The sequence below is a fragment of the Numenius arquata genome, unplaced genomic scaffold (assembly GCF_964106895.1).
Source record: "Numenius arquata unplaced genomic scaffold, bNumArq3.hap1.1 HAP1_SCAFFOLD_51, whole genome shotgun sequence".
Taxonomy (NCBI): Eukaryota; Metazoa; Chordata; class Aves; order Charadriiformes; family Scolopacidae; genus Numenius; species Numenius arquata.
The window spans coordinates 451,438-522,120 of NW_027415430.1; the positions used below are offsets into that span (position 1 = coordinate 451,438).

Genomic DNA, 70,683 nt, shown 5'->3' on the forward strand with positions numbered 1-70,683 from the left:
GTTTCCAGGCAAATCTTATAACACACTGTCTTAAAACTCTATACCAGTCTGTTTCATATATTTCCCAACGCTCGGGTATTGACAATTCCCACCCACAAAATAATTTACGAATCTCTGCTTGAGCCCGTTGTTCCCTGGTATGTGTCAAATTATTGCGACATTTCATACAATAAGGTTGTCTCTTAAATGAAACACAGGACCATTCTTTATCGCATTTTAAACATCGGCAAACAACCCAACATAAATGTCCGGAAGTGGGGTGCTTCACGCAGGGTATTCTACGGAGATCTCCTATACTGGGCGATTCAGGTATTTCTGTCTCTGTTTCACAGCAAAAAGGAAAAACCTGAGGAGATCCTGTCAGTTTGTATAATCCAGCCCCCCCCGTTTGGTCAGGTATTCTCTCCTCACTCCAAGGTGCAAAATATACTTTTCGTAGGGTATTTCCAGGTGGTATTTGGAACCATTGATGTAAACTATTTCTTGCTTCCCTTCTGGAGTGGTTCATTTACCGGTCTCGTTTTTCCTTATCTTCATTCGGAGGTCTCCTGGTTCTGACGTTACGGTCCACCTTTCTGGGAAGATAGGTCCCTTAATTCTGCTGGCATGAGTCCATCCTTTTTCTGCTGTCCGTACAGCTGTATCTGTGGTAAGTAAAACAACAAAGGGTCCTTCCCAACGGGGTGTTAGGGAGGTTTCTTTCCAGGTTTTGATTAATACCTGGTCTCCAGGCTGGATTTGGTGTATGGAAATGTCCAAGGGAGGTCTTTGTACTACCAAACCCTTCTTTCTTAGTTCCTGTCTCCTTCTTGTAAGTTCTAAAATATATTCTGTTAAAATTTTATCCTCGACCTTTGGGTGCTCTACTAATAATCCAAAGTCATAAGGCATCCCATACAACATTTCAAAGGGGGATATACCAGTATCTGTCCTAGGTTGAGTTCTAATGTAAAGCAAGGCCAGTGGTAGACATTTAGTCCAATTCATTTTTGTCTCCACCATAAGTTTGGTTAGGTGTTTCTTTATTTCCCCATTCATTCTTTCTACTTTCCCGGAACTTTGTGGGTGCCAGGGAGTATGGTATTCCCATTTTGTACCGAACAATTCAGTTGTTTCTTTAATTATTTTGGATGTAAAATGTGGGCCTCGGTCTGAGTCAATTACCGCAATAGTTCCATACCTCGGAATAATTTCTTCCAAGAGGATTTTAATAACTGTCTTTGCAGTAGCCCTTATCACCGGGAAGGCTTCTACAAAGTGCGTAAGGTGATCAACCAAGACTAATAAATACTGATATCTCCCAACCTTCGGTAATTCAGTAAAATCCACTTGTATTTTCTCAAAGGGCCTTTTAGCCAGTTCACGACCCCCTTGAACCTTCTCCCTAAGTTGTCGTTTATTCACTTTGTGACAGGTTAAACATCCCTCTAAGATCCTTTTGGCTAATCCGTATATTCCGATGCAGGCATATTTTGTTTCAAACTGATCCACTAAAGCCTGAATTCCCCAATGGGTTTTATGGTGTAATTTATTTAGTATTCCTCTGGCTAATCCCTTTGGAAGAATTTCCCTACCATCTGGTAGCAGCCATTTATCACCATCTCTTTTTGCTCCAATTTGTTTTAGCTTATCCAATTCTTGGAGAGTGAAAGTCTTCTCTATTTTTAGCCTTTCAGGTTCCTCTCCCAAGGTCTGAACCATTAACAGGGCAGCCCGTTTTGCCTCTGCGTCGGCTAGATTGTTTCCTCTTACTGTATGGGTTAGTCCCTTCTGATGTCCTTTTACATGGACTATGGCTACCTTTAGTGGACCTCTTAAGGCCTTTAAAATTTCTTGGATTAGTTTTTCATGGACTAATCCCTTTCCCTGGGTGTTAATTAAGCCCCTCTCTTCCCAAATTTTTCCAAAGGTATGCACCACCCCAAAGGCATACTTTGAATCTGTATAAATGGTTCCAATTTTATTTTCTAAAAGTTTTAATGCTCTCATCATAGCATATAACTCACATGCTTGTGCGGACCAAGCTTTATTTAATGGTCCTGACTCTTTTATCTGAAAGGTATACCCGTCCACAATAGCATATCCCGATTTCCGTTGTCCTTCAACCACTCGCGAGGAACCATCCACAAATAATTTCTCCCCTTCGCCTAATTCATCTTCCTCTAAATCCTCCCTTATCTTAGTTTGCAAATTTATTAGTTGGAGACAGTCATGTGTCAAATCTTCCCTAGGTTCCCCATATAAAAATTGAGCAGGATTCTGAACAGAGGTGGTTTCCATTTCTAACTTAGGGGAGTTAATCAAAATTCCCTCATATTTTAGTAATCGACTGTCTGTAAGCCACTTATCAGCTCGTTGTTGCAATACTCCTCGAATGTTATGGGGGGTGTATACCTTTAGTTCACCTCCTAAGGTGACCTTTCCAACTTCTTCTACCAATAATGCAGTGGCCACTATTGCTTGTAAACAAGTGGGCCACCCGCGGCTTACAGGATCTAGTATTTTAGAATAATATCCTACAGGCTTTCTCTGCCCTGCCCACCCTTGGGTCAGAACCCCATAAGCTGTCTCGTTATCCACATTGATAAAAAGTTGAAAGGGTTTACGGATATCGGGTAAACTGAGGACAGGTGCTTCCACCAGGTTTCTTTTCACGTTCTCCCAGCGCTTCTCATCTTCAGGGGTCCATTTTACTAACCCATTTTTAGTTAGTTTTTCGTACAAGAATTTTACTTTACTGCTGTAATTTTCTATCCACTGTCGACAATACCCTAACAATCCCAACAGCTGTCTTATCTGTCTTTTATTAGTGGGCGCTGTTAGGGATAAAATTCCTTTCACTCTTTCGGGATCTAATTTCTTGTGTCCCTTTGTGAGCCAATGTCCCAAATATTTTACCTCTTCTTCAGTGAACTGCAATTTGGACGTAGAAACCTTTAACCCCTTGAGGCCCAAAAAGTTTAATAATTTGATGCTCTCATTTCTGACTTCTTCTTGAGTTTTTCCTGCAATCAGTAAATCGTCTACGTATTGAATCAGGATTAATCCCTGACTTAATTCGTAGGATTCCAATAATTGTTCCAGAGCTTGTCCAAACAAATTTGAGGATTCTGTGAATCCCTGGGGCAAAACAGTCCACCGTAATTGTTGTTTTCTGTGGGTTCTGGGGTCCTCCCACTCGAAAGCAAAATAGTCTCTACATTCTTCTTCTAAGGGACAGGCCCAAAAAGCATCTTTTAAATCTATAACACTATACCATTTATATTCTGGACTTAACCGATTAAGTATAGTGTGTGGGTTAGCCACCACAGGGAACCGGGTAATGGTTCGTTCGTTTATGGCTCTCAGATCTTGTACTAAGCGATAAGACCCATCCGGCTTCTTTACGGGCAATATGGGAGTGTTGTGAGGAGACATACAGGGTTCTAAAAGTCCTTGGACCAAAAGTCTCTCAATTACTGGCTGCAACCCTTCTCTCCCTTCTCTGGAGATGGGATACTGTTTTATCCTAATTGGCTGGTCTGGGTCTTTTATAGAGACTGTGATCGGTTTGATATTTAATTTTCCCACCGATCCAGGGCTATACCAAGTTTCTGGATTAATCTTGGCTTCATCTTCAGCGGTTAATAAGCATAGCTTTACTTTTAACATCTCTTGGTCTACTTCCAAATTAATTCCTAATTCCACCATCAGGTCTCGTCCCAAAAGGTTATATTCAGCTTCTGGGACCAATAAAAATGTTCCCACCCCATCTTTATTTGGGGCTTCTATTGCTACATTCCTTATCAGGGGCACCTTGAAAGGTTCCCCTTTTGCACCAATTACTTGGAGTTTATCCTTTGATTCAACACATCCAGATGGTAACTTTTGGACGGTTGATCTTTCGGCACCCGAGTCCACGAGGAACTCGAACACTTCATGCTGAGGACCCAATTTCAATTTTATCAAGGGCTCGGTAACCTTAGGGGTCCCCAGCAAATAGAGCCCCTGACCCCCCTAATCTTCCTTAAAAATCTCCTCATCCTGCATTCTTTTCCGACAATTTCTCTGCAGATGTCCCTTCCTGCGACAATAAAAACATTCTATGTCCTGCGAACCAAATCTCCTTCTTCTCGGTTCTACTGGGCCCTTCCAGGGACTTTCTCTTCTCTTTCCCTGATTTTGCCCTTCCCTTACAGCAGCCATCAGGATTCTGGCTTGTTTCTTCTGACTTTCTTCTTCCCTTCTCACATACACCTTCTGAGCTTCTCGTAGTAACTCATCTAACCCCCTCTCCTGCCAGTCTTCTACTTTCTCTAACTTTCTTCTTATATCTGTCCAAGATTTAGCTACAAATTGAGTTTTCAGCAGGGCTTGACCCACTTGGCTATCGGGGTCTAACCCAGAATATAGCTGTAAACTCTTTCTCAATCTTTCCAGCCATTCGGTGGGGGTTTCATCTTTCTTCTGTTGTTCATTAAAGGCCTTATTGATATTTTGCCCTCTAGGTACAGAATCCCTAATCCCCTGAATTATCATATCACGGAGATCAACCATGTTATTTCTATGTGCGGGGTCTTGATTGTCCCAATTGGGCCTCTGTAAGGGCCATTTTACATCCCCGGCGGGACCATGCTGATGCCTCTGATCCCAGTGTCTCATGCCTGCCATTCTGATCATTCCTCGTTCTTCGTTTGTGAACAAGATCTTTAAAATAGACTCCATCTCGTCCCAAGTATAAATGTTAGGCCCGAGGAATTGATCAAAACGTTCTGCTACCCCTAATGGGTCCTCTAACAAGTGTCCCATTTCTTTCTTAAATTCCCTCACATCCCCGGAGCTGAGGGGTACAGATACAAATCCAACTCCGGGTTGTGGTCCCCCCATAGCAGTCTCCCTTAAGGGATACAATAAATTTTCCTCCCTTCTTTCTCTGATTTGACTTCTAGTTATTCTTCGATTAGAAGGAGGAGTCTCTTCCTCAGGTTCTGTAGGTGCTGTTGGAGGGAGATCTTGCTCAGGACCTTGTGGTGGCGGAGGAGGGGGGACATAGGGTGGGGGGGACACTGGAGGTTCGTCTATGTCCCGCCTTTTCTTTTTATCATTTTTCTTTTCCTTTAATGGAAACAAATTAGCGGCCTGAGCCGTGCTCAGGATCCATAAAAAGGCATATTCACTCTCCTCCTTACTAAACAGTCGTTTGTTGTTAACGTATATGTTTAATTGTTGGCATATCCAATCCTCTAAGGATCCATGAATTGGCCAATATAAATCTTTTCTTATCTGTTTTCCTCCCCATATTTCCATACAATAATAGACCAATTTCTCCTTGGATTTCCCTTTTAGGGAAGGGGAACTATCCCAATATCGAATCATTAGGCCTAATGGGCTATCTTGGGGTATATCAGGGAGCCCACCCCCACCCCGTATCTTCTGTATGGAACCAGAAGCCTTACTTTTCTTCTGTCCCATCTTCCGGGAGTGCCTTCTTTCACTCAAGTTTCACTCGCTTCCCTCCGTTCGTGGCCCACGCCCTCGCGGACAATGGGAACCGCACTATTAGGAGGTCCACACTCACTTCGCCCGGTGGGCTACTAAGCCCAGTGGACGTCTCAGTCACTCGCACCCCAGGTACCCAATCCCCGACCGAACGGAACCGCAATATACTTACTCACTCCCGAGTCTTCGTCCGGCTCTTTGTGCACAAAAATTACGGGGAACTGCAGTTTTCCTTTCTCTTTCTTTTTGCTTTCCTATCTCAGTTCGGAAAATCCAGGTGAGCTAAGTCGGAATCTGCTCCAGGACCATCCGAAGATGGGGGCGCCCTCCCAGAGTTGAATTCTGAGTTGGCTGTCTGGATCCGAGTCACGGCACCAAATTTGTTATAGTTGAATTTTAAGACAAATCGAGTCCGAAATAGATTTATTAAATATTTATTAAGGTAGGAAAGCAAAAGCAGCGCTGGGCGGCCGGGGAGTCGCAGCTCCACCAAAGACTCGCAAATTCAGGCAAGCTAAACGACTCCTTTTATCTTCACAGAGGTCGATTGCAACATCTTCGGTACGCCCCTCTTCGGCTTCTTCCGAGGGGCTTCTTGCTTGGGGCAATTTCGATAAGATATCATCACAGAATCAGCTTATACAATCTATTCTTTTCAGGGTTGATTGGTACAATGGCACACATTAGCACGACATTAACGGTTTAACATTCGCTCAAGGTAACACATTCTGATGACATTGTGGTTAAGCCTTTCTTGTCAAACAGGGTGTTCCCATGTTTGGTGTTGCCAGATAACATTGTGGACGTGTATCTTCTGGTTAAATAGGAAGTTCTCAAGACTGCTACAATGGGTTCGTTCCTCTTGCTTAACCTGTTTGATCAGCAAATTACCCTTAGTTATTTATTACATCTATGTCCGAGTCCCATCGTCCATGCTGGTCGTCCCACCATAAGATGACTGATTTGTGCGATTTTCCAGACCCGTCTGTAAATACAGTAAGGGCTTGTAATGGCTGATCGCTCCTTTTCAGCCTGGGTATCAAGCGAAAATCAACATTAAGCAGCTTATGCGAAGGTGGGTGGGATGTGAGTTGGCCCGTATAGTCTGCCAACGCCATAATAAAGGTGTCTGACTGCTGATAAAGCCATTGTAAATACATGTTCGTCACAGGTAAGCAAATACAAGCAAAGTCTACTCCTGATAATGTTAATAAGCGTTGCCGGGCCTTAATTATCAAAGAAGCAAACATCTCATGCTGCGTTGAAATGGTTTTTGTAGATTGATTCGGCAAGAAAACCCATTCGATAATCAGCAGTGGGTCTGATTTTTGAGAGTCCCATTGAAATATTAGTGCATGAGGCTGTCGAGCGGGGTTTAAAATAATTAGATAAAAAGGTAATTCGGGAGCCCACCGGTGTACTTGTCTGAGAGCGATTGCTGTAGCAACCTTTTGCAAAGAGTCAATGGCCTCAGGGCCAAGACTGCGGTGGGAACGCAAGTCAGTATCTCCTTTAAGCAGTTTGAATAAAGGACCTAAGTCCGCATTAGAAATTCCCAACAGCGGTCGGACCCAATTGATTGTTCCCAACACTTTCTGTACATCATGCAAGTTTTTTATGTCCACCTGTATCTGTAAAGGTTGAGGAACTATAGTCTGGGCCCTGATGCACCAACCTAAATATTTCCATGGGGGTATCTTTTGAACCTTCTCTGGCGCAATACAGAGGCCTGCTGAGTTAACAGCAGTTGTGACAAGGGCTACAGCTTCCTCCATGACCTCGTGATGTTGTGCAGCCACTAGGATGTCATCCATGTAATGGTACAATAAGACACCGGACATTGCGGTCCTAACAGGACTAAGTACTTTAGCTACATACCACTGACAGATTGTAGGGCTGTTCTTCATTCCTTGTGGCAGCACAACCCACTGGTATCTCTGCAACGGGGCTTGCATGTTGACGCTTGGAACTGAAAAAGCAAACTTAGGAGCATCGTTTGAGTGCAATGGGATATTAAAAAAGCAGTCCTTGAGATCAATAACAGTCAAATGCCAATGTCGAGGAATCATAGTGGGGGACGGGAGTCCTGGTTGGAGGGCTCCCATGTCTTCCATAGCGTCATTAATTTTCCTGAGGTCGTGGAGCAAGCGCCACTTGCCAGTTTGTTTCTTAATAACAAAAACAGGTGAATTCCAGAGACTAGTGGAAGGCACAATATGCCCCTTCATTAACTGTTCCATAACTAACTCTTGGAGGGCGGAAGCTTTTCTAGTGGTAGGGGCCATTGATCTACCCAAATAGGGGTATCGGTTTTCCATGTCAGTTTTAGGGTGTCGCGCACTTCAATGGCCCTGTCTAAAAATGGGTCCGAATGGACATTCCCCACTGTGATAGCACATCACGCCCCCACAGAATCATAGGAACGGGTAACACAAAGGGTTTAACAGAGGCTATATGCCCCTCCCTTCGTGACCAGGCAGTTCTTTTTCAAATGTCCTGGCTTATCACAACCATAACAATTCCCCACACCTGATGGACCTTTCATGGCCGCAAAGGCGGCAGCCATAGCCTCAAATTTATGATCTACAGTGCCAATTCTATTACAAGCTTCCACTATTTCAGTCAATGTGGGATTCGGAATAGGAAGAGATTTCAATAGCTTTTTACAATCAGCATTAGCATTTTCAACAGCCAGCTTTAGCAACAGAATTTCCCGAGCTTTCGTGTTGTCTATTTGACATTCCAAAGCCTGTTTCAGTCTATCAATAAACTGCATGTAAGGCTCCTGGGGTCCCTGAGTGATAGTGGTAAAGGCTTTCTGCGGTTTCTGTGAGTCGGGGACCTTAAGGAAAGCCTTTTTTGCTTCCTCGCGGACCGCCGCGAGAGCCTCTCAGGGGCAGTCCCGAGCTTGAGCTGCCGGATCTGAGTGCTGACCTCTACCGGTAAGGTGCTCCATGGTCAGCGCAGCCAATGCAGCGTTATTATGACCCGCATATGTAAGGAGAAGTGCCTGAAGTCCCCTTCTCCAGTGTGACTCCCATAGCGAGTATTGAGTCGGAGTCAATAGCAGCTGTGCTAGAGACTTCAGATCAGGAGGAGTCATAACATATGTGTCAAACACGGAAGACAACAGACTCACAAAATAGGGGGAAGAAATCCCGTGCTCGGTGACGGTACGGCGCAGTTCCTTAATAACCGAAAAAGATAGGGCTTCCCATTGCACCCCCCGGCCCTGATAAATCACCGGAGCCACTATTGTTCTAGCAACCTCCAGCTCCCCCTCTTTCAGGGCTTGTTGTCTTATGTTTGCCCACACATCGTGTGGGTCAGGGGTGTACAAGTCCGGTTCCTTGTCCGGATTGACCGGACCCCGATCGACCGGACCCGGATCGAAAGGCTCCTCTACCAGGGGGTGACCGGCGGCGTGTGCGCCTAAAGGTCCGGGACGCGGTGGACCAGAAGGTGGCACCGTAGGGGTTTCGGCCTCTTCCCCTTCTTGGGCTTCTATTCCCCATTCCTGGGCTTTTAGAGTCTCAAAAATGCTTCTCCACCACGGGAGCATATGCTGAGCCTCGACGTCTCCCGTTGTTGCCGCGTCCCATAATTCCACCCCCACATCATCCCAGAGTTCCCGTGTAAAAAAACTCGATGCAGTTACAGTGGGTATTTTCACCTGCACCCATTTAAGCATTGCCTTGAGGTCATGCCCAGAAATATTTTTCCCATGCTTTTTAAGTAGACCTTCCATAAGTTCACATACGTCTCTTTCCGGGGAAGACGCTTGATTCCCCATGTTTCCCACAGCTCACCTCTCTACTCCGGAGGGATTTCAGGCCGGCCGGCTCCTGCTTCCTTTCAGCAGCTCATTCAAAGTTCTGTGGGACTCGCAGCAAGTCGCTCAGCTAGGCGATTCATAAACCCATCACGTCGGGGTCACCAATTTGCGGCGATTGAGAGACGGGACACAGCTTGATGCAAGCAAAATGTTCATTTATTGTATAACATCATTTCTTTATATATGCTTACTTTGGCTGCGTGTTTTAAACTGATTGGTCTTTTTGAACACACACTGCTCGCACGGCTGCATCTGCTTGGTCAGTGATATATTATCATACCAACAACCATAGCTTATCTTCAGGACTTAACTTAACGACTCAGTCCTTAAGGCCTTTTTAGGTAGGCGCCAGGAATCTTGCCCATCTCAATGCTGTCCATCTCAGTGTGGCAACATTTGTCAAGTACCTGTTTTCAGGTTCTTGTCTAACCCTTTATGGTCAGGACCACCCTCAGTTTATGGCCTACAAGTTCCAACATGTCCCGGCTTGCCAGCTGAGCAGCACTCGGGGTTCTGCTCTTCAGGCCTCGTCCCACACTTCACGTAAAGCTTCATATTAAGTACCCAACTGAAACTTCTCCAATTAGTTGTACAAGTCCTAAGGCCTTAAAGAAAATTACGAACAGAGATATAGCTCATTAGGGCTTTCTGTATCTTAATGAGCCCCATGGCATATTTGGTGCTGGGTCCATGAACCTCAGATGCCAAGAGGAGATTGAAGAAACCTCTCAAGAAATCAAAGTCAGAAGCAAACCCCAAGGTACCTTGAAGTATAAACAGGCCCCTGTGAGGGCCATTCCTGACAAAGCCTCCCCAGGGACTCGTTAGAGCAGATCACAGGAGGCCATGATGGCAGGAAGGCAAAGGTGCTGTGCAGGCAGCTCAGGTGCTGAGAAACCCCTGGCTTTGTTTGATGAAGCAGAAAGGCCAAGCCCTGACCCCCAGGCCCTGGGAAGGCAGATCCTGACCCTTTTGTGTGGGTTAAGGTTCTTCCTGGGGCTGTGGGGAGTGCAACGCCAAAGACAGGACAATGGTACGACACCTCCCAGCCTCCCTGGGAGGGTTGCAAGGAGGCAACGATGCCCCATTGCCATGAGGATGATGTGTGTCTTCTTAGGCCTTTGTGGCCGGGCCATCGGCCATAGCCAAGGGGGCAAAGACCTGGGTTCTGCCAGGGCCTTTCAGCCCTGACAGCGCCCCTGGCCATCTGCACCACAGGCTGTCCTACACTGTCCCATGCCTGTGCCTGTTTCCCTACAGGCTGCAGACACCCAATGTACTTCCCCATCTTGTTCTCACGCCAGCATGTCCCTATCTGTACCGGTGTCTCTCCTTCCTCACCAGATGTTCTTTGAAACACAAAGCCATGGGCTGGTCCAGACTCCCTCTCAGGGACTTTTTGCACCACAGCACCACCCTCAGAATGACATTTCTTCATCCTCAGGTGCACTTTGGACGTCCAAAGCTGCAGTGTCTGATGATTTTCCTTTGCCATCCTGTTTCCCACTGTCAAAAATGGTGCCATCATCTTGAAATGTTCAAACTGTCTTGAGCTACTGCTATTCTTCCCTCAGCCTCCACTTCACTGGGCTAAGTAGCCCAGGTCTCTCAGCCCCTCCACACATGGCCCATAGACCCATCCTGGCAGATGTGACCATTCCTTCCAATTCCTCCAGAACAGGGAGTCAACTCCCTGGGGAACACCACTCCCAATGTGGCCGCACTCCTGCTGAGTCAGGATGGACAATAAGTCTCCTTTTCTGGGTGGCCATATTCCTCCAACGTGCTCATGGCCATATTCTTGTTGGGCTGCTCTGGCCGACCTTGGGATGCCCAAACCTTTCTCCTTGAGGTTGCTCCTCAACCAGTCCTGTCTGAGCTTGCCTTGATGTACGGGTGTTGTGGTATAACCTTGGTAGACAGCTCAGTCCCACACAGCCACTCACTCACTTATGACGTCATATGGTATGGAATATGCTCATTTAGCTCAGCTGTCCCAGCGATGTCCCCTCTGAACTTCCCATGTACCCCCTGCCTACTTTTTGCTGGGGCAGCATCAGAAGCCCAAACGGCCTTGATGCTGTGCAAGCTTCGCTCAGCAGTAACTACAACATGGATGTGTTACCAGGTGGGTAACACACGGGGTGACTCCACACTGCCTTGGGTGCCTGGAACCATTGCAGTGACCAGGGGGAGAGCCCTGTCTGTCTGGGCACTGGGGCTGGTACGAGGCAATGGGGTCTGGAAGGAGGTTGCTGGCACAGTTTCCCCTGTCTGTCCATGCAGCAACAAGCCAGGCTGGATCTTTGGAGTGAGGGACTCTTCCTGAGGTCTCCCATGGGCATGGGGATGGTCTACAGTTTCCCAAGTCTCTGTATGCTGCCTTTTCTGCTGGGGGACCACAGAAGCTGCAACCCCAGCAGAGGACCCAGGAGAAGTCTTCCTGTGGTCACAGCTGGACCCCAGTCCTCCAGCTCAGCCCCTGCTGAGGAACCTTGTCTAGGGGTGACTTTTGAGGTAAGTGCTGACACCCAGGGTGGGGAAGGTTGCCTGAAGAACATGTTCTGGGCACAAGGACTGAAGGATGGCAGCAAAGTGATGTGGCTTCCTTCAGTGCAAGCCCTGATACAGGGCCCCAGCCTTCCTTTCCATGACACCCTTCAGGAGTGATGATGGCACCAAGAGATGGCAAGTGGTGGACACCAGTCCTTCTCCAGCCACTTCCCAGGCCTGGTGGAGCACCAGCACAGCAAGGACCCTGCACCGTGAGCGTCCTTTAGGGTACCCAAACTCCAGGTATTATCTTGGAGCAGCTGAACACATTCATTTTTCTCTCCAAGGCTATTTCTAGCCGTGGTCGGCTCCTCTGATCTCTCCCCACCCCTCCTCTGGTCCTGCCTGGTGGCACTGTGCTCCTCACAGGGCCCCACGCTGGCAGTGATGCTCCACAGAGCAAGTGGGCTGTGGGCCCTTGGAGTGACTCCACACTGGCTGTGCTGGTCAGGGAGGGAAGCAGAATCAGCTGGAGGGGCCGCACTGCCACTGAGCTCCTTCCCAGGGGTCTACAGCTGTGGAATGGGCTCAGAGCTTTTTTCATGACTCAGGATGTTTTCCCATGTGCACATTGACCCATCCATGGGCTTTGACTGAAGGACACACGAATCACTCTCCAGTCTCCTTTTGGAGGGTCCCACCGGCCTCCCCTGGGATGGCAGAGCCCTTGTTTGCTTGTGGATACTGTTACGGTTTGAGAAAACCCATAACAATTTATGGTCATTTAGACAATTATTCTCTCACCCAATGACCCCTCCCCACCCAGAAAGGGGAATTGATTTAATAAGGGGAATCAATTTAATCAATTAAATAAATTTAATAATTTAAAAGGGAATAGATTTAATAGGATAAGACTAAATAATTGACAATAATACTAAAGAACCAGTATCAATCCCGATACTAATCTAAGATTTACAAGAATTATTCTCAGCCCATTCCATCAGCAGGAAGGTGTGCGCTCCCAGCAGGAACAGCAAAGGTTGGACACTGCAAGGGCTGAGGCTTTGGGGGGAAGGAAAGGGCTCAGGGGTTCAGAACCAGGGCGAGGAGTTCTCTGGACCATCACCATCAAGGGAGAGAGAAACTACACAGCAAACTTTTCTAATTTATATTGAATGTGACGATCATGGTATGAAATAATCCTGTTGGCCAGCCCAGGCCAAATGCCCAGGCCTTGCTCCTCCTTGTGCCTGCACCTGGCAAGGCTCAAAAACACCGAGACCTTGAATCCCACAGAGTCTGGCTGGCTATAAAGTAAATATTTTCATGAATTCAGACACTAGAGCTTCTAAAAGTGCAGTTTTCCCCAGCACTTTAAGAGAAGTTAGCCCTGTGACACCCAACCCAGGACAGATACTTAAAATTAGTGAGACCTGGGTCCAGCCCTCTCTCCCCAGAATGTCTCCCAGTGCCCTCTCCCCATAAACCCTCCGAGAACCAAGCTCAGCAGCAGCCATGGCGAGTGCAGTTCCTGGAGCCTGCTCCTGCCTTCAGCAGGAAGAAGAGCCCAGGCTTCAGGAGCTGCCCTTGGGAGAGATGCCCTTTGATTACAGAGATGCTCCTCAGGAAGCCAGCTCTGACACCGTGATGGCACATTTACCAAAGGCCTCTGTATTGTTCAGCACAGTAGGAGCATGCTTCTGGAGATGTGGAGCAAATACAGACATTCCTGTATGAACACGATGACCACAGATGAAAAAGAAATGAAGCACAAACCATCCTGAGAAAAGCTAAGAAGAGTCTGTGAGGAGAGACGGGCAGCTCTACAGCTGCTGGAGGTGAACCCATTGAATGAGTTTCTTCAATGCTTCTTTGAGCTCCTGGTTCCTCATGCTGTAGATGAGGGGGTTCACTGCTGGAGGCACCACTGAGTACACAACAGCCACCATCAGATCCAGGGATGGGGACGAGATGGAGGAGGGCTTCAGGTAGGCAAACACTGCAGTGCTGACAAAGAGGGAGACCACGGCCAGGTGAGGGAGGCACGTGGAAAAGGCTTTGTGCCGTCCCTGCTCAGAGGGGATCCTCAGCACGGCCCTGAAGATCTGCACGTAGGACACCACAATGAACACAAAACAACCAAATGATAAACAGACACTGACCACAAGAAGCCCAACTTCCCTGAGGTAGGAGTGTGAGCAGGAGAGCTTGAGGATCTGGGGGATTTCACAGAAGAACTGGTCCAGGACATTGCCCTGGCAGAGGGGTAGGGAAAATGTATTGGCCGTGTGCAGGAGAGCATAGAGAAACCCACTGCCCCAGGCAGCTGCTGCCATGTGGACACAAGCTCTGCTGCCCAGGAGGGTCCCGTAGTGCAGGGGTTGGCAGATGGCAACGTAGCGGTCGTAGGACATGACAGTGAGAAGATAAAACTCTGCTGCAATCATGAAGAGAAACAGAAATAGCTGTGCAGTACATCCCCAGTAGGAGATGGCCCTGGTATCCCAGAGGAAATTGGTCATGGCTTTGGGGACAGTGGTGGAGATGGAGCCCAGGTCAAGAACGGAGAGGTTGAGGAGGAAGAAGTACATGGGGGTGTGGAGGCGGTGGTCACAGGCTATGGCGGTGATGATGAGTGCGTTGCCCAGGAGGGCAGCCAGGTACATGCCCAGGAAGAGCCCGAAGTGCAAGAGCTGCAGCTCCCGTGTGTCTGCGAATGCCAGGAGGAGGAACTGGGTGATGGAGCTGCTGTTGGGCATTTGCTACCACTGGCTGTGGTTATCTGTTGAGAAGGAAAAGGCAGTACAAAGTTCAGCCTGACTTCTCTTAGCAAAACTAATTGCATGTCTCATTGCAACCCCCCACTCAGGCTCTCTCTTTTCAGGAAGACCTCTCTGCAGCTCCCTCACTTGAGCCCTGGCTTTTGCTGGATGAGGGTGCCATTGGGAGCAGGGACTCTGGAATGGGAAACTGAGGAGTCCTTCTGGCTGTGCCACAGGTTGATCTCAAATTAAATGTACTTGTGAGACATCAAAGGACTTTTTGTCTCTGTTCTCTGCAATTTTCCCAGCTGCAGAACTGAGCTGAGGGGATTTTGTTTTGTTTAATGTGTTCTAGATTCACCTGCCACGTTTAGGAGTGGGTTTGGATGCTTGAAATCCCTCACATTTCTAATGCACTCCAAGTGAAATCCTGTGGGTCCCGAGCAGCAAAGGGACTGTCCCTTAGTGCAGAGAGAGGAGAACTGCTCTGCCCATCGGTCCTGTTCTCAGCTGCCCTGCGTTGGCAGCTTGGACCTGGAGGAGGGTCACACTCCGATGTCCCCCTAAAAAGAAAGAGGACGCTGCAGAGAGCAGAGGAATCCAGGTTCAAAGAGCAGATTCACAGACTCCTCGCCCTTTCTCATCTCTCCCCTCCCAGACTGGGACACAGAGGGATCACTGCAGTGGCCCATCTAACGCTGCCCAGCAGCATTTCCATGGCCTCAGCACCCAGATGTCTTCTCCATGGGCATCCTGGGCAGCACAGAGATACTTCTGGAGGGCACCCTGCAGCCCCACAGGACACCCCAGGGAAAAAGCTGAATGTCCTGAGCTGGCCTGGAGGAGACTTGGGCACGTTTCTCCCCTAGACACGTCTGTAGAGCAGGACCCAAAGGATGGGAGTCTGAACAGGAGCTGAATCTGCCGCCCCCGACCCCCACCCCTGGCACTGACTCAGGAAAGCCAATGGTGAGAACCAGGGCAGCACCGGCAGGAGGGGACGGCAGTGAAACGCCACAATGCTCCTGGCCAAGGGAGGAGGGACACACAAACAAGATGGAAATCAGGGGTTTGCCCTTTCCTGGGCTCTGGCTGCTGCAGGGGTGATGCGCAGCCAAGACCCCATGGGCCTGAGGACAGAGGCTCTGCCTGGGCTGGGAAAGGAGACCAGGGAGGAGCTGCTCAGGGGAAGGTGTCTGTGCTGCAGGGACAGCAGGGAGGTGCCCACATCCCCTTCCCCAGCCTTTCTGGCAGCAGCTCCCTCTCACTCCCTGCCCATGTCTCTGCTGCCAGGAGCCGTCTCCCTGTCCCCAGCTCAACTCCTGCCAGTGCTCACAAACCCCATCCCACCCGCTGGGCGCCCACCTCTGCCTGCAAACACCTCCCAGGGGCATCTCTGCGTGTGCAGGGGCTAAAGAGCAGATCACACAAAACCTGATGCGGCTGCAAAGGGGAAGATGCTGCTGAGTGAATGTGCTTCCTGAGAAGTCCCCTTAGAAATGTCACGAGGAAGAGCTTAACCTGTGAGAAGCCCTGACCCGTGCAGCACTCTCTTGACAGCAGAGGCACCGTGCCCTCACCTGCTCGTCCCTACCCTACCGTTGTGGTGGTCGCTCCTTCCACCCACAGCTTCTCCCCACACTCCCCGGGCAGGCTACAGCTGACCCTGGCAGCAGCAGAATCCCTTCCCAGCACACAGTGCCCTGGGGTGTAGGGTCCCCGCTCTGATGGACAGCCCTGGGCAGCCCTGTTTGCACACCCGGCTTCACGCCTCTGATGCCCCAAGGCCTTCTCTGAAGCATGTCCTCCTCCTCCACACCAGAAAACCCAGAAGAACCTTCCCGACAGGTCCTATCGGTCGTGGCATGTGCCAGGTCTAGGAGACGCTTCCAGGAACTCAGCTGCATTGCCCTGCAGCCAGAGACTTACCGTGTCAAAGCCTGGGAAGATTTCTCCCCCTGGTGAGCTCTCACTCACCACCCCAGCCTGCCTTTACCTCTCTCTCACATCTCTTGTCTCCCCTCGGTGCCTGCAGGCAGTGCCCTCAGCCCTGCTGCGCTTGGCAGAGGAGCTGCTCCTGGGCAGAGCTGTCTCTCTGCCGCGCTGCCCCATGGCCAGGAGCTCCCTCCATCCCAGGAGCCCGGCCCAGCTCAGCAGCAGAGCAACAGCCCAAGGCAGCGCTTCCTCTGGCCCCTCTGGGCTCCCTCAGAGATGTCCCTGGGGCTCCAGGGCAACTGGCTCTGAAACCAACTGAAGTCATTAATGATGTTTATTCCTTCCGCTGGGGAGAGACACTTCTTTCCAGCAGTGGCATTTCCCCTCTCAGAGACAGAGTTAGGTCCAAGAATGACCTCTTCTTGAGGTCACTGTGAGACAGGACACCCAGGCAGTGAAAGGGAGGAATCTCCTCTACCTCCTGTACCCATGCAAACCACAGGTGGCATTTGAGGTGCCAGAGGTGGTCCAAGACACTTGCAGATAACTGATGGAAACACTCAGAAGGACTGGGCAGCACCTGGGCTCATCTGCTCCTCCTCACCACCTCCTCCCTCAGAGGCTGGTGGAGCATGCCTTTGGCCAGCTGAAGTGACAGCAGATGTCCCCATTTAGGGCCATGAAGCTGATCCTGCTCATTGTGTCCAGGGCAGCCCATAGAGCTATTCCTCTGAGAGAATGGAGTCATTGCCATCAGGAGAGCTAAGCCTCTCTCTTCTCCACCAGCTGCATTTACCAGCTCTCCAGGGGCAGTGAGGGCAGGTTTCTCAGAGACACCCCTCCAAGGCCTCACCTAACTCAGGGCAGCTGCTCAATTTAGAGGTTGACTCCATCCTGTGGTGCTGCCTGAGGTGCCAGGGCTCTCCAGCACAGCAGCACGCAGCCAGCAGGGACAGCACAGGACTTGCAGGAACACCGTCCCCATTCAGAGCAGCCACATCGTCACAGACCCCAGGAGAACCTCAGACACGTTCAAGGTTTTCATTAAAGCAATCGCAGGGGGTCAAGTCCTGTCCCTTCTCCATCCAGTAGATGCTGGCATTGCTGCTCCCGCATCCTTTAGTCATCCCTTTGATGATGCAATCAAGGAGCAGAGCAATGGTTTTCACAGTGTTGGATCACAGGTTGTCCGTAGCCAAGGACATTTTCAAGAGCACCTTGTCCTTCCTGGAGATCAGCTTCACCTGCACCATAGGCCCTCCAGGGCTGCAGAGACACCACAGGCAGCAAAGCCCTCTCCTGCCAGGGCCGCGCAGTCCAGCCCTGCGTCTCTCTGGTCCGAAGAGTTTGCTCTTCTCAGGGACATTTCATTTCCTCTTTACAGGTGTGGCTACTGCTGAATTTTGTCAGAGAAGGTGCAGATGTGTCTGAGGTCCTCTTTGTCCTCTTTGTCTTCAGCCATAAGGTCTCCCAGGCCTGTGTTCCTTGAAGCAGAACTCTGGAGGAGAACAACCAGCAGTGGATGTGGGGCAAGTCAGGGGTTACTTGAGCAAGCTCAGACATGAAGTGGTGGGGCAGGATCGAAGGGTTCTGACAACTTGGGAATCAAATAGAATAGAATAAATAGAATAGAATAGAATATTTCAATTGGAAGGACCTACATCAATCATCTAGTCCAACTGCTCGGCCAATTCAGGGCTGGTCAAAAGTTAAAGCGTGTATTTGAAGGCATTTCCAAATGCCTCTTAATCACTGCCAGGCTTGGGGCATCAACCACCTCTCTGGGAAGCCTGTTCCAGTGTTTGACCACCCTCTCGGTAAAGGAAAGCTTCTGGATGTCCAGTCTAAACCTCCCCTGTTCCAGCTTTGAACCTTTCCCACGCGTCCTATCCCTGGTTCCCAGGGAGAAGAGACCAGCACCTCCCTCTCCACTTCCCCACCTCAGGGGACTGTAGAGAACAAGGAGGTCATCCTTCTGCCTCCTTTTGCCCAAACTAGACAAGCCCAAAGTCCTCAGCCGATCCTCATCGTGCCTTCCAGCCCTTTCACCAGCTTTAATGCCCTCCTCTGGACGCTTTCAAAGACCTTCACATCCTTCTTAAATGGTGGGGCCTTGAACAGCACACGCTATTCAAGGTGAGGCCACACCAACACTGAATGCAGTGGGATAATCCCCTCTCTCGACCGGCTGGTTCTACTGTCTTTGATGCCCCTCAGCGTGTGGTTTGCCCTCTTGGCTGCCAGGGCTCCCTGCTGACTCCCAGGGACTCCTGCTGGGACTCCTGCTGCCAACCAGCACCCCTGATCCCTTTCTGCAGGGCAGCTCTCCAGCCACTCCTCTCCCAATTTATACTTGTGCCCGGCAATACTCCGTCCTAGGCGAAGGATCTGGCATTTGGACGTGTTAAATTTCATCACATCAATCATCGGCCAGTGCTCCAATCTCTCTAGATCTCTCTGCAAGGCATCTTGTCCCACAAGAGGGTCAATAGCAACGCCCAGTTTGGGATCATCAGCAGACTTGCTCACGGTGCATTCAACTCCTGCGTCCAGATCGCTGATAAACATATTGGATAGAACCAGCCCTAGAACTGAACCCTGAGGAGCAGCACTGGTAGCCCTATTCACTGCAACCCTTTGAGCTCTGCCCTTCAGCCACTTCTTCACCCAGTGATCAACCCAGAAGCTCGTCTAGAAGGATGCTGTGAGGGACAGTATCAAAAGCCTTACTAAAATCCAGAAAATCTACATCCACTGCTTTCCCTTCATCCAGTGGGCGGGTGACCTTATCATAGAAGGATATCAAATCAGTTAGGCAGGACTTTCCCTTTGTGAACCCATATTGACTGTTCTTTAAGTGCCTTTCAATAGGACCCAGTATAACTTTCTCCATAAATTTTTCCAGGAACTGAGCTTAGACTAACGGGTCTGTAGTTCCCTGGGTCTTCCCTCACACCCTCTGTGTAAATTGGAATAGCAATGGCTACGTCCCAGTCAGGGGGGACCTCTCCTGACTCCCAAAACATTTGGTAGGTGATCGACAGGGGTCCTGCCATCACATTCACCAGCTCCTTCAGTGCTCTGGGGTGAATCCCATCAGGCCCCGTGGACTTGTGAACATTAATCTGATCCAGTTGGTGCCTCATGATTTCAGTGTCCACAAATGGACAGTCTCTGTTCCCACACTTGGGCTCCTCCGACTCAGGGGACCGGGCAGCCCAAGCTCTAGCTGCATTATTAAAGCCTGAGGCCAAAAAAGCATGGCATGCCTCTGCTTTCTCTTCGTCCCTATTAGTCAGATGACCATCTTCAACAAGTATTGGTCCAATGCTTTCTTTTGACCTCCCCTTGCTAGTAGCATACTTTAAAAAGCCCTTCTTGTTTTCTGAGACAACACTGGCCAGTTTCAACTCTAATTGAGCTTTGGCCTTTCCTGCCTTCTCCCTGCATATACGAACCACAGCTCTGTAATCTTCCTGCGAAGCCTGACCCTGCTTCCAGAGACTGAAGCATTTCTTTTCCTCCTGAACTTCACGAGGCGTTCCCTCTTCAGCCAAGCTGGTCTCCTGCCCAGCTTGCTGGAGTTACGGCAGAGTGGAATTGCTGGCTCCTCTGCTTCGAAAAGGTGGTTCCTGAAGACTGCCCAGCACTGCTGGGGAAGAGGGAAGGGTTTGTGCACCACAGGGGAGTGCAGAGAGAGCGATGTATGGGTAGCAATAGGTGTGTTAGAGGTAGGAAAAGATCTGAAATACCATGGGTGAGGTGGGGTCATGTTGAATTGAACCAGGTTGATTCTTCATTTTGAGGCAGCAGCAGAAGGTACGTGTGCCGTTCCGTGCTGGGATATGGAGTGAGGATTCAAGCAAGTCTGGAGGCCAGGACATCTTGGGAGCTGGGGGAGCATTAGCAGGGCCTTGGAAGAAGCTGGATCAGTTGTGGAAACCTCACAGGCACTGGCAATTACTCAGAAATCTTTGTGTTTGAAGACACAGCCAGTGAGGACAGGGAGACACCAGTAAAGCGTGGGAGATCCTGGGTCAGAGTGATGTGAGGAACCAGGGGGGGAGTTGAAGTCTGCAAGGAAGCAGGCACAGTCGCAGGACAGTGGAGGACAGCCTGTGGTGGGGACAACCAAGGGCCTTGGTGGGGTCAGAACCAAGAACAACATCATCAACAGAACTGAAATCCTTGTCCTCTTGGCTATGGCTGCTGTCTCTGCTGCTGAGGCCCACAAGAGGACAGCAGTTCCTTAAGTCCCCAGTGCGTCCTTACCTCCTCACCTCCACAGAGGCTGGGGGGTGTCCCACTGCTGTCCTGCACCCCGCTTTGCACAGCCCCACCTCTCCCTGCCCCAGGAAAAGCCCTGAGACTCCCATGAGGGAAGAATCCCCTTTCCCAGGGGACAGGGGTCAGGGCTTTGCTCTCTTGATCAACTAAATGCATCCAAGGTTTTCAGAGCCATCCCCACGTGTGGTTTTCTACCTGTAACCAGTGCTTCTGCCTTTCTGCTTCACCAGTCCCCAGGGATGGAAATTTGCCTGCTCCTTCCCTCCAGGGTCTCTCTGGTGATGGCAGTTCAGGAACTTGGCTTATTAATATGCAAAACGCCCTAACAAGCCAAGCCTCTGGGCAGTTTTCAGGAATCCCTCGGTTCTTATGCAGTAAGTGATCGGGATTTCAGAAGTGACAGTATCACAATACTAAAAAATAAGAAACTATTTCTTCTTTCTAATATTTTATCTATTTTTTTTCTTACATGTGGGGTGATATCAGCAATCTCCAGTCAATATTGATCCTGAATGTCTCCCGATGCAGTTTGAATATGCAAGTCAAGACACTTTATGTCAGACTCTACAAGATGGTAGCTGGGGATATCGAACACCTGTTTATATGCTCGATAGAATAATTAGGTTGCAAGCCGTACTCAAAGTAATTACCAATCAGACCGCCTCAGCATTAGAATTAATAGCGGCCCAACAAACACAGATGCGAACTGCAATGTACCAGAATAGATTGGCATTAGGCTACCTACTAGCAGAAGAAGGGGGGGTATGCGGCAAGTTTAACATGTCAGAATGTTGTCTTCAAATTGATGATAACAGGCAAGCTGTGAGAGATCTAGCAACGAACATCAGAAGACTAGCACGTGTCCCGGTGCAAAAATGCAAAATGGAAGTCTATGATAGAGGCCAACTGGTGGGATAACTTTTTTGGAGTATCTTGGTGGAAAAAGGTGGGCTTCATTTCGTTATGTGCTACTACTGGACTGCTGTTCATACCTTGCTTTATTCCTTGTGCAGTGAGATGGATTTCTAGTGTGGTAGAAGGAATGCAAGTGACCAGTCTACCAGATGCGAAGGCCTCGAATCAAGATGTTACACCACAGAGAATTCTGGTCCTAAGGAAAAGGGACCACCAGAAGGAAGAACAAAATGAGAGGTTACAGTTATTATTAAATAAATGGGAAGAAGGTTATGAGCTTCAGCAAAAAAGTAATGAATGAAAAGGGGGTGAACTGTGAGAAACGGGTTAAGTTTTGCTTCAGCAAATGGATATATGTTTGTTAGTGTGTCTGCACTAAGAAAGGAGGCTTAGTGATAGTAGAATCTAATCAATGGCACCCAACTAATCCTTAGAACTGCCCTGGGTCTGTCAAGGGATCCTTGTTTACAGAACGTTATCCAGGTAAAGAGAAACAGACTGGCATGTGGCCTTCAATACAGGAACCCAGAAGATAGGGGAGTATCGATAAGGCCAAAGAAACCAGGCCTGGACAGTAAAACTGCTGAGGGGGCTGTGAAGACCGCTGAGTGGACTAAGGTCATCTAGAGGGCAGCTGATGAAGAGGAGGATACGACCACCTGAGGAAGTAAACGACCACCAGAGTGCTTGTAATTACTAACACTGGACAGTAGATGGTAGAAAAGACTGTGAAATAACTTGTAGCGTAATCAACTAATCAAAGGCGTGTTTAGGATAATGATTTTGTAGGGGAGGTGTGTGTATGCCCTGTAAGGTGAAAAGGTGTGAACTGAACCTGTAACGGGTCAGGCGGTCGGGAAGAATGTGAGCTCCAACTTCTCAACCAACGAGAAGAGAGACAGAAACTCCGGCGGCCGGGATAGGGTATAAATACCTAAAAGCTGAAAGATGAGGTGTGCCTCTGCTTTGAGACGCACCACATTCAGCACTGTTTCGTATAATAAATTTTTAATTTTTTTATCTTTGCTTCGGCGACTTTGTTCTCTATCAAATTCTAATCGTGAGCCGGTGTTTCTCACAAATCTCATGTCTGTTTCGATGGTGAGAACCCCAGGAGGTGTAGCATTGAATGGGCCTTCGACCCAAATGCAGCAAACCATGCAGACAACCATGCAGACCCCCTCCATAGCAGACAGTCTCCTCTTTTGGTCATTCAAACCACTCCAGGATTTTCTTACAAGGAAACAACACTATTCATCATCTCGACAGTCAAACAGACAGGACGTTTCCATGAGAACTTCCTGCAGCAGTGCCGGGTACAGGGAGGGCCACGCGGGAGGCAAAATGTCTGGTACAGACTGGGACCTTTCTGCAGGCTCCTGTGTGACAATGTGCTGCTGAGGTTGTCCTGTGGCCAAGGCATCTGTGCAGCACAGCCCAGGGGTGAAGGCCACTCTGTACGTACAGCCCAGCCCAGCACGAACTGCTCGATGTACAATGGTTCTTCTGGGCAGGATCACAGCTCAGGTTTCCCCGTGAGAAGTCAGCTGAGGTGCTGTGGCCCAAATATGCACTGCCAGGAGGAGTCCCATGTCTACTCACAGAACTGGGATGGTTTGGGATTGAATGAGATGTGGTGGGACATCTTGCTGAGCTGTGGTGCTGCAATGGAAGGGTACAGGCTCTGCTGGAGGGAGTAGCAGGGAAGAGGACGACCAGCAGAATGCCCCCTGAGTGAAGGAGCAGCTCAGATCTATGGAGCTCCTGTGTGAGATGGGTCAAGGGTTGAGTGAGCTTGTGTGAGTGAGGATGAGAGGAGAAGCCAGTAAGGGTGAAAATGTCTTGGCCATTATAATCCACTTGATCGGGCACAGTAGGTAGAATAAGTCTTCTAACAGCAACCTGAAGAAGTCTCCAAGTCAATGAGCAGGTTCTTATGGGGAACAGTAGTTGCCCTGGCATTCACTGGCCAGGCAAAGACACAGGGTGCCAGCAGCCTGGAGGACCTTGGGACAACTTCTTAACACAGCTGCCAGGTGGGCAAACAAGGGTGATGCTCACCTGGACCTGGTCCTGGCAAAAAAACAAATAAAGAAAAAAAAGAGTGGTCAGGGAGGTGAAAATCAGTGTCAGCCTTGGCTGCTGTCACCAGGAAATAGTGGGGTCCCAGGTGCCGAAGAGGAGTGAGGAAGGCCAGCAGCAGAGCAAAAACAGGTGGACTCCAGAGAAGAAGACTTTGATGTACTTGGGAGACTGATGCGAGTGGTGCCATGGGAAGCAGCTCTGAAGGCTGAAGGATGATGGAAAATCTGATAGGCCTTACAGGACAGCCTCCTCCAGGCACAAAAATGATCTCTCCAACTCCCCTTGAAAAGAAGCCACCGTCTCAGGAGGCTGCTTGTTGGAACTGACTGAGCTCCAGGACAAAGAGGCAGCACAAAGGAGGTGGAAGCAGGGAAGCTGCAGAGGAGGAATTGAGAAACCTTGTCCCAGGACGTAGGGACGATGTCAAAGCCAAAGCTCCCATGGGCTTGACAGATGAAGGGAAAGACAGCAAAAGCACAACGAGCTGATCCAGGCTTCGAGGGTCATGGGAATGAGTCACCCTCTGCCTGGAGGCCTGTGACAAGTGGGCACTGCAGATATTTGCATCCTGACTGCCTCAGCGTGGGCGATGGGGATCCCCCTGCTGGGGGTGGCTCTGCCAGCCCATCCACATGGGTCTGGATGGTGCAGACTCTACTTGGAGACATTCCTGTAACCCAAATTCCTTGGCGTTAATGCAGAATTGGCAAGTTGAAATCAAGCATTTCATGCACTTGGCCTCTTCGCCTTGACATCTTTTCGCTTTGTCTCCACTCCCGAAAGCTCTCTAATTAACCACAGAAGAATTGAAGACGAAAGGAAAATTATGGCCTGGCTTGGCTCCTCAGGGCGTTTTGCATGTTAATGAACCCTCTGGTGCCGAGTTCCTGAACTGCAGATCTCTAAAGGCTGACCAAGTCTCTAGAGGACTAAGAGCCAGCAGCAAACCTCCAGGTTTCTGAGAGTGTTTGCAGGCCCTGCTGAAGCCCATCACTGAAGAAACCATGGAGGGAATGAGCAGACAAGGGTCCTGTCCCTGGGGGCTGGTGAAGCAGGAAGTTGGAGACACTTGGTACAATGGAAAATTTAAAAGTAGAGATCACTGTGGAAGCCCTTGATGAGCTCTTCCAAGCAGGAAGGCCACGTCCTTACCCACATCCCCTACAGATGGGGCTCCTTTCCCTCTTGGCATGTTCGGGGCTCTTCCTGGGGGCACCCCTGGTTTGCAGAGGAAGGGTCTTCCTTCCTGCCATTGTCCCAGAACAAGCCTCTTCCTCAGCCTCTGCCCACAAACATCCACTGCTTCCCACGGCTGGCTTCAGACACGGCTGTAAGGATTGGCTAAAGCCATCAGCCGTCCCCTTGCTTCTCGCTGACATTGCTTGACCCTCTCTAACAGACTTACACGTGGCCAATCACCACTGCTCAGGGCCACTCGCCCTTTGGAAGAGCATTTTGGACTTTCCTAGTGCTTTTTATAATCTTCCTCGCTCCCTCCAGAGCACATGGTGGGCTTTCTTGGCCAAACAGGGCCTTTTTCACCATCTCTTAAGAAACAGTCATCTTTTTATGATCCTCTGTGCAGGAATAGTCATCCCAGAAAAGCACCAAAAGTATCCAAATAGCAGTTGAGTGAAGTGCCAGTAAGAACCAGGTGAGCTCCCCCCATGGCTGTGGCTCCCTGGCAAGGAGCCTCTTCTGAGAAGGTGATCCGGCCTCTGCCACTCTCTGGAGAGGGAAACCAGCAGCGTCTGTGCCACACGGGGACACAAGGGGTGACTTTTGCAAGACCGCCCTTCATCTGAACCCCTTTTGATATGTACTTCAGGATGGGATATCATACCTTATATGGCAAATACTAATTTAATTGCCATTGTCCAGATTTGCTATTGTGGAAGTAGACTGTTACTTTAACATTTCTTTTCATCATTATTATTATTTTTTGCCACTCTAAAGGAAATCACAGAATCACTGGAAGGATCACTGATGCTTTATCAACAGAAGACCCGCCAGCTTTGCATCTCAAGAAACAGGATGCCAGAGGTCAAGAGAAGGATGGTTTGGGAAAACTCATGGGATTTGGGAAACTGAAGCGTGAGCCCCTCTCCCTGACATCCTGCCCTCCTCCGTGCCCTGTGTGAGAAACTCCATCAACTGGGTCTGAGCTCACAGTCGTGTCAAGAAAACGGTGTGTACCTGCAGCCAATGTTGTCCTTCCAGTTCAGGATTTGAGCTCCCACTTAAGACCAAGAAGCCCAAGGATCCCAGTTCCTAGAGGGCCAACTAATGAGGACATCCCACAGGCTGGGGGAGTTTTTCTTTACTGACAAAGATTTTGTTGACTTTTTTTCCTCCCTCTTTGTAACTTGACTGTCAGAATTCATGCATTGAATCTACTTTGACCCTTTAAAACTGTCTCTGTAAAAAACTAAGCAGGCATAGTTTTGTTTTTGTTTTTTTTTTTTTTTTCCCCCAACCCGACTGTATTTGGAGCATTGAAGAGTCTTTCCAGATTTGGAGTGGTTTTTCAGAATGTCTGCTCCAAGAGGGGAAATATCTCAGCCTGCAGATGGAAGGACAGGAGGAGGACAGCATCATTCAGGCTCAAAGGGAATTGGAGGGTGTCTTGACCAACCTCCCATTGAAAACAGGGTCAGACCTGAAGAGTCAGGGCTTTGTTCAAAGATGTCTGGATCCCTTTCCAGGACAGAGCTGTTGCACGCTCTCTGGGAAACAGCTTCCAGTGCTTGACTATCCTCATGCTGGAAAAAGTTCCTCCTTATGTGGCTTGACCGTCCCTTTTCTCAGCCCATTGCCTCTTGTCCTTGTATCTTCTACCATGGATTTGACTCAGGCTCAGTCTTCCTGGTAACTGTGTGATGCTGCTCCATGTTCCCCCCAAGAGCTCCTCTCCTCCAAGCTGAACAAGCCCAGCTCTCTAAGCCTCTTCTCACAGTACAAGCTCTGTCAACGTTGGTGTCCCTCCAGTGACCTGGCTCCACTTTGCAAGGTCTCTCTGGCACGGTGTGGTGTCAAAACCTAGGGAAGTATTCTGGATAAGGTGTAACAAGTGCTGAGCAGACTGGCTGTGCTCCTGCAGCTCAGGAAGCTCTTGGCCACCTTTGCTGATGGCTCATGTTTTACCCAATAGAACCCAAGGGCCACCAGAGCCTTTCCCGCAGAGCTGCTGCCCACCTGGGCAGTCCCTGGTCTCTGTCATGGCATGGGTTTAGTCCACCTCCAGGTCAGGACCTATTGGCTCTCCTGAAGTTCCTATCGGTCCATCCCTCCAGCCTGTCTAGGTCCCTCCGGATGGCAACCTTGCCCTGGAGTGCAGTGTCTGCTCTCTTCCTTGTGAGGTCATCTGCAAATGTTATGAAAAAGGACTCTCTCATACACTAACCCAAAGACAGCCCCCCAGCTTGTAGAAATCAGATCCTGCCCTGTCACCCTCCTGGTGTGCTGCCTCACGATAGGATAAGGAAAGGCAACTCTTAGGATTCTCATGGTTCTCATGCCCAAGTCTTCTCCTGACAGGAGAAATGACACTGCTGGAAATGAATCTCTCCCACAATCTCTCCCATCTCCTGAGAGAACATCAGGGCTGACTTCATCCTGTTTCACAGCAGGTTCCCCCAGGGACATCTGCGGGGATCCCAGAGGGGGCAGAAAGGTGATGCCTTGGGCTGTTGCTCTGCTGCTGAGCTGGGCCGGGCTCCTGGGATGGAGGGAGCTCCTGGCCATGGGGCAGCGCGGCAGAGAGACAGCTCTGCCCAGGAGCAGCTCCTCTGCCAAGCGCAGCAGGGCTGAGGGCACTGCCTGCAGGCACTGAGAGACAACTTGTGAGGCCAGGAGAGCTGAAAAGCATTCAGGAATGGATGGAAGCTGAGAGCTCACTGGGGGAGAAACCTTCACAGCCTTTTACAAAATAAGTCTCTGGCTGCAGGGCATTGACTCTGCAGTTGCTGGAGGGATCCAGAAGCTGCACAACCCACAGCCCGTGGGATCTGTAAGTACAACTCTCACAGTTTCTCTAGTGTAGAGGAGAAGGAGAACTTGTGGAGCAGGGCTTCCCTGCTGCAGGGGCAGAGGGACAGGGCGTGATGTTTCTCTCTGGTGCAGTATAATGCAGAGAGGCTTCCTGGAGCAGTCTCCTAAAGCTGGCATAGTCCATGTCTAATATGTTCCGTCAAGAAGGCTCTTGGGGATCCCTTGGCGTTGAGAAAGATGTGTTCGAGAGAAGGGCATCCCCACCACATCGTCAAAGTGCCAGGACGTGTCGGCTGCCTTCTCCCAGGGATGGCTGCAGGGCTGTGAAGGTGGGCGTGCAGCCAGGGGTGCCCAGGGCTGTCCTTCCGAGCAGGGTCCCTGTGTCCCAGGGAACTGTGTGCTGGGGCAGGGACTCTGTCTCCTGCCAGGGTCAGCTCTCAGCCTGCCCGGGGAGCTCCCCATGGCAGTGTGGGGAGAAGCTGTGGAGGGAAGGGGTGACCCCAGTCTGGGCATGGCAGGGTCCTTCTGCAGTCGAGAGGATGCTGCGTGGGTCAGGTTTGCTCACAGCTCCACATCACCCCCAGGACATTTGCAGAGGGTCCTTTTGAAGAAGGACACAGAGGCAGCATTTGCCAAAAGAAATGGAATCTGTGCTTTGAATTTTCCCCTCTTGGTTGGTTAGATGGGCGGTGGGAGATCTGAATTTACATCTCCATTCCCATGAGGGCAATGAGACCCCAGTTTTTGTTAGCACTTGTCCGAGCTGCTCCTTTAGCCCGTGCACACCCAGAGATGCCCCTGGGCCGTTCCCTGCTGCAGAAGGTGTCTGCAGGGCAGAGCTGAGCCCTCAGCAGCTGGGATGGAGTCTCTGAGCACTGAAAGGGGGGAGACCTGGGGGCAGAGAAACAGCCCCCAGCAGCGACAGTGCAGGCAGCAGAGGCATGGGCAGGGAGTGAGAGGGAGCTGCTACAGGAAGGGCGATGGGAGGGGGGATTCCAGCACCTCCCTGCCATCCCCTGCAGCGCAGATGCCTTCCCTGCAGCAACTCCCTGGTCTCCTCTCACACACAGTAGACTCCCCAATCGCTTCACATCTCGGGGACTTAGTCCTGAGTCTCCCTCCCAGACGTCCAACCAAAGAGGAGAAATGCTCGCGTGTCTGACTGTGTCTCCCTGTCCCAACTCTCTTGGCAAAAGAACTTTGGCATGTTCCCCTCTTGCCCCTGCTGCCCTTGTTCTTCCCCTTCTTTTGGCTGTGGTGGGGGGTGAGGATTCAGGTGCAGCTGAATGCTGGTGCTGCATCCTGTCATCCAGGTTTATCTGTGGAGGAAAAGCATCCAAATTGCTGAATATCTGGGTCTCTGGGGACTGCACCGTGTGGGGCTGAGGGTAAGTCGACCCTCCCATCAAAACTCCTCATCTATAGGACAGTGGACTCTTTCCTTGGAGGGTCCTGTTGGGTGCCATGCTGCCCTCCAGAAGGGCACAGCTTTCCCACGGCATCTCTGTGTTTTCTAGGAACCCCACGGAATAGACGTGACAGTGGCAAGGCCATGTCAGTCCTGCTGGAGGGCTGAATGTAGGCAGCTGCAATGAGCCCTCTGTGTCCCCGACTGGGAGGGGAGAGCTGAGATCCTTCTCGGGTCCAGCGAGATGGGGTGGGGGGTTGGGAGACCTCCACTTGTAAATTTGGCTCTTCTTCTCTCAGCAGTGTCCATTTCTTCTCAGGGGAATATCTGGTGTGATCAATCTTTCTCCATCTCAAAGTGGTACCAGCCCAGTGTCGCTGAGAGCAATCCCGATGGACAGACGGGCTGTCCTCGCTCTGCACGGAGGGACAGTCCCCTTGGCTCTTAGGACACACAAGGTTTTGCTCGGGGCATATCAGAAATGCCAAAGATTTCTGCCTTAAAAACACTCCTCGGGTGTGGTGGGGAAAACTGAAACAGATCAAACAAAAAAAGTCCGACCAGCTCTGCTCTGCCGTCGGGCGAATTGGGAGTGACAAAGCTGAAAAGCCCTTTGATGCCAGGAGTGGATTTAATCAGAGATCGCCCCGAGTTCCTGTTTAACTATTGCTGTAGGGCAGGAGTGAATCCCGCAGCGCTCACAGCTCCCTGATGGATCGTCAGCCAGCACCCACCAGAGTGTGCAAAATGGAAGTACTAAAGGTCTCCTTGAAATGGAAAAGCCAGTTGGGTGGGTCTCTAAGAGAAATTGAAAACTTTTTTTTTCTGAGAATTCTGCCCTGTCTTCTCACTCTCTTTCCTTCCATGGACAGGTCTCCAAGCCTGCTGAAAGAAAATGTCCAACAGCAGCTCCATCACCCAGTTCCTCCTCCTGGCATTTGAAAACAAGAAGGAGCTGCAGCGCTTGCACTTCGGGCTCTTCCTGGGCATCTACCTGGCTGCCCTCCTGGGAAACGCACTCATCATCACCGCCATCGCCTGTGACCACCGCCTCCACACCCCCATGTACTTCTTCCTCCTCAACCTCTCCGTTCTTGACCTGGGATCCATCTCCACCACTGTCCCCAAATCTCTTGCAGTTTCCCTCTGGGAATCCAGGGCCATCTCCTACTGGGGATGTGTGGCCCAGCTCTTGTTCTTTTTCTTCTTTATCACAGCAGAGTATTTTCTTCTCACTGTCATGGCCTACGACCGCTACATTGCCATCTGCCAACCCCTGCACTACGGGACCCTCCTGGGCAGCAGAGCTTGTGTCCACATGGCAGCAGCTGCCTGGGGCAGTGGGTTTCTCAATGCTCTCCTGCACACGGCCAATACATTTTCCCTACCCCTCTGCCAGGGCAATGTCCTGGACCAGTTCTTCTGTGAAATCCCCCAGATCCTCAAGCTCTCCTGCTCACACTCCAGCCTCAGGGAAGTTGGGCTTCTTGTGGTCAGTGCCTGTTTAGCATTTGGGTGTTTTGTTTTCATTGTGGTGTCCTACGTGCAGATCTTCAGGGCCGTGCTGAGGATCCCCTCTGAGCAGGGACGGCACAAAGCCTTTTCCACGTGCCTCCCTCACCTGGCCGTGGTCTCCCTGTTTCTCAGCACTGGCATGTTTGCCTACCTGAAGCCCTCCTCCATCTCCTCTCCATACCTGGATCTGGTGGTGACTGTTCTGTACTCAGTGCTTCCTCCAGCTGTGAACCCCCTCATCTACAGCATGAGAAACAAAGAGCTCAAGGATGCCATTAGGAGGCTGATTTCATGGACCTTCTCCAAGAGTGACAAATTTGCCACCTCTCCCCACCAATGACTCCCACACTATCTGATTACGTCCTTTTTTTTTTTTTTAATTTTTTATTTCAAAGCATTTTAGTTATCATGATTGCTGTTGTTATTTGTGTTCACGTTTATTTTAGTTCTACAGAAATGTTTGCGTTTGCATCCCTGCACCTGAGACATGTACCTTCTTTGTGTCACCTGCTTCCCTTATAAAAGTGTGTTTAACAGTGGCTCAGAGCTGGCCTCTTACGCAGCATCTCTGTAATAAAAGGGGGTTTCCGCAGTGTCCTGCTTTCATACCGGGATCTATCTCCCAACAGGCCTGAGAAGCACACCTCTAGAGATCCTCTTCCTCCATGTGTTCAGGAATGAAAAGCTCTGACGTTTTAGAAATGTAAAACTGGGTTTAGAAGTCACCAGTTGGTGTCTGGTGACAGATAAGATGGTGAGTGGATCTGAGGGATGTACTCAGGGCTTTTACACAGGTGACATTAAGGACACCCAGCGTCTTGGAGGGGAATCTGGAGCGGTCTGCAGAGCATGGTGGTTCTCCTGAGTCGAGCGTGTTCCTTGGGTTGTGTTGGGCTTGAAGAGGTCGACAAAGATGGGGTTTGGGGCCTTGAGTACAAGAGAAGTGCAGACCTCCTCTGGGCACTCTCCAGTTCCTCCCCACCTCTCTACAGCAGGAATTCTCACAGAGGGACATACATGTCCATGTGTGGCCACACCACAGCTCACTGGAGGGGGATGAAAACTCCAGATGTCTGGGGTGGCTACGCCCCTCCTAATGAATGCCCCTTTGCAGCTGGCCTTGTTCATGGTGAGCATGAACCACTGGCTCGTATGGTGTCCTTCACAGTGCCCAAGCCATTCTTGTCAGGGTCACTGCTCCCTTGGTGAGGTCCCCTGATATATGGGGTTTTTTCTCCCCCCTAATGCAGGACTGGCCACTTCTCCTTGTAAAACTTAAGAGGTGTCTGTTTCATGCAATGGTACAAGTTAGAGGTTGGTTTACCTGCTGGAAAGAAGCTCTGCAGAGAGAGACCCGGGAGTCCTGGTGGACAACAAGTTGCCCATGAGCCAGCCATGTGCCCTTGTGGTCAAGAAGGCCAACGGTCTCCTGTGGTGCATGGCCAGCAGGTCGAGGGAGGTCATCTTCCCCCTCTCCTCTGCCCTGGTGACGCCACATCTGGAGTACTGTGTCCAGGTCTGGGCTCTCCAGTTCAAGAAGGACAGGGAACTACTGGAGGGAGTCTAGCGGAGGCTACAAACATGCTCAAGGGACATGTGCACCTCTTTGGTGAGGAAAGACTGAGGGGATCTCACCAATGCTTACCAGTATCTAAAGGGTGGGTGTCAAGAGGATGGGGCCAGACTCTTTTCAGTGGTGCCCAGGGACAGTACAAGGGGCAATGGACAAAGGCTGGAACACGGGAAATTCCATCTCAACGTGAGGAAAAACTTCTTACTTTGAGGGTTTTTGGAGACAGCAGGGTTTGCTCACTGTCCTGGCATCCACTTTCAGCTTGAAGTTTCCAGGTGCCATCCACTTGGCCATGGCTCTGCCCTGAAGCAAAGCCTTTGCACACAGAAGGTCTTTGACTCTCAGTACCCAGGTTTCATTTAAGACAAGTCCAAGCTTAGCCTGGAGCTACACCCGAGGTGCTACAGCCCAGACATGCATCAAATCCCTCAGCCAGGGGAACAGAAACATGGAGCATGAGCCTGTGCTTTTTTACTTTAATGGTCATGGAGACTGGCAGGACTCCCTGACATCTGGCCAAAAGTAAACATGGTCTGGATCCTTCAAAACGGCCCAGACACTGAGCTGGGGAGCTAAAGGCCGCTGAGCCTCACTTCAGATGAGAAATGTGTCCTAGAGCATGCTCTCTTGGACTGCGTTTCACGGTGCCTGAAAGAGAAGGTTACTGGATGAACTCGGAATATGTACATCGGTTACGGTCTGGCCCTTGGAGGGCCATGGTGTTATGCTTTTATACACCCCATCAAGATTTGGCCATCTCATTGGTCAGGCAATGTGCTGTCATTGCACAGGCAATGTGCTCTCGCAGCCCAGAAGGCCAATCACATCCTGGGCTGCATCAAAAGAAGTGTTGCCAGCAGATCCAGAGAGGTGATTCTGCCACTTTGCTCTAGTGAGACCTCACCTGGAGTACTGTGTGCAGGTCTGGAGCCCTCAATATAGGAAGGACATGGACCTGATGGAGCGGGTCCAGAGGAGGGCCACCAAAATGATCAGGGGGCTGGAGCACCTCTCCTATGAGGACAGACTGAGGGAGCTGGGGTTGTTCAGCTTGGAGAAAAGGAGGCTCTGGGGAGACCTCATAGCGGCCTTCCAGTACCTGAGGGGGGCTACAGGAAGGTTGGGGAGGGTCTGTTTCCAAAGGCCTGCAGTGACAGGACGAGGGGCAATGGTTTTAAGCTGGGGAGGGGGAGATTTAGATTGGATATTAGGAAAAAGTTCTTTACCATGAGGGTGGTGGAACACTGGAACAGGTTGCCCAGGGAAGTGGTTGAGGCCCCTTCCCTTGAAATATTCAAGGTGAAGCTCGACGAGGCCCTGGGCAACCTGGTCTAGTTGGGGGTGTCCCTGCTGACTGCGGGGAGGTCGGACTAGATGACCTTTGGAGGTCCCTTCTGGCCTGGACCAATCTATGAATCTATAAATCTAATAAAAAGGGACGATATGAGGGAGGTGCCAGCAGGTGGGGCCATCAATTGACAGCAAAGAGAGAAAAGCAGGATCCATCCAACTTATCCAAACTTCATTGCTCCCAGGTCCCTTTAGATATGAGATATAGACATGAAATGTATTCAAATAAACATGTCCTCAGAGCACAGCTTCTCCATTCCAAGTGTTGGAACGAAATGTGTTTTTGGAAATGGCTGCATAAATGTATACTTGTATAGAAGTAGCTGAAGCCTCCACAAGGGACTGGGAAATGTGACCCAGGAGCTATGGGAGCCTTTCTGGAGCAGGAGCTGGTGGACAGACAGGATAGGCCAGGGCACCTCAGTGGAGACAACAGATTTCTTTCTCTCCTTTGACTTGAAGGGAAACCTGGGCAATTGCACCCATGATGTCCAACACTGGAGCAGATCACTCTCATCCCTGCCTTCACGACAGTGGGGTCACATGTAATTTACCCCACAGACAATGAAAAATGGGCAGATCTAGATGCTGAAGAGTCTACTTGAACATGCTCCTGAAACCCTGACGTTTTGGGATTAGTGCAGTTGGAGCTGTTCAAAGAGAGCATTTCTTTCACTGTGTCTCTTTCACAGAATCACAGATGGGGGGGTTGTTCTGCTCTCCATCCTTATCTTCCAGCCCAGGAAGCTGTACACGCTGGGGGTAGCTGGTCTGACTATTGAAGACGGAGGCAAAGAAGGCATTAAGTAGCTCAGCCTTCTCCTCGTCCTTGGTCGCAATGTTTCCCCCCGCATCCAGTAAGGGATGGAGATTCTCCCTGACTCTCTTTTTGTTGATGCATTTATAAAAACTTTTTTTGTTGTCCCTTATATTAATGGCCAGGTTGAGTTCCAGCTGGGCTTTTGCCTTCCTAATTTTTTCCCTGTGTAACCTAACAAGATCTCTGTACTCCTCCTGAGTTGCCTGTCCCTTCATCCAAAGGTGGTAAACCCTCCTTTTTTCCTCTAAGTCCCATCAAAAACTCTTTGTTCAACCAGACCGGCCATTTTCCCCACCCTTTAATTTTGTGCCTCAGGGGGACAGCCTGCTTCTGGGCCTTTAGGATTTCCTTCTTGGAGAGCGTACAGCCCTCCTGGACCCCTTTGCCCTGCAGGATTCTCTCCCAAGGGACCCTCCCAACCAGGGCTCTGAACAGGCTAAAGTCCGCCCTCCGGAAGTCCAAGGTGGAGGTTTTGCTCACCCCCTTCCTTACCTCACTAAGAATTGAAAACTTGACCATTTCATGATCGCTAAGCCCAAGACGGCCTCCTACCTCCACATTTCCCACTAGTTCTTCTTTGTTTGTGAAAAGTAGGTCTAGTGAGGCGCCTCCCCTGGTAGGCTCTCCTACCAGTTGTGTCAGGAAGGTATCTTCCATACACTCAAGGAACCTCCTAGACTGCCTGCTCCCTTCATTAGAGAAAATCAATAAGAATGACTTAGGAACCAGAGTTAAGGGACTGGACCATCCTATCTATCCCTTTAGTCCTGGAAATTGGGTTTATATTAAGAATTTTTCAGGTGACCCACTAGAAGAAAAGTGGAACGGAGCATTCCAAGTGCTACTGACCACCTTCACTGCAATCAAAGTAAAAAGAACAGCCGGCCTGGATTCACTGCTCCCGAGTGAAAAAGGCTCCAGATAAGCAGTGGACTTCGGAACCTTTAAGACCTTTAAAACTAAGATTACAAAGACGTAAACAATGGAAGGCTCCAAAGTGTGAGGAAGATCCCCCACTTGAGCAGAAATGGACCTCTGAATGTACTGGACCAGCAAAACTGCGATTCCGGAAATCATTATCATGATCTTCTGCATCACAGCTGGACAGAGAACTGCATCACCCGTCAAGGTCTAGATGATGTCCCCGACCCTGAAGACTGGACCAGGAATGGATACTTGGTTAATGTAGGTCTGAATATCACAGATGAAGAAACTAAGGTATACACAGTTTTACAAATTGATGGCCAAATTAGGAGAGACTGGGGAGATTAAGGACAAATACCATCCTATAAAATAAGAGAAAACAGCTCAGTTGATATAGCATGTAAATTTGATGTGAAGCAAGTATACTCACTGCTAGAGAAAGTGAAAGAAACTTCTAAACGAACATTATGGCAAGTCCAGCACGATACTCTGGAAATAAGGAACATCACTACAACCATCGAGGAAACCGGGGAACACCACTGGTGGGACATTTTTCTAAATACCTCATTAAAATCTCCAACCGCGGCACCGTTTTTCAACTTCCCAGTGCATCCTGTACTAGTGCTGATCCTTGTAGCCCTACTGTTGACTGCTCTCGACCTTTGGATGTGGTGGAAAGTACGGACTCTTGCTCAACCAGTACATGTATTGTGGACTGTAAACAAGATTTTGCAAAAGAATTTGCTGTAGCTTAAAGAAAAGCGGGGGTTGAATGAAGGAATAGGGCTGAGTATGGCTTGAAGGTTTGCTTGACACAACTAAACCGCTCTTAGCACAAACAGTGAGTTAGCAAATACTGTGAGTCTTTGTTTTTCTAACTTGGCTAAATGCAAACAGGGGCCTAAGCACGTATGCAACTAGCAATTGTACAGGTCAGCACCTTGTTATCTTCCAAGAGGAACTTATCTCTGAGAACAGGATGTGTCGAGACCACCAAGGCATGCAGAGCCAGCCTAAACCAGCCTTGCCACTTTGTCAGCAAGAATAGAGAAGTAGATGACTGCAGTTCACCAAAAGGATACAGTGATGAAGAGGAAGGGATGAAGTAAGCGACCACCAGAGGTCTTTGAAGACCAGCAAGAGACTGAAAGACGCATGCGGGAGTGGGTGGCAACGTATGACAATGAGTTCTGGGAAGAATAATGAATATGTATGTTTAACTTGTGTATAAGCTGTGTAACTCATGGCTTTTGGCGCGCACATTTGGAGGAGCGATCCCCTGTGCGTCCAGCGCTGCAATAAAGAATACCTGCTTAATAGTCATCCCCACTCTTGAGTCCTGATTTCGACTTTCACGGCATCACTATCCGTGTTACTGTTATTGTTTTCTTGTTCCCTTTGTTGTTCTGTTAAACTGCCTTTGTCCCAACCCACGAGTTTTGCCTTTTCCTTCCGATTCTCCCCTCATGGCCGTGGGGGGGGCTTGAGAGAGCACGGCTGCCCCGTGGTTCTTTGTTGTCCTCTGAGGCCAAACCACGACAGTTGGTACCTGATGGAATGTTTCAAAAAGCTCTGGCTGATTGAGTGACGGGAGAAGTCAGGAGTGCGCTGGCACTTGTCCAGGGCATCTATGCTGGCAGGAGGTATCTGTGCCTCTGTAGCTGAAGGTATTTGTGTCCTACATCCAATCCCAGTTCTGGAACACACTTTCTTTTTTTTTTTTTTTAAAAAAAAAAAAAAAAGAAGAGCAAGGACACAAATTCCCCCCTTTGACTATTATATTAAAGTAAAAGGAAAAAAATCCGCAAATAATTTTAAAAGCTGAAAAGTATATTTTCTTTTCTTTGCATCTTTTCTTTACTTCTTCTTTGATGAGGCTTGCAGCATTGAAAAAAAAAAAAAAAAAACGGTCATTTTGTGCCTTGCATAGAGCCCCGTGTCCCCAAAACAGTTCCTGCCCAGGACTGTCAATGACACCCCTCAGTCTTTGCACAGAGAGTCACACCGTGATACCGACCTCTCGTCACTGGCTGAGGTTTTGTTTTAGGGGGTCACATACAGCAGAGGGAGATTCGTGCCCCGTAAGCATTTGCTCTGTTGTTATCAGAAAAAGGGCGTGAGGTCGTAGGTTCATAGTATCAGCTCAGGTTGGAAGGGGCCTTGGGAGGTCTCCGTTCCAGCCTGTCAGAAACATGGTCAGGCCACGTTGTTCAAGGCTTGGACCAGTTTGAAAAAAGTTTGACAACCTCCAGGGCTGGAGTCTGCTCAGCATCTCTGGGCGACCTGCTCCAATGCTTGGCTCAGCTCATGGGGAAAAGCGCTTTCCTATCTGCAGGCTGAGCCTCTTCTCTTTCACCTTCCACCCACCGTCTTTTGTCCTCCCACCATGCACCCTGGTGAAGAGCTTGGCTCTCTGTTCTCCATAAAGTCCTCCTAGGTACTGGCAGGCTGCAATGAGGTCCCTCTCAGCCTTCCTTTCTCCAGGCTGGACTAGCTCATCTCCCTCAGCGTCTCCTCATGGGAAAGGCTGACCCTGACCATCTTGGTGGTCCTTTGCTTCAAGAAAATTGATGCAGGCACTGAGCCCGGCAGGAGGATGGAGATGGCCAAACAGGAAAATTCACCCATAAACTTGGGGTGTGCTGCCGGTGCTGGAAGTGGCCAGTGCGAAAGATTTGGCGTGCTACAAATGCTCTGTGACACCTTCCTCAACTGCCCATGCCACCAAAGGCACAGACCAGCCTCCTCTCTCCCATGTCTGCAAGTCTCAGATGCCTTCTACGAGCCCTGGCTCTGCAACACCAACCCCCTTGTGTGACTCCTCACCCTGCATGGGCAGGGCGTTCAGCTAACTTTAGTGTGTTCCTCTTCCAAGCACTTTCAAGCCCATCCCAGTCTCTCTCTGGTTCTCCCTCTTGCTTCTTGTCCCTCTCCCCCATCTCTCCCCTGTCCAGCCCAGAAAAGCAGCCCATTCTGGGCTGACCCCGTGGCAGTGCCCATTGATGGGTTCTGCAAAGCTCTGCAGACTCAGCCCCACAGCCTCAGCCCCTCTGATGGCCACAGTAGCTCCTGGGGGGCAGAGAGATGTCTCAGCCCCACATTGGCCCCAGGGCTGAGGGCCGGACATGGCATGAGATGGCAGAGACCAGTGTCTCCCTGTGTCCCCTGCGCCTGTCTCCAAGACATCCTGACCACTGACAGCAAGCCCCTCTGTGTCAGCCCCTCTTCCAGGAGAAGACTCCAGGCCCCGGAGCTCCTCAGACTGCTCCATCCCTAGAGAAGCCTGCCCTGAGCTGGTGCATGCAGAGATTGATTTCTCTTTGTCGTCTTTTTTTTTCCACCTTGGATGCACAGAGATGCTCCTTTGCTCTTCTCCAAGGGTGTCCCTGTCCCCAGAGAACATTTCACCAGGGAACTTTGTCTGATCTGGCCTCATTTGCCGCTCCTGCCCCCTCCCCACGATCTCCACAGGGTCCTGCACTGTTGTTTCTGCTCCGCAGAGCGAGTTGGCTGTGATGACTGAAAGCCATGGAGGGACAGTCCCAGGCAGATCCCTGTGGATCATTCACCGTTTCCGGGGGAACTGGGCACCCACGGGTGAAGGCTCAGCCTGGGCCCGTTCCCTAATACATTGCCCCACATTGTCCCATTGCCTAACACTCTTCCCTCATCCCATGGAGAACCCAAACAAAGCAGCGTGGCCTTGTGAGGACAACTTCCTCAGCCTGAGCTCAGCTTTGGAAGAAGAGCCAAACCTCCAGACACCGGCACTGAAGAAATCCCATTTTATTAAAGAGACATGAGATGGGAGGTCAGCTGTACCCCTGTGCCAGGCACACGTGAACAGGCCTCAGGGTCAGAAGAGCTGGGTTCATGCCTCTGGGGAAATGGAACGTTCCTGGACACACATGGTTATCACAGAGAAAAGGCCCAAAGCCCAGGAAGTTCCCCAGATGAATCTGAAATCACTTCTGAAGAGACACGGGCAGGTTAATGCTGCTGAGAGATCAGTGACAGAATCAGCTTCTTCGATGTGTCTTTCAGCTCCTGGTTCCTCATGCTGTAGATGAGAGGGTTCACAGCTGGAGGTACCACCGAGTACAGAAATGACACCACCAGATCCAGGGGTGAGGAGGAGATGGAGGGGGGCTTCAGGTAGGCAAACATGCCAGTGCTGACAAAGAGGGAGACCACGGCCAGGTGAGGGAGGCACGTGGAAAAGGCTTTGTGCCGTCCCTGCTCAGAGGGGATCCTCAGCACGGCCCTGAAGATCTGCACATAGGACACCACAACGGAAACGAAACACCCAAATGCTAAACAGGCACTGACCACAAGAAGCCCAACTTCCCTGAGGTAGGAGTGTGAGCAGGAGAGCTTGAGGATCTGGGGGATTTCACAGAAGAACTGGTCCAGGACATTGCCCTGGCAGAGGGGTAGGGAAAATGTATTGGCCGTGTGCAGGAGAGCATTGAGAAACCCACTGCCCCAGGCAGCTGCTGCCATGTGGACACAAGCTCTGCTGCCCAGGAGGGTCCCGTAGTGCAGGGGTTGGCAGATGGCAACGTAGCGGTCGTAGGACATGACAGTGAGAAGGGAGTACTCTGCACCAATGAAGAAGAAAAACAGAAATAGCTGTGCAGCACATCCCCAGTAGGAGATGGCCACGGTGTCAAACAGGGAATTGGCCATGGCTTTGGGGACAGTGGTGGAGATGGAGCCCAGGTCAAGAACGGAGAGGTTGAGGAGGAAGAAGTACATGGGGGTGTGGAGGCGGTGGTCACAGGCTATGGCGGTGATGATGAGTGCGTTTCCCAGGAGGGCAGCCAGGTAGATGCCCAGGAAGAACCCGAAGTGCAAGAGCTGCAGCTCCCGTGTGTCTGCGAATGCCAGGAGGAGGAACTGGGTGATGGAGCTGCTGTTGGACATTTGCTTCCTCTGCGCATTGGAACCTGTCCAAGGAAAAAAGGCAGTGACAAGTTACGGTGGACGTCTCAGAGCAAAACCTACTCCAGTTCTCATGGAACCCCATGGAGCTGTGTGATGGAGCTGCTGTTGGACATTTGCTGCCTCTGGGCATGGAGACCCCTGCAAGGAGGAAAAGTCATTGACAAGTTAATGGAGACTTTTAGCAGCAAAACCAAAGCCTTTTCCTACAGACCCTTCCCTGCTACACGCCTTACCCCCTGTATTCCTTTTCTAGGAGAGCTTCCCTCAGCTCCATGGCTGAAGCTCTGCTACCGTGCTGGTTGAACGTGCCATGAGGAGCTGGGCCTCTGCCCACTGGTGCCGAGGAGTCAGCCCTGCTCTGCAGCAGAGAGTTCACGGGAACGCTGGAAGCAGGGGCCAGTCCTGGTGTTTGACTTTGTCAGATAAAACCATGCCCAATGCACAAGGGTGTGCCAGTACCTGCACTCCCTCTTCGAAGGAGTGAGGGAGGCAGAGGCCAACTGAGAGCTTTTTTGAAAAAAAAATTCCCTCCGTCCCATTGTGGGATGTCAGAAACCCTCAGTATTCCTGCTGCACTCAGGGAGAGCAGAGAGAATCCTGCAAGGCAAGAGGATTGCCTGTGGCTTAGTACAGAGCGAGGGGAGCTGGGCTGTCCCTCAGCCCCTGACACACTGGGCTTGCGCCTTTCTGAGATGGAGGGCGATCACACGCCCTCAATGTTTCCCTGAAACGTCAGCAGAACCTGCTGAGAGCAGAGGGATCCACTGCAGACAACTAAATGTCTCGCCCTTTCTCAACGTCTCAGCAACCACTTCCAGCCCAGGACACACAGGGCTCATTTCACCAACCCAACAGCATTTCCTTGGTCATAGCGTCTCTGCGCTTCTCCATGGGGCTTTCAGGTAACACAAAGATGCTATGGGACAGATTTGCATCCCGGAGGGCAGCTCACAGCTTGGAAGGACACCTCAAGGAGATACATCAGTTTTTTCACGATGTTATCTCACCAAGGGAAAACCAGCTGATTCCCCAGCCCCACAGGCTGCATTGTCCACAGCCGCACAGGCGAGAGGAAAGCTGGGACCCTTGTTCCCATGGACACACCTGCATGGGAGGACGCACAAGATAATGTGTGACTCTGCAGCTGAAACTCCCATCCCCAGAGAGCCTGAGAGTGAGAACAAGAAAAGAGCAGCAATAACACAGACAAGTGGAGAAACAAGGGAAACTGCAGCGAGGGTCTGGCTGAAGGAGGCCAGGGCAGAGGCAGCCGGGCGCTCGGGACAGCATCACCCGTACCCAGCCGTGCCTGTCACCTCCCAGACACCGACGCTGCCGGGCAGTCGCTCTCAGCCCCGCTGCTCCGCAGGGAGAACGGGGCACGTGGCTGGAGAGCTGCACCACGGCTCTGCTGGAGCTCCGGCTGCAGAGGAGGTGGTTCATGCCTTGGACCCCACAGCCCTGAGGGCAGAGGCTTTGGTGGGAGAGGAGGCACGGGGGGGCTTGCTCAGGGGAAGGGGTCTGCATTGGAGGGGATCGTACGGCGTTTGCGGAATTCTCCCTCCCACAACATTTCTGGCTTAAGTTTCCTCTCGTTCCCTGGTCATATCCCTGCTGCCAGGAGATTTTCCTCCTGGGAAGTGTCTCCCTGTGCCGTGTCTTTTCCCTGTCAGCACTCACAGAGCCCATCCCAACCTCTGTGCACTCACCTTGGCCCTACAGACACCTGCCTGTTTGCAGGGCAGGGGCTGGGTTCATGTTCCTGTTCGCAGGTGCAAAAGGGCAGGTCAGAGCAACCCTGATGGTCCAGCAGAGGTGATGCTGGTGCTCTCCATGGGCAGAGGAGCGGCTGAAGGCCCCTTAGGAGGCTTCTTTTAGACCAACTGATGCCTCAAAGTTGCAGCTCAGGAATCACAGTGACTTCTGCAAACTTGAGAGATCCTTACACATTCATCCCTTTTTCCACCTCTCTCCCCGCACCCCCCGGATAAGAAACTGGAAACACAACCTGAGGAAATAGTTCCCTTGGAAGCGTGTAGGGGTGATCTGGAGCTGTGAGCAGCCCTGACCAACTCAACACCGTCTTGACAGCAGAAGGACCCTCTCCTGCTTCTCCCCAGAGCTTCTCCCCACACCGCTGTGGGAACAACCTGGGCAGACTGAGTGTTGACCCTGGCAAGAGACAAAGTCCCTGCGCTGGCACACAGCCCCCTGCGGTGCAGAGACCCTGCTCTGAAGGACAGCCCTGAGTACTCCTGGCTGCACACCCGGCTTCACACTCTGCAGCCTCCCCCAGGGGAAGGCAGCCGACATGCCCTGGCCGGCTGAGGGTACAGCAGGGAAGCCGTGCTCCAAAGCACGTCCTTTTTCTACGCGGGGGAAACTGAGAGTCCTCCTGACAGATCCCATGGGCTGTGGGATGTGCCAGCTTTAGGAGGTCTTTCCAGGAACCGCAGCTGCATTGCCCTGCAGCCAGAGACTTACCCTGTCAAGGGCTGTGAAGATTTCTCTCCAGGCGAGCTCTCATCTGTCCTCCCACCCCAGGCTGCCTTTAGCCTCTGTCTTGCTTCCCTCCTCTCCCCTCGGTGCCTGCAGGCAGTGCCCTCAGCCCTGCTGCGCTTGGCAGAGGAGCTGCTCCTGGGCAGAGCTGTCTCTCTGCCGCGCTGCCCCACAGCCAGGAGCTCCCTCCATCCCAGGAGCCCGGCCCAGCTCAGCAGCAGAGCAACAGCCCAAGGCAGTACCTTTTCTGCCCCCCTCTAAAATCCCTTGAGGTGTCCCTGGGGCTGCCGGGGAACCTGCTGATGCAATCCCTGATGTTCTCTCTCTCAGCTGGATAGAGACACTCCTTTCCAGAAGTGTCATTTCCCTGCTGAGAGGGAGAGTTACCTCTAAATATCAACTTTCCTTGGCCCATCATTAGACAGGACAGCCAGACGGGGACAGACAGGCATCTCCTTTACCCCTGCTGAGGGAAGGGATTCAGCTGAGGGAATCGAGGCATCTCATCCTGCGTTTCTATTCCTAGCATTTGACGGAGACTCAGCTCCCGCCCATGCCTGCTAGAAGCCCACAGGAGATGGGATTCCTCTTTCCTCAGGTGTTGAGCTGTGCACAAAATAGGCACCTGCATGGGAGCCTCTTTTCTCCACTCCCACGCTAAGTAATGGAGATGGAGGGCGGGAGTGAAATGTTCAGATGCAAATGCCTGGGAACATTCCAGTTGCCAGAGGTGGTGCAAGGTACACGCAGGAAACTGCAAGCTCTAATGGGGACGGTGATAGAGACGGGGAAACATCTCGGGGATCGTACATGAGCCTGGTGGGAAATCCTTTAGCCAAGTGAAATGACAGCTGATGTCCAAATAAAAGGAACCTTTCCTACTCCTGATGTTCATGGCAGTTCACAGAGGTGTTCATATGAATGGACTGCAGTCATGTCCTGTAGGGAGAGCAAGGTCTCTCTCTTTTCCATCAGCCGAATTTACTCAATCTCCAGTGACTACAATGGCATTTGTCCCAAGTTCAGCCCCTCATTGCCTAACAGAATTCAGGGCAGCTACTCAAGGGTTGAGTGAGCTTGTGTGAGTGAGGATGAGAGGAGAAGCCAGTAAGGGTGAAAATGTCTTGGCCATTATAACCCACTTGATCGGGCACAGTAGGCAGAATAAGTCTTCTAACAGCAACCTGAAGAAGTCTCCAAGTCAATGAGCAGGTTCCTATGGGGAAGAGTAGTTGCCCTGGCATTCACTGGCCAGGCAAAGACACAGGGTGCCAGCAGCCTGGAGGACCTTGGGACAACTTCTTAACACAGCTGCCAGGTGGGCAAACAAGGGTGATGCTCACCTGGACCTGGTCCTGGCAAAAAACAAATATAAATAGAGAGTGGTCAGGGAGGTGAAAATCAGTGTCAGCCTTGGCTGCTGTCACCAGGAAATAGTGGGGTCCCAGGTGCCGAAGAGGAGTGAGGAAGGCCAGCAGCAGAGCAAAAATGGGTGGACTCCAGAGAAGAAGACTTTGATGTACTTGGGAGACTGATGCGAGTGGTGCCATGGGAAGCAGCTCTGAAGGCTGAAGGATGATGGAAAATCTGATAGGCCTTACAGGACAGCCTCCTCCAGGCACAAAAATGATCTCTCCAACTCCCCTTGAAAAGAAGCCACCGTCTCAGGAGGCTGCTTGTTGGAACTGTCTGAGCTCCAGGACAAAGAGGCAGCACAGAGGAGGTGGAAGCAGGGAAGCTGCAGAGGAGGAATTGAGAAACCTTGTCCCAGGACGTAGGGACGATGTCAAAGCCAAAGCTCCCATGGGCTTGACAGATGAAGGGAAAGACAGCAAAAGCACAACGAGCTGATCCAGGCTTCGAGGGTCATGGGAATGAGTCACCCTCTGCCTGGAGGCCTGTGACAAGTGGGCACTGCAGATATTTGCATCCTGACTGCCTCAGCGTGGGCGATGGGGATCCCCCTGCTGGGGGTGGCTCTGCCAGCCCATCCACATGGGTCTGGATGGTGCAGACTCTACTTGGAGACATTCCTGTAACCCAAATTCCTTGGCGTTAATGCAGAATTGGCAAGTTGAAATCAAGCATTTCATGCACTTGGCCTCTTCGCCTTGACATCTTTTCGCTTTGTCTCCACTCCCGAAAGCTCTCTAATTAACCACAGAAGAATTGAAGACGAAAGGAAAATTATGGCCTGGCTTGGCTCCTCAGGGCGTTTTGCATGTTAATGAACCCTCTGGTGCCGAGTTCCTGAACTGCAGATCTCTAAAGGCTGACCAAGTCTCTAGAGGACTAAGAGCCAGCAGCAAACCTCCAGGTTTCTGAGAGTGTTTGCAGGCCCTGCTGAAGTCCATCACTGAAGAAACCATGGAGGGAATGAGCAGACAAGGGTCCTGTCCCTGGGGGCTGGTGAAGCAGGAAGTTGGAGACACTTGGTACAATGGAAAATTTAAATGTAGAGATCACTGTGGAAGCCCTTGATGTGCTCTTCCAAGCAGGAAGGCCACGTCCTTACCCACATCCCCTACAGATGGGGCTCCTTTCCCTCTTGGCATGTTCGGGGCTCTTCCTGGGGGCAATGTGATTGGGAGTGTGTGTTGCCAGGTGCAGGTCAGCAGTAGGGCACCTCCCAGGATTTATGGGGGGTGGCTGAGGAGGCAACGAGGCACTGGAGCTGTAAGGACCTTGTGTTCTCTCCTGGGTCTCAGTGGAAGAGACAGAAGCCACAGGCAAGAGAACAAGGGCCTCAGATCTGTTGGGGTGTCAACGCCCCACCAAGGCCCTTGGCCATCCCCACCACAGCTACACTGTCCTGTGCCTGTGCCTGCTTCCTTGTTTCCGACACCAAAATGTGGGTGTCTGAGGATTTGCCAATGCCAGTGAGTTCCCCACATCTCACCTGGTTTCCTCCAAAGCCTTGCTACTGCTCATTTATCCCCAAGATTTCCAAGCTCCAGAATCCTGGAGAATCCATGCCAGAATCCTCTCTGTAGCTCCACATCCCAGCACTGAACAGCCAACCCCCAATATTCCATTTCTTCTTCCTGCCTTTAGCACACTCACTGCTCCCCCCACACTGCTCTCTCCCTGCACGCCCATGTGTCTCACAAACCCTTCCCCTGCCCCTGCAGCGCTGAGACCTCAGCCCAGGAGGTTTGTGCATCCTCCAGGCTCATGGATGTTTCCTGAAGTCCATCCAAGTGTGGGCAGTGAAGGAGGGGAAAGGAGCAAGTTGTCAGCCCATGGGGCATTCCTAAGAACAGCCACCCCCAGCAGTGGGCATTCCCCATCCGCCAGGCTGAGGCAGGCACACAAGAGGTGAATGTCTGTATCACCCCTGGTTTGCAGAGGAAGGGTCTTCCTTCCTGCCATTGTCTCAGGAGAAGCCTCTTCCTCAGCCTCTACCCACAAACATCCACTGCTTCCCACGGCTGGCTTCAGACACGGCTGTAAGGATTGGCTAAAGCCATCAGCCATCCCCTTGCTTCTCGCTGACATTGCTTGACCCTCTCTAACAGACTTACACGTGGCCAATCACCACTGCTCAGGGCCACTCGCCCTTTGGAAGAGCATTTTGGACTTTCCTAGTGCTTTTTATAATCTTCCTCGCTCCCTCCAGAGCACATGGTGGGCTTTCTTGGCCAAACAGGGCCTTTTTCACCATCTCTTAAGAAACAGTCATCTTTTTATGATCCTCTGTGCAGGAATAGTCATCCCAGAAAAGCACCAAATGTATCCAAATAGCAGTTGAGTGAAGTGCCAGTAAGAACCAGGTGAGGTCCCCCCATGGCCGTGGCTCCCTGGCAAGGAGCCTCTTCTGAGAAGGTGATCCGGCCTCTGCCACTCTCTGGAGAGGGAAACCAGCAGCGTCTGTGCCACACGGGGACACAAGGGGTGACTTTTGCAAGACCACCCTTCATCTGAACCACTTTCGATATGTACTTCAGGATGGGATATCATACCTTATATGGCAAATACTAATTTAATTGCCATTGTCCAGATTTGCTATTGTGGAAGTAGACTGTTACTTTAACATTTCTTTTCATCATTATTATTATTTTTTGCCACTCTAAAGGAAATCACAGAATCACTGGAAGGATCACTGATGCTTTATCAACAGAAGACCCGCCAGCTTTGCATCTCAAGAAATAGGATGCCAGAGGTCAAGAGAAGTGTGGGAGACTACGGGGGGTGTGGACCCCTTGATTGAGGGTATGGAGTCAGGAATTGACCTTGCAGATATTGAAATATATCCTTGAGAAAGAAGGGAGTAGAAAACATCCTGAGAAGTAAACAACTTCAAGGAACCAGCTGGAGACTGACAAGATAAGGAGTAGCTTTGATGTTTGCAAAAGTTAACCAATGACATATTGTTATGACAATATGTAATCAGTAGTAAAAGAACACGTGTTAAGAAAGAGTATATGAGAAAGTACGTGTGGCAATAAAAGTTAGTCTGTTACTGCTTGAACTTCAGAAGAGTGCTGTCCGTGTCATTTGTCCGTCTCAACAATGACAGAGAAGGATGGTTTGGGAAAACTCATGGGATTTGGGAAACTGAAGCGTGTGCCCCTCTCCCCGACATCCTGCCCTCCTCCGTGACCTGTGTGAGAAACTTCATCAACTGGGTCCGTGCTCACAGTCGTGTCAAGAAAACGGTGTGTACCTGCAGCCAATGTTGTCCTTCCAGTTCAGGATTTGAGCTCCCACTTAAGACCAAGAAGCCCAAGGATCCCAGTTCCTAGAGGGCCAACTAATGAGGACATCCCACAGGCTGGGGGAGTTTTTCTTTACTGACAAAGATTTTGTTAACTTTTTTTCTCTCTCTTTGTAACTTGACTGTCAGAATTCATGCATTGAATCTACTTTGACCCTTTAAAACTGTCTCTGTGAAAAACTAATCCAGCATAGTTTTTTGTTTTGGTTTGGTTTTTTTTCCCAACCCAACTGTCCTTGGAGCATTGAAGAGTCTTTCCAGATTTGGAGTGGTTTTTCAGAATGTCTGCTCCAAGAGGGGAAATATCTCAGCCTGCAGATGGAAGGACAGGAGGAGGACAGCATCATTCAGGCTCAAAGGGAATTGGAGGGTGTCTTGACCAACCTCCCATTGAAAACAGGGTCAGACCTGAAGGGTCAGGGCTTTGTTCAAAGATGTCTGGATCCCTTTCCAGGACAGAGCTGTTGCACGCTCTCTGGGAAACAGCTTCCAGTGCTTGACTATCCTCATGCTGGAAAAAGTTCCTCCTTGTTTGGCTTGACCATCCCTTTTCTCAGCCCATTGCCTCTTGTCCTTGTATCTTCTACCATGGATTTGACTCAGGCTCAGTCTTCCTGGTAACTGTGTTGTTATAGTTGAATTTTAAGACAAATCGAGTCCGAAATAGATTTATTAAATATTTATTAAGGTAGGAAAGCAAAAGCAGCGCTGGGCGGCCGGGGAGTCGCAGCTCCACCAAAGACTCGCAAATTCAGGCAAGCTAAACGACTCCTTTTATCTTCACAGAGGTCGATTGCAACATCTTCGGTACGCCCCTCTTCGGCTTCTTCCGAGGGGCTTCTTGCTTGGGGCAATTTCGATAAGATATCGTCACAGAATCAGCTTATACAATCTATTCTTTTCAGGGTTGATTGGTACAATGGCACACGTTAGCACGACATTAACGGTTTAACATTCGCTCAAGGTAACACATTCTGATGACATTGTGGTTAAGCCTTTCTTGTCAAACAGGGTGTTCCCATGTTTGGTGTTGCCAGATAACATTGTGGACGTGTATCTTCTGGTTAAATAGGAAGTTCTCAAGACTGCTACAATGGGTTCGTTCCTCTTGCTTAACCTGTTTGATCAGCAAATTACCCTTAGTTACTTATTACAATCCCCCCTTTTTTTTATTTATAAGTGATTTGCTGATCAAACCTAGACAATACCTCACAAGCGGCATCTAATTCAGGATTTTCGTTTGGTATAATTTTCATTTCCAGTTCCGATTGCTTCATCAGCATTAGCTGCACTTTTTCTAACCTGCCTTTAAAAAAGGTTACAAGTTTATTAATGACACAGGGTCCAAAAGTCAGAGCCAATAGTAACATTATGAGGGGTCCCGCCAAAGTAGAAATTAAGGTAGTCAGCCATGGTGACGGATTAACCCAAGATTCATACCAGGAGGACTGAGCCTCTCGTTCCCGTTTTCTTTTCTCTAAACCTTCTCTCAGGTTAGCTAATGGTCAGCATAAAAGCAACATTCTTCACCTAGGGCAGCGCATAATCCTCCGTTTTGCATGAACAAAAGGTCCAATCCTCTTCGATTCTGTAAAACTACTTCTGACAATGAGGTCAATGATTTCTCTAAATAGGAAACAGATTTTTCTATTCGGGCCAAATCTTCGTCTACTGCAGCTCTTAGAGATGTTAGACTCTGTTGTTGTTGTACCAAGGAGGTTATGCCAGTGGCGGTCCCGGCGACCCCTAAACCAAGTAGAGTAGCTATAGTAATTGCAGATATTGGCTCTCTTTTGTTGATTTTATGTCCTGAATTGCTCCAATGTAAATACATAGTTTCTTCCCCATGTAAGAGGATTCTAGGTACCACAGTAACTTGTACACAAAATTCTGAGGCATTTTTCTTGAGAACAGCAGTGGACAAACAAGGTGTTAATCCGGTTATGGAACAAACCCACCATGCCCCAGGACTAGGCAGAATCCATTTAATATCAGATGTAAAGTTTTGAGTTTGGTTAGTACATAGAGCTCTTTCCCCATTCGTCACCTTTCCTATACACCAACCGCTCCCTCTGACCTGTTGGAGAGTAATCCCTGCTTTCCGTTCTTTCCAATTACATCTGGGGGGATTCTCCTCGGCAGAGGTATTAAAGGGAGATGGCACAGCTATCCCTTCATAAAAAGGGGGTTTTACATCATAACATAACCAACAGGAAGTGGTAAAATTTGGATTTGTTGCATTTAGAGCTTGATAGGCTGCCTTCATTACAGCCCATAGGGGTTCATCATCTTTGGGTATTTTCTCCACTTTATTTGTAGAGGTTAGGTATGTCCCTGGGGTGACTGAGGCTGTGGAGTTTCCTCCCTTTGGCTTTGTGATGACTCGATTGGGCCCTACTGCTTGTGGTATTTTAACTTCCCGTTTTTGAATGAATATTAGTCCTCCTCTATCAGTTCCAGATTCCCAATATCGCATTCCCCAGGTTCGTCCAAATAACCATCCATGGTCATTAGGCTGCAGGATTTCTAATATAACATGCTTACAGTTGCCAAGATGGGAGCCCTCTATGTGTCCATCCCAGCTAGAAGCTGGCGGGTTGCATCCTCTGGGCCCCCATATTATATTTAAAAATCTATCTTTACTGGCTACATCCCAGTTTGAAGCTATGGTTTCACATCCCCAATATGCACAGTAATAGTGATTAGGGAAATTGCAATAGCTTTTCCCTGGATTCGAACTGGGGCAGAGATAAAAAGGTTTTATTGCTCTTTCTTGTCGACCGGGTGGGTCTAGTTCATAAAAGACTAATTCTTCCAATTTAACTTGGAATTCTGGGGGTCCGGCTGTCACATTATACCGAACTTCTATTGAATCTTCCCATCGACCTAAGGTCCAATTGAAGGGTTGATGTTCATTTTCTAAAGTCGTGGTAATTAATACCATTAATAGGATACCAGCTTTCATTTCCCCCACTGTTCAGTACCTCTCTGCCTTCCTCGTCTACTCTTTTGCGGAGAGCAACGGGATATTAATATCTTCTCGGCAGCAGCAGGTAGTCTTCAGGGGGATTTTGCTGTTATCCTGTCAATAATTTCCGAGGTCTAAAGAGTTAGTTACCTCTCAAATATATTTCCACCTGTTTGGTTGTTGTGCCCGTTTCCAGGCAAATCTTATAACACACTGTCTTAAAACTCTATACCAGTCTGTTTCATATATTTCCCAAAGCTCGGGTATTGACAATTCCCACCCACAAAATAATTTACGAATCTCTGCTTGAGCCCGTTGTTCCCTGGTATGTGTCAAATTATTGCGACATTTCATACAATAAGGTTGTCTCTTAAATGAAACACAGGACCATTCTTTATCGCAATTTAAACATCGGCAAACAACCCAACATAAATGTCCGGAAGTGGGGTGTTTCACGCAGGGTATTCTACGGAGATCTATACTGGGCGATTCAGGTATTTCTGTCTCTGTTTCACAGCAAAAAGGAAAAACCTGAGGAGATCCTGTCAGTTTGTATAATCCAGCCCCCCCCGTTTGGTCAGGTATTCTCTCCTCACTCCAAGGTGCAAAATATACTTTTCGTAGGGTATTTCCAGGTGGTATTTGGAACCATTGATGTAACTATTTCTTGCTTCCCTTCTGGAGTGGTTCATTTACCGGTCTCGTTTTTCCTTATCTTCATTCGGAGGTCTCCTGGTTCTGACGTTACGGTCCACCTTTCTGGGAAGATAGGTCCCTTAATTCTGCTGGCATGAGTCCATCCTTTTTCTGCTGTCCGTACAGCCGTATCTGTGGTAAGTAAAACAACAAAGGGTCCTTCCCAACGGGGTGTTAGGGAGGTTTCTTTCCAGGTTTTGATTAATACCTGGTCTCCAGGCTGGATTTGGTGTGTTCCCATGTTTGGTGTTGCCAGGTAACATTGTGGACGTGTATCTTCTGGTTAAATAGGAAGTTCTCAAGACTGCTACAATGGGTTCGTTCCTCTTGCTTAACCTGTTTGATCAGCAAATTACCCTTAGTTACTTATTACAAGCTGCCTTTGTCTCATCGTACAAGTTTTGCCTTTTTCTTCCGATTCTCCCCTCATGGCCAGGGGGGTGCTGGGCGGCCCGAGAGAGTGGCTGAGGCTAAACCACGACAGTCCTTTTCGGCAATCGATGTTGCACACGAAGGGTTGAGATAACGACAGATCTGACCAGAGCGTGCTAAAATGAATTTGTTATATACATTTATTGTATTAGTTAAATAGTCGCTGGCACCATGTTGTTTTGGTTGTTCTCCTTTACTTGCTTTGTGCTCTCTCTACAGGGCATAAAGATATTTCTGACACAGTTGTTGTGCTGATTTCTATGTTGGTCAGTACAAAACTAGTAATGTCCTTTATTTCCTGTAGTGCCCTGCAACTGCTCTTGCTGTTATCTTGTGCTGATGGATCACCACAACCACTGTGAGCTGTCTGCACGCAAACATTAAGAACGGACCAAATGGAGCTTCAGTCCAGAGGGACTTTGGGAAACTCTGGGATTCAGCCAGCAGCAAACTCCGAAGTTTTACAAGGAGGAGTCACCAGTCCTGCATCAGAGGGAAGATAAACCTCGTATATCAGGACCTGAAAGGACCTGAAAGGATGAGCAGTGACCCTGAGAAGAAGACCTAGGCATTATGAGGGACACCATATGAGCCAGTGGTTCATGCTCACCATGAGCAAGGCCAGCTGCAAAGGGGGATTTATTAGGAGGAGCATGGTCATCCCCCAGCATCTTAAATTTTCATACCCCTCCAGTGAGCTGTGTGGTGGCCACAGCTGGACACGTGTGTGTGTCCCTCTGTGGGAATTCCTGCTGTAGAGAGGTGGGGAGGAAGTGGAGAGTGTCTGGAGGAGGTAGGCCCTTTTCCACTACTCATGGCCCCAAAACCCATCTCTGCCAACTTTTTCCATCTCAACACAACACCAGGAACATGCTGACCCAGGAGAACCAGGATGCTCTCCAGACCGCTCCAGAGTCCCCTCCCAGAGGATGGATGTCCTTAATACAACCTGTGTGAAAAGCCTGGGCACATCCCTCAGTTCCACTCACCATCTTACCTGTCAGCAAACACCGACTGGTGACTCCAAAATCCAGTTCTACATCTCTAAAATGTCACAGACACTAAGCTTTTCATTCCTGAACTGATGGAGGAAGAGGAAGTTCAGGGGTGCAGTTCTCAGGCCTGTTTGGAGAAGGAGCCTGGTATGAAAGCACTGCACTGAAAGGGATCCCATTTTATTACAGAGATGCTATGAAAGATGCCAGCTCGGAGCCACTATTAAATTAAATTTTATAAGGGAACCAGGTGACATCAAGCAGGTACATGGTCTCAGGTGCAGTGACACAAATGAAACCTTTGTGTAGAAACATAAAAACCATGAATGACAATAAAGATAATGTTTAAAAATTCAACACCAACCAACAAACAAAACACACAAAAACCCAGATGGAATCAGATAGTGTGGGAGTCATTTGTGGAAAGAGGTGGTAAATGTCTCCCTCTTGAAAAATATCCATGAAATCAGATTCCTAATGACCTCCTTCAGCTCCTGGTTCCTCATGCTGTAGATGAGGGGGTTCACTGCTGGAGGCACCACCGAGTACAGAACAGCCACCACCAGGTCTAGAACTTGGGAGGAGATGGAGGGGGGCTTCAGGTGGGCAAACGCTGCAGTGCTGAGAAACAGGGAGACCACGGCCAGGTGAGGGAGGCACGTGGAAAAGGCTTTGTGCCGTCCCTGCTCAGAGGGGATCCTCAGCACGGCCCTGAAGATCTGCACATAGGACACCACAATGAAAACAAAACAACCAAATGATAAACAGACACTGACCACAACAAGCCCAACTTCCCTGAGGTAGGAGTGTGAGCAGGAGAGCTTGAGGATCTGGGGGATTTCACAGAAGAACTGGTCCAGGACATTGCCCTGGCAGAGGGGTAGGGAAAATGTATTGGCCGTGTGCAGGAGAGCATAGAGAAACCCACTGCCCCAGGCAGCTGCTGCCATGTGGACACAAGCTCTGCTGCCCAGGAGGGTCCCGTAGTGCAGGGGTTGGCAGATGGCAACGTAGCGGTCGTAGGACATGACGGTGAGAAGACAGTACTCTGCTGTGATAAAGAAGAGAAAGAAGAAGAGCTGGGCCACACATCCCCAGTAGGAGATGGCCCTGGTGTCAAACAGGGAATTGGCCATGGCTTTGGGGACAGTGGTGGAGATGGATCCCAGGTCAAGAACGGAGAGGTTGAGGAGGAAGAAGTACATGGGGGTGTGGAGGCGGTGGTCACAGGCTATGGCGGTGATGATGAGCGCGTTTCCCAGGAGGGCAGCCAGGTAGATGCCCAGGAAGAGCCCGAAGTGCAAGAGCTGCAGCTCCCGTGAGTCTACAAATGCCAGGAGGAGGAACTGGGTGATGGAGCTGCTGTTGGACATTATCTTCCCCTAGGCTTAGAGACCTGTCCATGGAAGGAAAGACAGTGAGAAGTTAGGGCAGACTTCTCTCAAAAAAGCCTCTTCAATCACTCTTTGAGACCCAGCCAACTGCCTCTCCCCTTTTGGGAATGTATTTGTCGCATCCTTTTTGCACACACTGGTTGGAGCTGGCTGATGATCCATCAGGGAGGTGTTAGCTCTGCAGGATCCAGTCCTGTCCTACAGCAATAGTTAAATAGGAACTGGGGCGATCTCAGATTAAATCCATTCATGGCATCAAAGGGCTTTTCAGCCTTGTCATTCCCAATTCACCTGACTGCAGAACAGAGCTGAGGGCACTTTATTTCTCTGTTTGTTCTGTTCTAATTTCCCCACCACACCTGAGGAGTGTCTTTAAGACAGAAACCCTTGGCATTTCTGCTGCACACTATGTAAAACCTTGTGGGTCCTAAGAGCCAAAGGGCTGTCCCTCAGTACAGAGTGGGGACAGCCCGTCTATCCATCAGTATTGTTCCCAACCCCCCACCCCATCTCGCAGGACCCGAGGAGGATCTCAGCTCTCCCCTCCCAGCCAGCGACACACAGGGCTCATTGCAGCTGCCTACATTCAGCCCTCCAGCAGGACTGACATGGCCTTGCCACTGTCAGGTCTATTCCGTGGGGCTCCTAAAAACCACAGAGATGTAAAGGGAGAGCTGTGCCCTTCTGGAGGGCAGCGTGGCACCCAACAGGGCACTGCAAGGGGATGTTGACTTGAGTTGACTCAAGTCAACTGTCCTATAGATGGAATATCCTGATGTGAGCGTCGGCTTACACTCACCCAACACATTGCAGTCACGAGAGCCTGAAAGATTAAGGTCATTGGGATGCTTTTCATCCATGGACACACCAGTGTCTGAGCTTCACCTGAATCCTCACCCCCCCACCACAGCCAAAAGAAGGGGAGGAACAAGGGCAGCAGGGGCAAGAGGGGAACACGCCAAAGTTCTCCTGCCAAGAGAGTCGAGACAGGGAGACACAGTCAGACACGCGAGCATTTCTCCTCTTTGGTGCTTGGGCTGCTGGGAGGGAGACTCAGGACTAAGTCCCCAAGATATGAAGCGATTGGGGACTCTACTGTGTGGGAGAGGGAAGTTGCTGCAGGGAAGGCATCTGCGCTGCAGGGGATGGCAGGGAGGTGCTGGAATCCCCCCTCCCATCACCCTTCCTGTAGCAGCTCCCTCTCACTCCCTGCCCATGCCTCTGCTGCCTGCACTGTCGCTGCTGGGGGCTGTTTCTCTGCCCCCAGGTCTCCCCCCTTTCAGTGCTCAGAGACTCCATCCCAGCTGCTGAGGGCTCAGCTCTGCCCTGCAGACACCTTCTGCAGCAGGGAACGGCCCAGGGGCATCTCTGGGTGTGCACGGGCTAAAGGAGCAGCTCGGACAAGTGCTAACAAAAACTGGGGTCTCATTGCCCTCATGGGAATGGAGATGTAAATTCAGATCTCCCACCGCCCATCTAACCAACCAAGAGGGGAAAATTCAAAGCACAGATTCCATTTCTTTTGGCTAAAGGCTGCCTCTGTGTCCTTCTTCAAAAGGACCCTCTGCAAATGTCCTGGGGGTGATGTGGAGCTGTGAGCAAACCTGACCCACGCAGCATCCTCTCGACTGCAGAAGGACCCTGCCATGCCCAGACTGGGGTCACCCCTTCCCTCCACAGCTTCTCCCCACACTGCCATGGGGAGCTCCCCGGGCAGGCTGAGAGCTGACCCTGGCAGGAGACAGAGTCCCTGCCCCAGCACACAGTTCCCTGGGACACAGGGACCCTGCTCGGAAGGACAGCCCTGGGCACCCCTGGCTGCACGCCCACCTTCACAGCCCTGCAGCCATCCCGGGGAGAAGGCAGCCGACACGTCCTGGCACTTTGATGATGTGGTGGGCATCCGCTGCTCTCAAGAAAATCCTTCTCAGCACCAACAGATCCCTGAGAGCCTTCCTGACAGATCACATGAGACACGGGCTATGCCAGCTGTAGGAGACTGCTCCAGGAAGCCTCTCTGCATTATACTGCACCAGAGAGAAACATCACGCCCTGTCCCTCTGCCCCTGCAGCAGGGAAGCCCTGCTCCACAAGTTCTCCTTCTCCTCTACACTAGAGAAACTGTGAGAGTTGTACTTACAGATCCCACGGGCTGTGGGTTGTGCAGCTTCTGGATCCCTCCAGCAACTGCAGAGTCAATGCCCTGCAGCCAGAGACTTATTTTGTAAAAGGCTGTGAAGGTTTCTCCCCCAGTGAGCTCTCAGCTTCCATCCATTCCTGAATGCTTTTCAGCTCTCCTGGCCTCACAAGTTGTCTCTCAGTGCCTGCAGGCAGTGCCCTCAGCCCTGCTGCGCTTGGCAGAGGAGCTGCTCCTGGGCAGAGCTGTCTCTCTGCCGCGCTGCCCCATGGCCAGGAGCTCCCTCCATCCCAGGAGCCCGGCCCAGCTCAGCAGCAGAGCAACAGCCCAAGGAACAGCCCAAGGCATCACTTTTCTGTCCCCCTGGGATCCCCGGAGATGTCCCTGGGGGAACCTGCTGTGAAACAGGATGAAGTCAGCCCTGATGTTCTCTCAGGAGATGGGAGAGATTGTGGGAGAGATTCTTTTCCAGCAGTGTCATTTCTCCTGTCAGGAGAAGACTTGGGCATGAGAACCATGAGAATCATAAGAATCACCTTTCCTTATCCTATCGTGAGGCAGCACACCAGGAGGGTGACAGGGCAGGATCTGATTTCTACAAGCTGGGGGGCTGTCTTTGGGTTAGTGTATGAGAGAGTCCTTTTTCATAACATTTGCAGATGACCTCACAAGGAAGAGAGCAGACACTGCACTGCAGGGCAAGGTTGCCATCCGGAGGGACCTAGACAGGCTGGAGGGATGGACCGATAGGAACTTCAGGAGAGCCAATAGGTCCTGACCTGGAGGTGGACTAAACCCATGCCATGACAGAGACCAGGGACTGCCCAGGTGGGCAGCAGCTCTGAGGGAAAGGCTCTGGTGGCCCTTGGGTTCTATTGGGTAAAACATGAGCCATCAGCAAAGGTGGCCAAGAGCTTCCTGAGCTGCAGGAGCACAGCCAGTCTGCTCAGCACTTGTTACACCTTATCCAGAATACTTCCCTAGGTTTTGACACCACACCGTGCCAGAGAGACCTTGCAAAGTGGAGCCAGGTCACTGGAGGGACACCAACGTTGACAGAGCTTGTACTGTGAGAAGAGGCTTAGAGAGCTGGGCTTGTTCAGCTTGGAGGAGAGGAGCTCTTGGGGGGAACATGGAGCAGCATTGCACAGTTACCAGGAAGACTGAGCCTGAGTCAAATCCATGGTAGAAGATACAAGGACAAGAGGCAATGGGCTGAGAAAAGGGACGGTCAAGCCAAACAAGGAGGAACTTTTTCCAGCATGAGGATAGTCAAGCACTGGAAGCTGTTTCCCATAGAGCGCGCAACAGCTCTGTCCTGGAAAGGGATCCAGACATCTTTGAACAAAGCCCTGACCCTTCAGGTCTGACCCTGTTTTCAATGGGAGGTTGGTCAAGACACCCTCCAATTCCCTTTGAGCCTGAATGATGCTGTCCTCCTCCTGTCCTTCCATCTGCAGGCTGAGATATTTCCCCTCTTGGAGCAGACATTCTGAAAAACCACTCCAAATCTGGAAAGACTCTTCAATGCTCCAAATACAGTCGGGTTGGGGGGAAAAAAAAAACCAAAACCAAAACTATGCTGGCTTAGTTTTTCACAGAGACAGTTTTAAAGGGTCAAAGTAGATTCAATGCATGAATTCTGACAGTCAAGTTACAAAGAGGGAGGAGAAAAAGTCAACAAAATCTTTGTCAGTAAAGAAAAACTCCCCCAGCCTGTGGGATGTCCTCATTAGTTGGCCCTCTAGGAACTGGGATCCTTGGGCTTCTTGGTCTTAAGTGGGAGCTCAAATCCTGAACTGGAAGGACAACATTGGCTGCAGGTACACACCGTTTTCTTGACATGACTGTGAGCTCAGACCCAGTTGATGGAGTTTCTCACACAGGGCACGGAGGAGGGCAGGATGTCGGGGAGAGGGGCACACGCTTCAGTTTCCCAAATCCCATGAGTTTTCCCAAACCATCCTTCTCTGTCATTGTTGAGACGGACAAATGACACGGACAGCACTCTTCTGAAGTTCAAGCAGTAACAGACTAACTTTTATTGCCACACGTACTTTCTCATATACTCTTTCTTAACACGTGTTCTTTTACTACTGATTACATATTGTCATAACAATATGTCATTGGTTAACTTTTGCAAACATCAAAGCTACTCCTTATCTTGTCAGTCTCCAGCTGGTTCCTTGAAGTTGTTTACTTCTCAGGATGTTTTCTACTCCCTTCTTTCTCAAGGATATATTTCAATATCTGCAAGGTCAATTCCTGACTCCATACCCTCAATCAAGGGGTCCACACCCCCCGTAGTCTCCCACACTTCTCTTGACCTCTGGCATCCTGTTTCTTGAGATGCAAAGCTGGCGGGTCTTCTGTTGATAAAGCATCAGTGATCCTTCCAGTGATTCTGTGATTTCCTTTAGAGTGGCAAAAAATAATAATAATGATGAAAAGAAATGTTAAAGTAACAGTCTACTTCCACAATAGCAAATCTGGACAATGGCAATTAAATTAGTATTTGCCATATAAGGTATGATATCCCATCCTGAAGTACATATCGAAAGTGGTTCAGATGAAGGGTGGTCTTGCAAAAGTCACCCCTTGTGTCCCCGTGTGGCACAGACGCTGCTGGTTTCCCTCTCCAGAGAGTGGCAGAGGCCGGATCACCTTCTCAGAAGAGGCTCCTTGCCAGGGAGCCACGGCCATGGGGGGAGCTCACCTGGTTCTTACTGGCACTTCACTCAACTGCTATTTGGATACATTTGGTGCTTTTCTGGGATGACTATTCCTGCACAGAGGATCATAAAAAGACGACTGTTTCTTAAGAGATGGTGAAAAAGGCCCTGTTTGGCCAAGAAAGCCCACCATGTGCTCTGGAGGGAGCGAGGAAGATTATAAAAAGCACTAGGAAAGTCCAAAATGCTCTTCCAAAGGGCGAGTGGCCCTGAGCAGTGGTGATTGGCCACGTGTAAGTCTGTTAGAGAGGGTCAAGCAATGTCAGCGAGAAGCAAGGGGATGGCTGATGGCTTTAGCCAATCCTTACAGCCGTGTCTGAAGCCAGCCGTGGGAAGCAGTGGATGTTTGTGGGTAGAGGCTGAGGAAGAGGCTTCTCCTGAGACAATGGCAGGAAGGAAGACCCTTCCTCTGCAAACCAGGGGTGATACAGACATTCACCTCTTGTGTGCCTGCCTCAGCCTGGCGGATGGGGAATGCCCACTGCTGGGGGTGGCTGTTCTTAGGAATGCCCCATGGGCTGACAACTTGCTCCTTTCCCCTCCTTCACTGCCCACACTTGGATGGACTTCAGGAAACATCCATGAGCCTGGAGGATGCACAAACCTCCTGGGCTGAGGTCTCAGCGCTGCAGGGGCAGGGGAAGGGTTTGTGAGACACATGGGCGTGCAGGGAGAGAGCAGTGTGGGGGGAGCAGTGAGTGTGCTAAAGGCAGGAAGAAGAAATGGAATATTGGGGGTTGGCTGTTCAGTGCTGGGATGTGGAGCTACAGAGAGGATTCTGGCATGGATTCTCCAGGATTCTGGAGCTTGGAAATCTTGGGGATAAATGAGCAGTAGCAAGGCTTTGGAGGAAACCAGGTGAGATGTGGGGAACTCACTGGCATTGGCAAATCCTCAGACACCCACATTTTGGTGTCGGAAACAAGGAAGCAGGCACAGGCACAGGACAGTGTAGCTGTGGTGGGGATGGCCAAGGGCCTTGGTGGGGCGTTGACACCCCAACAGATCTGAGGCCCTTGTTCTCTTGCCTGTGGCTTCTGTCTCTTCCACTGAGACCCAGGAGAGAACACAAGGTCCTTACAGCTCCAGTGCCTCGTTGCCTCCTCAGCCACCCCCCATAAATCCTGGGAGGTGCCCTACTGCTGACCTGCACCTGGCAACACACACTCCCAATCACATTGCCCCCAGGAAGAGCCCCGAACATGCCAAGAGGGAAAGGAGCCCCATCTGTAGGGGATGTGGGTAAGGACGTGGCCTTCCTGCTTGGAAGAGCACATCAAGGGCTTCCACAGTGATCTCTACATTTAAATTTTCCATTGTACCAAGTGTCTCCAACTTCCTGCTTCACCAGCCCCCAGGGACAGGACCCTTGTCTGCTCATTCCCTCCATGGTTTCTTCAGTGATGGACTTCAGCAGGGCCTGCAAACACTCTCAGAAACCTGGAGGTTTGCTGCTGGCTCTTAGTCCTCTAGAGACTTGGTCAGCCTTTAGAGATCTGCAGTTCAGGAACTCGGCACCAGAGGGTTCATTAACATGCAAAACGCCCTGAGGAGCCAAGCCAGGCCATAATTTTCCTTTCGTCTTCAATTCTTCTGTGGTTAATTAGAGAGCTTTCGGGAGTGGAGACAAAGCGAAAAGATGTCAAGGCGAAGAGGCCAAGTGCATGAAATGCTTGATTTCAACTTGCCAATTCTGCATTAACGCCAAGGAATTTGGGTTACAGGAATGTCTCCAAGTAGAGTCTGCACCATCCAGACCCATGTGGATGGGCTGGCAGAGCCACCCCCAGCAGGGGGATCCCCATCGCCCACGCTGAGGCAGTCAGGATGCAAATATCTGCAGTGCCCACTTGTCACAGGCCTCCAGGCAGAGGGTGACTCATTCCCATGACCCTCGAAGCCTGGATCAGCTCGTTGTGCTTTTGCTGTCTTTCCCTTCATCTGTCAAGCCCATGGGAGCTTTGGCTTTGACATCGTCCCTACGTCCTGGGACAAGGTTTCTCAATTCCTCCTCTGCAGCTTCCCTGCTTCCACCTCCTCTGTGCTGCCTCTTTGTCCTGGAGCTCAGACAGTTCCAACAAGCAGCCTCCTGAGACGGTGGCTTCTTTTCAAGGGGAGTTGGAGAGATCATTTTTGTGCCTGGAGGAGGCTGTCCTGTAAGGCCTATCAGATTTTCCATCATCCTTCAGCCTTCAGAGCTGCTTCCCATGGCACCACTCGCATCAGTCTCCCAAGTACATCAAAGTCTTCTTCTCTGGAGTCCACCCATTTTTGCTCTGCTGCTGGCCTTCCTCACTCCTCTTCGGCACCTGGGACCCCACTATTTCCTGGTGACAGCAGCCAAGGCTGACACTGATTTTCACCTCCCTGACCACTCTTTTTTTTTTTAATTTGTTTTTTGCCAGGACCAGGTCCAGGTGAGCATCACCCTTGTTTGCCCACCTGGCAGCTGTGTTAAGAAGTTGTCCCAAGGTCCTCCAGGCTGCTGGCACCCTGTGTCTTTGCCTGGCCAGTGAATGCCAGGGCAACTACTCTTCCCCATAGGAACCTGCTCATTGACTTGGAGACTTCTTCAGGTTGCTGTTAGAAGACTTATTCTGCCTACTGTGCCCGATCAAGTGGGTTATAATGGCCAAGACATTTTCACCCTTACTGGCTTCTCCTCTCATCCTCACTCACACAAGCTCACTCAACCCTTGAGTAGCTGCCCTGAATTCTGTTAGGCAATGAGGGGCTGAACTTGGGACAAATGCCATTGTAGTCACTGGAGATTGAGTAAATTCGGCTGATGGAAAAGAGAGAGACCTTGCTCTCCCTACAGGACATGACTGCAGTCCATTCATATGAACACCTCTGTGAACTGCCATGAACATCAGGAGTAGGAAAGGTTCCTTTTATTTGGACATCAGCTGTCATTTCACTTGGCTAAAGGATTTCCCACCAGGCTCATGTACGATCCCCGAGATGTTTCCCCGTCTCTATCACCGTCCCCATTAGAGCTTGCAGTTTCCTGCGTGTACCTTGCACCACCTCTGGCAACTGGAATGTTCCCAGGCATTTGCATCTGAACATTTCACTCCCGCCCTCCATCTCCATTACTTAGCGTGGGAGTGGAGAAAAGAGGCTCCCATGCAGGTGCCTATTTTGTGCACAGCTCAACACCTGAGGAAAGAGGAATCCCATCTCCTGTGGGCTTCTAGCAGGCATGGGCGGGAGCTGAGTCTCCGTCAAATGCTAGGAATAGAAACGCAGGATGAGATGCCTCGATTCCCTCAGCTGAATCCCTTCCCTCAGCAGGGGTAAAGGAGATGCCTGTCTGTCCCCGTCTGGCTGTCCTGTCTAATGATGGGCCAAGGAAAGTTGATATTTAGAGGTAACTCTCCCTCTCAGCAGGGAAATGACACTTCTGGAAAGGAGTGTCTCTATCCAGCTGAGAGAGAGAACATCAGGGATTGCATCAGCAGGTTCCCCGGCAGCCCCAGGGACACCTCAAGGGATTTTAGAGGGGGGCAGAAAAGGTACTGCCTTGGGCTGTTGCTCTGCTGCTGAGCTGGGCCGGGCTCCTGGGATGGAGGGAGCTCCTGGCTGTGGGGCAGCGCGGCAGAGAGACAGCTCTGCCCAGGAGCAGCTCCTCTGCCAAGCGCAGCAGGGCTGAGGGCACTGCCTGCAGGCACCGAGGGGAGAGGAGGGAAGCAAGACAGAGGCTAAAGGCAGCCTGGGGTGGGAGGACAGATGAGAGCTCGCCTGGAGAGAAATCTTCACAGCCCTTGACAGGGTAAGTCTCTGGCTGCAGGGCAATGCAGCTGCGGTTCCTGGAAAGACCTCCTAAAGCTGGCACATCCCACAGCCCATGGGATCTGTCAGGAGGACTCTCAGTTTCCCCCGCGTAGAAAAAGGACGTGCTTTGGAGCACGGCTTCCCTGCTGTACCCTCAGCCGGCCAGGGCATGTCGGCTGCCTTCCCCTGGGGGAGGCTGCAGAGTGTGAAGCCGGGTGTGCAGCCAGGAGTACTCAGGGCTGTCCTTCAGAGCAGGGTCTCTGCACCGCAGGGGGCTGTGTGCCAGCGCAGGGACTTTGTCTCTTGCCAGGGTCAACACTCAGTCTGCCCAGGTTGTTCCCACAGCGGTGTGGGGAGAAGCTCTGGGGAGAAGCAGGAGAGGGTCCTTCTGCTGTCAAGACGGTGTTGAGTTGGTCAGGGCTGCTCACAGCTCCAGATCACCCCTACACGCTTCCAAGGGAACTATTTCCTCAGGTTGTGTTTCCAGTTTCTTATCCGGGGGGTGCGGGGAGAGAGGTGGAAAAAGGGATGAATGTGTAAGGATCTCTCAAGTTTGCAGAAGTCACTGTGATTCCTGAGCTGCAACTTTGAGGCATCAGTTGGTCTAAAAGAAGCCTCCTAAGGGGCCTTCAGCCGCTCCTCTGCCCATGGAGAGCACCAGCATCACCTCTGCTGGACCATCAGGGTTGCTCTGACCTGCCCTTTTGCACCTGCGAACAGGAACATGAACCCAGCCCCTGCCCTGCAAACAGGCAGGTGTCTGTAGGGCCAAGGTGAGTGCACAGAGGTTGGGATGGGCTCTGTGAGTGCTGACAGGGAAAAGACACGGCACAGGGAGACACTTCCCAGGAGGAAAATCTCCTGGCAGCAGGGATATGACCAGGGAACGAGAGGAAACTTAAGCCAGAAATGTTGTGGGAGGGAGAATTCCGCAAACGCCGTACGATCCCCTCCAATGCAGACCCCTTCCCCTGAGCAAGCCCCCCCGTGCCTCCTCTCCCACCAAAGCCTCTGCCCTCAGGGCTGTGGGGTCCAAGGCATGAACCACCTCCTCTGCAGCCGGAGCTCCAGCAGAGCCGTGGTGCAGCTCTCCAGCCACGTGCCCCGTTCTCCCTGCGGAGCAGCGGGGCTGAGAGCGACTGCCCGGCAGCGTCGGTGTCTGGGAGGTGACAGGCACGGCTGGGTACGGGTGATGCTGTCCCGAGCGCCCGGCTGCCTCTGCCCTGGCCTCCTTCAGCCAGACCCTCGCTGCAGTTTCCCTTGTTTCTCCACCTGTCTGTGTTATTGCTGCTCTTTTCTTGTTCTCACTCTCAGGCTCTCTGGGGATGGGAGTTTCAGCTGCAGAGTCACACATTATCTTGTGCGTCCTCCCATGCAGTGTGTCCATGGGAACAAGGGTCCCAGCTTTCCTCTCGCCTGTGCGGCTGTGGACAATGCAGCCTGTGGGGCTGGGGAATCAGCTGGTTTTCCCTTGGTGAGATAACATCGTGAAAAAACTGATGTATCTCCTTGAGGTGTCCTTCCAAGCTGTGAGCTGCCCTCCGGGATGCAAATCTGTCCCATAGCATCTTTGTGTTACCTGAAAGCCCCATGGAGAAGCGCAGAGACGCTATGACCAAGGAAATGCTGTTGGGTTGGTGAAATGAGCCCTGTGTGTCCTGGGCTGGAAGTGGTTGCTGAGACGCTGAGAAAGGGCGAGACATTTAGTTGTCTGCAGTGGATCCCTCTGCTCTCAGCAGGTTCTGCTGACGTTTCAGGGAAACATTGAGGGCGTGTGATCGCCCTCCATCTCAGAAAGGCGCAAGCCCAGTGTGTCAGGGGCTGAGGGACAGCCCAGCTCCCCTCGCTCTGTACTAAGCCACAGGCAATCCTCTTGCCTTGCAGGATTCTCTCTGCTCTCCCTGAGTGCAGCAGGAATACTGAGGGTTTCTGACATCCCACAATGGGACGGAGGGAATTTTTTTTTCAAAAAAGCTCTCAGTTGGCCTCTGCCTCCCTCACTCCTTCGAAGAGGCAGTGCAGGTACTGGCACACCCTTGTGCATTGGGCATGGTTTTATCTGACAAAGTCAACCACCAGGACTGGCCCCTGCTTCCAGCGTTCCCGTGAACTCTCTGCTGCAGAGCAGGGCTGACTCCTCGGCACCAGTGGGCAGAGGCCCAGCTCCTCATGGCACGTTCAACCAGCACGGTAGCAGAGCTTCAGCCATGGAGCTGAGGGAAGCTCTCCTAGAAAAGGAATACAGGGGGTAAGGCGTGTAGCAGGGAAGGGTCTGTAGGAAAAGGCTTTGGTTTTGCTGCTAAAAGTCTCCATTAACTTGTCAATGACTTTTCCTCCTTGCAGGGGTCTCCATGCCCAGAGGCAGCAAATGTCCAACAGCAGCTCCATCACACAGCTCCATGGGGTTCCATGAGAACTGGAGTAGGTTTTGCTCTGAGACGTCCACTGTAACTTGTCACTGCCTTTTTTCCTTGGACAGGTTCCAATGCGCAGAGGAAGCAAATGTCCAACAGCAGCTCCATCACCCAGTTCCTCCTCCTGGCATTCACAGACACACGGGAGCTGCAGCTCTTGCACTTCGGGCTCTTCCTGGGCATCTACCTGGCTGCCCTCCTGGGAAACGCGCTCATCATCACCGCCATCGCCTGTGACCACCGCCTCCACACCCCCATGTACTTCTTCCTCCTCAACCTCTCCGTTCTTGACCTGGGCTCCATCTCCACCACTGTCCCCAAAGCCATGGCCAATTCCCTGTTTGACACCGTGGCCATCTCCTACTGGGGATGTGCTGCACAGCTATTTCTGTTTCTCTTCATGATTGCAGCAGAGTTTTATCTTCTCACTGTCATGTCCTATGACCGCTACATTGCCATCTGCCAACCCCTGCACTACGGGACCCTCCTGGGCAGCAGAGCTTGTGTCCACATGGCAGCAGCTGCCTGGGGCAGTGGGTTTCTCACTGCTCTCCTGCACACGGCCAATACCTTTTCCTTACCCCTTTGCCAGGGCAATGTCCTGGACCAGTTCTTCTGTGAAGTTCCCCAGATCCTCAAGCTCTCCTGCTCACACTCCAGCCTCAGGGAACTTAGGCTTATTGTGCTCAGTGTCTGTTTAGGCTTTGGTTGTTTTGTGTTCATTGTGGTGTCCTATGTGCAGATCTTCAGGGCCGTGCTGAGGATCCCCTCTGAGCAGGGACGGCACAAAGCCTTTTCCACGTGCCTCCCTCACCTGGCCGTGGTCTCCCTGTTTCTCAGCACTGGCATGTTTGCCCACCTGAAGCCCCCCTCCATCTTCTCCTCACCCCTGGATCTGGTGGTGTCATTTCTGTACTCGGTGGTACCTCCAGCTGTGAACCCTCTCATCTACAGCATGAGGAACCAGGAGCTGAAAGACACATCGAAGAAGCTGATTCTGTCACTAATCTCTCAGAAGCATTAACCTGCCCGTGTCTCTTCAGAAGTGATTTCAGATTCATCTGGGGAACTTCCTGGGCTTTGGGCCTTTTCTCTGTGATAACCATGTGTGTCCAGGAACCTTCTACTTCCCCACAAGCATGAACCCAGCCCTTCTGACCCTGAGGCCTGTTCACGTGTGCCTGGCACAGGGGTACAGCTGACCTCCCATCTCATGTCTCTTTAATAAAATGGGATTTCTTCAGTGCCGGTGTCTGGAGGTTTGGCTCTTCTTCCAAAGCTGAGCTCAGGCTGAGGAAGTTGGGCTTGAAAGTGCTTGGAAGAGGAACACACTAAAGTTAGCTGAGCTGCCTGCCCATGCAGGGTGAGGAGTCACACAAGAGGGTTGGTGTTGCAGAGCCAGGGCTCGTAGAAGGCATCTGAGACTTGCAGACACGGGAGAGAGGAGGCTGGTCTGTGCCTTTGGTGGCATGGGCAGTTGAGGAAGGTGGCACAGAGCATTTGTAGCACCCCAAATCTTTCGCACTGGCCACTTCCAGCACCGGCAGCACACCCCAAGTTTATGGGTGAATTTTCCTGTTTGGCCATCTCCATCCTCCTGCCGGGCTCAGTGCCTGCATCAATTTTCTTGAAGCAAAGGACCACCAAGATGGTCAAGGTCAGCCTTTCCCATGAGGAGACGCTGAGGGAGATGAGCTAGTCCAGCCTGGAGAAAGGAAGGCTGAGAGGGACCTCATTGCAGCCTGCCAGTACCTAGGAGGACTTTATGGAGAACAGAGAGCCAAGCTCTTCACCAGGGTGCATGGTGGGAGGACAAAAGACGGTGGGTGGAAGGTGAAAGAGAAGAGGCTCAGCCTGCAGATAGGAAAGCGCTTTTCCCCATGAGCTGAGCCAAGCATTGGAGCAGGTCGCCCAGAGATGCTGAGCAGACTCCAGCCCTGGAGGTTGTCAGACTCTGACTGGTCCAAGCCTTGAACAACGTGGCCTGACCATGTTTCTGACAGGCTGGAACAGAGACCTCCCAAGGCCCCTTCCAACTTGAGCTGATACTATGAACCTACGACCTCAGGCTCTTTTTCTGATAACAACAGAGCAAATGCTTACGGGGCACGAATCTCCCTCTGCTGTATGTGACCCCCTAAAACAAAACCTCAGCCAGTGATGAGAGGTCGGTATCACGGTGTGACTCTCTGTGCAAAGACTGAGGGGTGTCATTGACAGTCCTGGGCAGGAACTGTTTTGGGGACACGGGGCTCTATGCAAGGCACAAAATGACCATTTTTTTTTTTTTTTTTTTTAAATGCTGCAAGCCTCATCAAAGAAGAAGTAAGGAAAAGATGCAAAGAAAAGAAAATATACTTTTCAGCTTTTAAAATTATTTGTGGATTTTTTTCCTTTTGCTTTAATATAATAGTCAAAGGTGGGAATTTCTATCCTTGCTCTTCTTTTTATTTTTTTTTTTTAAAAAAAAAAAGGAAGTGTGTTCCAGAACTGGGATTGGATGTAGGACACAAATACCTTCAGCTACAGAGGCACAGATACCTCCTGCCAGCATAGATGCCCTGGACAAGTGCCAGCGCACTCCTGACTTCTCCCGTCACTCAATCAGCCAGAGCTTTTTGAAACATTCCATCAGGTACCAACTGTCGTGGTTTGGTCTCAGAGGACAACAAAGAACCACGGGGCAGCCGTGCTCTCTCAAGCCCCCCCCACGGCCATAATCGGAAGGAAAAGGCAAAACTCGTGGGTTGGGACAAAGGCAGTTTAACAGAACAACAAAGGGAACAAGAAAACAATAACAGTAACACGGATAGTGATGCCGTGAAAGTCGAAATCAGGACTCAAGAGTGGGGATGACTATTAAGCAGGTATTCTTTATTGCAGCGCTGGACGCACAGGGGATCGCTCCTCCAAATGTGCGCACCAAAAGCCATGAGTTACACAGCTTATACACAAGTTAAACATACATATTCATTATTCTTCCCAGAACTCATTGTCATACGTTGCCACCCACTCCCGCATGCGTCTTTCAGTCTCTTGCTGGTCTTCAAAGACCTCTGGTGGTCGCTTACTTCATCCCTTCCTCTTCATCACTGCATCCTTTTGGTGAACTGCAGTCATCTACTTCTCTATTCTTGCTGACAAAGCCGCAAGGCTGGTTTAGGCTGGCTCTGCATGTCTTGGTGGTCTCGACACATCCACATTTCCGGAATCGCAGTTTTGCTGGTCCAGTACATTCAGAGGTCCATTTCTGCTCAAGTGGGGGATCTTCCTCACACTTTGGAGCCTTCCATTGTTTACGTCTTTGTAATCTTAGTTTTAAAGGTCCTAAAGGTTCAGAAGTCCACTGCTTATCTGGAGCCTTTTTCACTCGGGAGCAGTGAATCCAGGCCGGCTGTTCTTTTTACTTTGATTGCAGTGAAGGTGGTCAGTAGCACTTGGAATGCTCTGTTCCACTTTTCTTCTAGTGGGTCACCTGAAAAATTCTTAATATAAACCCAATTTCCAGGACTAAAGGGATAGATAGGATGGTCCAGTCCCTTAACTCTTGTTCCTAAGTCATTCTTATTGATTTTCTCTAATGAAGAGAGCAGGCAGTCTAGGAGGTTCCTTGAGTGTATGGGAGATACCTTCCTGACACAACTGGTAGGAGAGCCTACCATGGGAGGCGCCTCACTAGACCTACTTTTCACAAACAAAGAAGAACTAGTGGGATGTGGAGGTAGGAGGCCGTCTTGGGCTTAGCGATCATGAAATGGTCAAGTTTTCAATTCTTAGTGAGGTAAGGAAGGGGGTGAGCAAAACCTCCACCTTGGACTTCCGGAGGGCGGACTTTAGCCTGTTCAGAGCCCTGGTTGGGAGGGTCCCGTGGGAGATAATCCTGCAGGGCAAAGGGGTCCAGGAGGGCTGGACGCTCTCCAAGAAGGAAATCCTAAAGGCCCAGGAGCAGGCTGTCCCCCTGAGGCACAAAATTAAAGGGTGGGGAAAATGGCCGGTCTGGTTGAACAAAGAGTTTTTGATGGGACTTAGGGGAAAAAAGGAGGGTTTACCACCTTTGGATAAAGGGACAGGCAACTCAGGAGGAGTACAGAGATCTTGTTAGGTTACACAGGGAAAAAATTAGGAAGGCAAAAGCCCAGCTGGAACTCAACCTGGCCATTAATATAAGGGACAACAAAAAAAGTTTTTATAAATACATCAACAAAAAGAGAGTCAGGGAGAATCTCCATCCCTTCCTGGATGCGGGGGGAAACATTGCGACCAAGGACGAGGTGAAGGCTGAGCTACTTAATGCCTTCTTTGCCTCCGTCTTCAATAGTCAGACCAGCTACCCCCAGCGTGTACAGCTTCCTGGGCTGGAATATAAGGATGGAGAGCAGAACAACCCCCCCATCTGTGATTCTGTGAAAGAGACACAGTGAAAGAAATGCTCTCTTTGAACAGCTCCAACTGCACTAATCCCAAAACGTCAGGGTTTCAGGAGCATCTTCAAATAGACTCTTCAGCATCTAGATCTGCCCATTTTTCATTGTCTGTGGGGTAAATTACATGTGACCCCACTGTCGTGAAGGCAGGGATGAGAGTGATCTGCTCCAGCGTTGGACATCATGGGTGCAATTGCCCAGGTTTCCCTTCAAGTCAAAGGAGAGAAAGAAATCCGTTGTCTCCACTGAGGTGCCCTGGCCTATCCTGTCTGTCCACCAGCTCCTGCTCCAGAAAGGCTCCCGTAGCTCCTGGGTCACATTTCCCAGTCCCTTGTGGAGGCTTCAGCTACTTCTATACAAGTATACATTTATGCAGCCATTTCCAAAAACACATTTCGTTCCAACACTTGGAATGGAGAAGCTGTGCTCTGAGGACATGTTTATTTGAATACATTTCATGTCTATATCTCATATCTAAAGGGACCTGGGAGCAATGAAGTTTGGATAAGTTGGATGGATCCTGCTTTTCTCTCTTTGCTGTCAATTGATGGCCCCACCTGCTGGCACCTCCCTCATATCATCCCTTTTTATTAGATTTATAGATTCATAGATTGGTCCAGGCCAGAAGGGACCTCCAAAGGTCATCTAGTCCGACCTCCCCGCAGTCAGCAGGGACACCCCCAACTAGACCAGGTTGCCCAGGGCCTCGTCGAGCTTCACTTTGAATATTTCAAGGGAAGGGACCTCAACCACTTCCCTGGGCAACCTGTTCCAGTGTTCCACCACCCTCATGGTAAAGAACTTTTTCCTAATATCCAATCTAAATCTCCCCCTCCCCAACTTAAAACCATTGCCCCTCGTCCTGTCACTGCAGGCCTTTGGAAACAGACCCTCCCCAACCTTCCTGTAGCCCCCCTCAGGTACTGGAAGGCCGCTATGAGGTCTCCCCAGAGCCTCCTTTTCTCCAAGCTGAACAACCCCAGCTCCCTCAGTCTGTCCTCATAGGAGAGGTGCTCCAGCCCCCTGATCATTTTGGTGGCCCTCCTCCAGACCCGCTCCATCAGGTCCGTGTCCTTCCTATATTGAGGGCTCCAGACCTGCACACAGTACTCCAGGTGAGGTCTCACTAGAGCAAAGTGGCAGAATCCCCTCTCTGGATCTGCTGGCAACACTTCTTTTGA

The 70,683-nt window shown here is 50.6% G+C and overlaps 3 protein-coding genes across 3 annotated transcripts; all 3 read right to left on the bottom strand.

The window, feature by feature from the left end:
• Positions 1–13,629: 13,629 nt before the first annotated feature.
• Positions 13,630–14,220, bottom strand: LOC141478696 (olfactory receptor 14J1-like). The gene has a single exon (XM_074167681.1). The coding sequence runs from the start codon at positions 14,218–14,220 to the stop codon at positions 13,630–13,632; it is 591 nt and encodes a 196-aa protein (XP_074023782.1).
• A 25,140-nt stretch (positions 14,221–39,360) lies between these two features.
• On the bottom strand, positions 39,361–40,296 carry LOC141478697 (olfactory receptor 14J1-like). Its single transcript, XM_074167682.1, has one exon. It carries the CDS (start codon positions 40,294–40,296, stop codon positions 39,361–39,363), a length of 936 nt encoding a protein of 311 aa, XP_074023783.1.
• Positions 40,297–53,037: 12,741 nt separating this feature from the next.
• Positions 53,038–54,066, bottom strand: LOC141478698 (olfactory receptor 14C36-like). The gene has a single exon (XM_074167683.1). It carries the CDS (start codon positions 53,995–53,997, stop codon positions 53,038–53,040), a length of 960 nt encoding a protein of 319 aa, XP_074023784.1. The 5' UTR covers positions 53,998–54,066.
• Positions 54,067–70,683: the final 16,617 nt, after the last annotated feature.

Coding starts and splice junctions, on each gene's coding strand:
- LOC141478696 (XM_074167681.1), bottom strand. CDS start 14,220: ATGTCCTACGACCGCTACGTTGCCATCTGCCAACCCCTGCACTACGGG.
- LOC141478697 (XM_074167682.1), bottom strand. CDS start 40,296: ATGTCCAACAGCAGCTCCATCACCCAGTTCCTCCTCCTGGCATTCGCA.
- LOC141478698 (XM_074167683.1), bottom strand. CDS start 53,997: ATGTCCAACAGCAGCTCCATCACCCAGTTCCTCCTCCTGGCATTTGTA.